Source organism: Humulus lupulus, chromosome 8 (assembly GCF_963169125.1).
Source record: "Humulus lupulus chromosome 8, drHumLupu1.1, whole genome shotgun sequence".
Lineage (NCBI taxonomy): Eukaryota > Viridiplantae > Streptophyta > Magnoliopsida > Rosales > Cannabaceae > Humulus > Humulus lupulus.
This window is the reverse complement of record NC_084800.1, coordinates 44,497,916-44,570,004: the sequence shown is the minus strand read 5'-3', so window position 1 is coordinate 44,570,004 and position 72,089 is coordinate 44,497,916. Positions and strand designations below refer to the sequence as shown.

General features: G+C 36.7%; 3 protein-coding genes and 1 non-coding gene across 7 annotated transcripts; 3 read left to right on the top strand and 1 right to left on the bottom strand.

Moving 5' to 3' along the window:
- The first annotated feature begins 16,751 nt into the window (after window positions 1-16,751).
- LOC133799153 (small nucleolar RNA R71) lies at window positions 16,752-16,858 on the top strand. Its single transcript, XR_009876350.1, has one exon. It is a non-coding gene; the product is annotated as a small nucleolar RNA R71 (small nucleolar RNA).
- A 16,599-nt stretch (window positions 16,859-33,457) lies between these two features.
- Window positions 33,458-34,847, bottom strand: LOC133795333 (uncharacterized). The gene is made up of 3 exons (XM_062232787.1): window positions 34,404-34,847; window positions 34,007-34,235; window positions 33,458-33,927 (listed from the first exon to the last, which is right to left on the bottom strand). Exons 1-3 carry the CDS (start codon window positions 34,845-34,847, stop codon window positions 33,458-33,460), a joined length of 1,143 nt encoding a protein of 380 aa, XP_062088771.1.
- Window positions 34,848-41,121: 6,274 nt separating this feature from the next.
- On the top strand, window positions 41,122-48,581 carry LOC133797019 (casein kinase 1-like protein HD16). 4 transcript variants are annotated; one of them, XM_062234774.1, is made up of 20 exons: window positions 41,122-41,310; window positions 41,444-41,466; window positions 42,218-42,400; window positions 42,483-42,697; window positions 43,159-43,284; window positions 43,374-43,447; window positions 43,539-43,608; window positions 43,708-43,763; window positions 43,933-44,004; window positions 44,091-44,185; window positions 44,303-44,369; window positions 44,515-44,644; window positions 44,751-44,969; window positions 45,053-45,183; window positions 45,888-46,062; window positions 46,177-46,267; window positions 46,901-47,058; window positions 47,135-47,323; window positions 47,826-47,930; window positions 48,089-48,581. In XM_062234774.1, exons 3-19 carry the CDS (start codon window positions 42,298-42,300, stop codon window positions 47,883-47,885), a joined length of 2,031 nt encoding a protein of 676 aa, XP_062090758.1. In that variant the 5' UTR covers window positions 41,122-41,310; window positions 41,444-41,466; window positions 42,218-42,297; the 3' UTR covers window positions 47,886-47,930; window positions 48,089-48,581. The 4 variants fall into 4 exon arrangements, with proteins under 4 accessions (XP_062090758.1, XP_062090757.1, XP_062090759.1 ...); XM_062234773.1 differs by lacking the exon at window positions 41,444-41,466 and having other exon boundaries at window positions 42,222-42,400; XM_062234775.1 differs by lacking the exon at window positions 41,444-41,466 and having other exon boundaries at window positions 42,218-42,388.
- A 735-nt stretch (window positions 48,582-49,316) lies between these two features.
- On the top strand, window positions 49,317-49,694 carry LOC133795332 (uncharacterized). Its single transcript, XM_062232785.1, has one exon. The coding sequence runs from the start codon at window positions 49,317-49,319 to the stop codon at window positions 49,692-49,694; it is 378 nt and encodes a 125-aa protein (XP_062088769.1).
- Window positions 49,695-72,089: the final 22,395 nt, after the last annotated feature.

The window sequence follows — 72,089 nt, the reverse complement described above, 5'->3', positions numbered from 1 at the left end:
TTGGATGTTAAGATCAAAGAGAAGAATGAGACGGAGGTCATCCTAGTGTTTTCTTTTACCAAAGTTGGCCTTTGGGAATTGGTTTTAACCAAGATGGCATGGTTTCTGACCCAAGGTGTGTTAACTATTGCTTCAATGAAGGGTAAAAAATCAAATGGGGGAGGATACTTGTAACGCCCTGGGTAACCAAGGCCGTTACACTGTGTGTTTAAAATAGTGCAAGACTTTCTTATCAAGTCATTTAAGCAAAGTGTGAATTCAATGTCGTCAACAGATTAGGAATAAAAGATTTTGGTCACAAACAGGCTATTTTCATTAAAAATGACAGTTTAATACATGGAAACTCAAAACAGGATTTAGACGTCTTAGTTACAACAAATTCCAAGAGTTACAAATAATTCAAGCCACTATAATGGCAAAATATACATTTTAGGTTTCTGTCCCTGTACAATTCCTCGACCGTGGCGGCCGAGCAGCTAACAATGTACACCTCGCCCCCAGAGCTCTCCAACTCATGGTTGATTCAGCCTACCCTTGCCTTTACCTGCACCACGTAGCACCCGTGAGCCGAGGCCCAGCAAGAAAGCATGATAACATAGCAAGATCAACATCAATTATCAAATATTTCACAATGCACAACCAGAAATTCAGCATTTCATAACATTTATCCAATCAGTGATAACACACAACAAATTAACAGTTTGTCATCCAAACAGCCAACAAATCACGTTCATAACACAATATTCACGATCATAATCAACAATTTATCACATCATCAAATGATACTCAGGGTCAGCGCCCTTAGTCACACCCTTTATTTAATACACTGTCTTCGACCCTCTTGGGCCGCCCCCAGTGTAATACTCACTGACTCCGGCCAGCTTAACCGAGCTCAATGATAGATAAGTTGCCTCTGCTACCAGTGGCCGAGCCGCGCCCTGTGCGCAAATATTGATTCCGACACTCTTAGGCCGGTTATCGCATGTCCCATGGCATAATAATACCACCTCATGACATGATATACAAGTGTAGGGAGCTCTTAGTCCCATCGTGTCCACATGGTTAAACACATTCACATAACAATGCATACAAACATAGGGAACACTTAGTCCCAACCTAGCCACATAATCAGGTGCAGCTTTCTTACCTTTGGCTTTCAAACGAGCTAGTTATAAGCGATGTTCCTTGAGCGCGATCCGATCCCCGAGCCCTAGCTTAGCACCTATTCACAACCAAGATAAAGGATACCATTAACAATCTTAAATGAGCTTATAAACCAAGTTCTAGTCCTCGGAACATTGAACTTCACCAAATATGGTAAAAGACTCAACCCCGAGCACCCTAGGTTAAATTCCCAAGCCTAAAATCTCAAAATCCCAAAATCCCTTAAGCGTCGCGGCATGGCCCCTGACAGAACCCTCCATGGGCACAAAAACAGGTAAGGACCGCGGCATTGCTTGGACCATGCCGCAGCCCGCCCTCCTTCCTCAGCGTGCAACAACTTCGAAGGGCCGCGGCTCACCAAAAACCATGCCGTGGCCCGACCCTTCGAACCCAGAAAAAACCACCATTTTCAATCTCTAAACCTCACCTTAAGCCATCCCAAAGCCCCCAACTCAAAACCAATTAATAATAACAACATTAGAATGATTTAGACAACACAACCCAACCTAAAATCCAGTCTAAGACTCACCAAAATCCCAATTCCAACCTCTGAAATTTCAAACCCACAGAACTCAAAACCAGCCATGAAAACTCTCAAATTCAACCATAAAACTTCAAATTAATCCTTACCTAGGCTGTAGAATCGTTTCTCCAAGAGTCCCCTGACCTATCTTCAAAGTTTCAAGCCTCAATTTCCACCTTAAACACCAAAATCACAGATATTTAAAACTCAGCCATTTCTCTAAATTCCTAACCTCAGAAACGAAAATTCAATGCTTACCTTGGCTCTATCTCAGTCCTTGATTAGTTCTTGAGCTAATCCTCTAGCTTATCCCCTTCAATTCCCAGAAATTAGCTGGTTTCCCTTTACAAAATCAGAGTTTTTTCTTCCTTAAGAGGGAGAGGAAAGAGAGAGAAGGGAGAGAAGGCTGAGAGGTCGGTTTACATTTTCTATCTAGTATTTTCTAAGTCTTTCCAAGTATATCCTTAGGTTGTTAGACTGATCCCAAAGCTTGGGTACCGGAAACGTCCCCGAGGGCAAAATAGTAAAATTCCCCAATACTCCCGCCTAAACATTCTAACCTCAAATATATCTCCATATATTTATTTTCATCACCCGATAGTCCAAATCACTACACGATACCTAAAGTACCCCTGACTTGCCCAAAGTCAAGCATTAAGCCCCGTTGTGACTTTCCTGCTATCTAGCTCCCTAGGATCGCCTCATGTCACCGGCTGCATATTTATCCACATAATAATGTGGTTCTCACATATTCCACATATATATATCTACCTATCCACATAATAATGTGGTCTCAACAATTTATCACACACAATTACGTTTATCCCCTAACGGGCCAAAATTACGATTAAGCCCTTACCAGTCGAACAGGGCTCGCATGCTCACCCAATACTCATAATCATGCATTCTCACACTATTGATTCACATAACCTCCAATTATGCCCTCCCGGCACACTAATCAAGGTCCTTAAGCCTTATTAGTAATTTTGGGTCGTTACAATACTTATTGCTTTCAGAGTACCATCAGAGCCTATAATCTCCCTTTGAAGATGTAATCTATGTCGAACTATGAAAGAATTGCATAGAAGGCAGAAGAAGTCATTGCTATTGATAAAGATTCATCGTCAAGGGTTTTCATGAAAGGGTATATGAGGTTTAAAGTGTGAATGGATATAAGAAAACCTTTGTGCCCTGGATTGTTTATTCCTTTTGAATCAAAGAAGGCTTGGACTGTGCTTAAATACGAGAAGCTTCCTCTCATGTGTTTCTGATGCGGATTTATTGGACATGATAAAAAAGAATGTAAATCGGCCCTATGTGTTATCCCTAATTCAGAGGGTACCCAAATTCCAGCCTTTGGTTCTTGGTTGAAGGTTGATAATCCTATTATTGATGGTTTTGATTGGTTCCAGCAGAAACTTGAAGTGCCACTCCTGAGCAGAGTCAGAAAAAGTAGCAGGAAAAATCCTGCACTGAGGATCTTCAGACACCTTCTGGATGTCCATTTGTATCTCAAACTTGTTTACGCGAGATACCAGATCTTCTCTTCCAGTGAAGTTAGGAAGATCTGGCATTTTGAATTTGCTTGGGATTTCTGCTAACGAATGAGGTGCCCTTTCTTCGATCATACTCTATGTGGGACATTTTATTTCTGACCAGCTTCTGCACGGCTTGGTTCAGGGCATGTATCTAAGCCTGAACAACATCTGGTATTGCAGGAGCGGCTAGAGCCTGTTGGGGTTTTATGCCCTAATTAAAACTCAAATTCTTTGTAATCTCATTTTATTATCAATAAAAGAATATAAATCATTTTTTGACTTGGTCAATCACTTTTCTCACATGTTTTATTTTCATGATTATTTTTTTAATATGAACTTCTATTAAATCCCGAGCATATAGCTAATCTTATTTATAGTGACGTAATCACAGTGGAATATAAATATAATTATATGTTCAAAAAAAGTTAGTCCTAAGATTAGTCAGTGCACATGATTTACACTGACTTGCCAATCTACGATATGATCGACTTACACATTACAGTGTTATGCTCTTTCCAGAACATTAGCAAAGTAGATAAGATCAGATGTATTTGTTACATCGGACAGGACCGATATTGGCAGTTGATAAGATAAGTAAACATACTTACCTATTCTAGTCATATCATATAGTTGACCATAGGTCAATTCAATCTCAATTTTGAGTGGTTAGTATTCTAACTGATTGTATTATTTGAGTTCTTTGACTTGTTCGTTACCAGCTTACCCTACGGACTAGCCCATACTTACATCTTGGGAACTCGGTAGTATAATTGAGTAGGAGTGTTAATCATGGATATGAACATCTATAGCTTCTGATGAAGAAGTGAAACGATGGTTTCCTTTTAGTTTGGTTCAAGGTGTTAAATGATAAAGATCTCATTTCAGTAATTAAATTACTTTACTGAAATATCATTTACAAGGAACCGAGTGTTTTAAGGATAAAATACAATGATGGGTAAAACAGTATTTTAGTCCTATCTCATTGTAGACCATCTATAGAGGATTGAGTGACAATTGTGGTTGTAACAATGGATAATTATTAGCATATCTATATTTGTTATAGAGCGTTCTATGAATTCAATAGTGCAATTCCAAGTCTATAGTGGAGTCACGAGGAATTAATAAGTTAGTAAATTTATTTGTTAGATTTATGATAACTTATTGGAGCTTGATTTCATAGGCCCATGGTCCCCATTGTACCTTGGATAAAATCATCTAGATAGTCTCAATTAATTGATTTAATTATCAAAGTTGATCAGGTCAATTTTGGATAGTTTCACAGAGTTATGTAATTTAGAGAAGAAAAGAGAAATTACGATAGATTTATTAATTAAGATAAACTTGTATCTAAATCAATAAATAATTTTAAATCAAGGTTCAAATTATAAATAATTAATTTGATAAATGATTTAAATAATTATTTAATCAATTAAATCAATAGAAAATAATATAGGCCTTGATTTTAAGTCCAATGGGCATATAATCAAATGGGAAATTTCACGGGCCTAAAGCTCATGATAATTTCGACCTAGAGTTTCAAATTGACTATTATTTTATTGATTTTCTAAAAATTAAATTAAATAGCCTAATTGAGTCTATAAAAGGAGTGCTTGGAGAGAAGTAAAAAAAAAGACGATAGATAAATTTAATCACTGGTTTTTTGATAGTGTTAGATTCTTTCTAAACACAAGTCCTTTTCTAAGCCTCCTATTATTCCTTTCTCTTCTTCTCTCTATATCTATCTCATGTGTTGATAATTGCCCACTCTAGTCTAGGTGATTCCAATGATACTTTCGAAGACTGTGAAGAAATTAGAAGAACGGTTCAGTTTCTTGATAATACTTTGCGATAGAAAGGATACAAAGGCTAGAGAAACTGAAGGAATGACTCATTCATTCCACTGCGTATACTATAAGTATTCTTATCGTTGTTTCTCTTTGAATTCAATTTTTGAATCATGTTCTAGGTTATCTCATATTAATTTGTTTAATATTAGATGTACATGAAAATAAATAAAGATCATGTATAAGTTTTCCTAACAGAGCCTGGGGGAAATACTCGTCGTGTCTTTCCCTTTGGTCATGGAGTACATCCCTCAGATCTTCATCCCTACATCTCTTCTCACTTGCACCTAGTCGGTCAAAGACCTTGGGTTGTCTAGGCTACCCCCCAACATTTTGGCTTGTTGGTCAGTTATCCATTGGGGGAGGATTTCGCTGTCTGTCCATTTCCTCCTATTGCCGACCATTGTTCCTCATACTGGAGTCCGCCTCATTATAGTCATGGTCGTCTCTGAATTGTGACATGTGAGTGTGCGACCTGCTATACGCACTATTCCCCTCTCTTATCCCTAGTCCGTCCCGGTAAATAGGCGAGGGCCTGCGCTGGTTGTTGGGTCCCCTGACATTACTATGTCATGGGGGGTCCTGGACTGCAGAGCTTGAGTCTACTTGTCTCCTGCTTCCTGAGGGACGTTGTCCCTTTCCAGGAGGGTTCTGTTCTTCAACTGTCTGACGTCTAAGGCTCCTGGGACACTGATCGTCCCTGTTCTATCTGTGCTGCTGAGTGTTATCTCAACCAGCAAGAGGGGGTTGCTGCTGCTCGTTGTTTCTGTCAGGATTCTGGGCTGGCCTTTTGTAACGCCCCACGTCACTATGGCTACTTTCTGGAATGACGACTGGCCCTACAGACCAACACGAGTCTTTTCAACATGCTTTGTTCTCACTCACATGCTTCCTAGGAAAACTTCCCAGGAGGTCACCCATCCCTAGATTACCCCAGGTCAAGCATGCTTAACTTTGGAGTTCTCAAGTGATGGCCTACCGAAAAGAAGATGCATCTTGTTGATATAGGTAGTACCCATCAATCCATTTAAGCCGTCTTCAACTGTGTAGTCCCATACCTACACAGTCTTAGAATCATCACACTTGACCTTCCCCAAGCGGTGTGGGATTGCACAGCTTACCCGGTCTTTCCCCTTACGGATCACGGGATTCTGACTGTCACACCTTTCCTACTGAGTAGCCGGAGGTTGTTCTGGTCTTTGCGGACTCCTTGGGTGTGGTGGATTTTGATAACACTGGGGTGATCTGACTGGGGATTTTGAGGATGGTGAGAGTTTGGTGGCTGATTTGGCTGAGAGATTGGTGTAGTTGGAACAGGCCATCCTCAAGCCAACTGAATGGTTGCCTCTAAAGCTGCTATAGCCTCTCTCTGCTGACAATCCATGTCATTCTGCCGCTCGCTCAGCTCTCGGCATTGTCGATCGATCTTCATTTGTTGCATCACCATAGTTTCAGCCACATTCTCCTGGTTAGCTTTCAAAGTAGCTAACTCTTCTTGCAACACTATCAAAGTTGTTCGCATCCATGTCTTCCTCTTCCAATTCTGGTTATGGCTCATCCTTTGCTACATCTTGTGGAGGAGGCGGATTTGGTATACTTTTAGATGTCGGCACAGTTGGACCCGCTCTCCTGGAGTTCTTTGCCATTGTTATCTTGAAGTTCCTGAGCTCTTGTGTTCTTGAGTTCGGTTCTCAACAAAAGCACCAAAATGTTGACCCATGATTTAGTCAATGACACAGAGTCACTAAATACGAAAGAATTAATAAACCAAATGCAAGAACTAAAACGACACAAATATTTTATAGTGGTTCGGCCCCAAAAATTGGTAATAACCTATGTCAATTTAGTAATTTTATTGATGTAAATCTTGAAATCTCCAATCAACAAACTAGGGTTCACTAAGTTTCACAAGCTCCAAAGTGGAATACAAAATCGTGTATAAAAGTTGTAACATCTCAAATTCCCTAATATGGCTTAGTGCCTAGATTAGGGGGCCAGGAGGGAAATAATTGGTTTAATGTGTTATTATGTGATTATATACATGATTATGTGAGTTGTCTTATTATATAATTGTATTTGCATATATATATATATATGGGGTCATTTCTTATAAGAAGGACATTTTTTCATAATTTTGGCCCATTTAAGCTTATCAATTTTTGTTCAAATCACACTCCCCCAAACTTAATATTTTCCATATATATGTGGATATATATATTTTTTGAAGGAGTGTGACAATCATAAGCATAATAAAATATATTTTTTTATAAACTCATAAACTTCTCTCTCTCTTATTTTTGTACAATCATACTACATCCAAATCACACCAAAACTTCACCATTTTCCATTCTTCTTTCCCACAATTTATATGCTCATGGTAACAAAGGAAAAGGAAAAAGATGATAAATTTAGGCTCAACATAGTACAATCAAGAAGAAAAACCAAAGTGTTAGGCTCAAAAAGGGTAACTACGGACAAATTTTTTACCGGTTAGCTAGAAAGGCTCAAACGTAAAAAAAAAATTGCCTAAATCATCTCTACATAACACTTCATTCAGAATTTCGTCTCAACAAATTAACTGAGCAAGTTCTAGCTTATTTCAATATCCACCAAACATACCAATTCCCACAATACTTGTAAACTTATATCATGTAAAGCAAAAATTAAATGAAACACAAATAATACAACAAATGACAATATTCAGATCAATTATCAACAGGTTAAGCACATAGTATACATATCCAAAGCATCAATCCAACAACATCAAAGAGTTAGCATAATTCATCATCGAAGCTCCACCTGTCTTAGTTAATTATAATTTCGTACAGTCATCCAACATTAAAAACTAAAAGAAACCCAAGAAAAATAAAATAAACAAAAAATCAAAAGAAAAATAAATGGCCCCTAAACTAAAATAAACACTGTGCTCACTGTTGCATGAAATTCAAAAGAACTTGACTAAAAGAAAAAAATAAAAACTTGACAACAAAAACGTTACTCGTCTTCTTCTGAATCTTGAGGCGGTTGATATGGTTGGCACAATTTTGGAGGACATTGTGGAAAATCATGAAATTTTGTGTATCGCGCAAATGCCCCACAAAAATTTGTCATGTAGTTGGTCATGTGGAACTGACGATCTCTAATATCAGCCTGACCATGCAACAACAGCTGCTGTTGTTGTCTGTTTAAATCTTCAATGTCTTGTTGCATGCTGCTATATTGCCGAGAACTAGAGCCTTCAGTAACTCTAGAAGCATATGGTTTTCTACCATTTCTCTTTGGCCTAATGGAATTAGGTTTTTCAGTTGTAGGTGGCAATCGCAACAAACTCGGGTCTGCAGGCTCATATCCCAAACCAGTTGGCTTAAGAAAACCCCCATAATTTTTATCTTGACGCAACACGGACTGATGACTAATTATAGGAGATTGTTCACAGACCTCAATGATATTCATAGGCACCCCTTAATCTTTACATAAACTCGTAATCAACGAACGATGGACATGGCCACCAGATGTGGCTCCTCGAGCAATATAACTAATACTCTCAATGATAAGCCTCCCGACATTGATGGACTTCCCCGAACAAATACAATATAACAAATATAAGCGTTCAACAGTGACCTCCATTTGTTGAGTTGAAGGCATAAGAGTACTTATGACAAACCTGTTCCAAAGCCACCCATATGGACTTAAACATGTGGCCTTGATAGATCGTGGAGTGACCATGTCACTACCCATTTTGTAGGTGATACCTAGTTTAGTCATTTCTCTTAAAATCAAATCATAATCCTTTTCATTTATTTCCGCTCGATACTCATCATCCCATGGATCATTAAGGCCATAGAAACTATTTATAATCTCAGGAGAATAACAAACTTTTTTACCACAGTATGATTCTCCCTATCCACATAAGCCTTTGCATAAAATTCCCTTACCAAACTGATATTGGCCAAAAGTTTGGGCTCACACAACTGCTGCCAATTCCTACTAATAATCATTTGCGGAAGGATGCCATCCAATTCACTACGGCGAAAATGAGACTCTACAATCATTGTTTTATTCTTAACAATCCATTCCTCAAACTTGTATTGGGCAGTGGGGTTGACAAACGTATGAGGAATATTCACATTCGCTCATTGGACATTGGACATAATCTTCGCTTTCTTAGGTGCCATTGATTTTTTCAATCACAAAAACACAAACAAAATTCGCTGAACACGCTCACAACCCCAAATCAACTCAGAAACAAATCTCCAAAATATTGCAAAACCGTTCACTGAGTACTTTTATCAAACACGTAGTGTGTAATCTTGAAAAAGTGTCCAAATATACTCAAATAACCCCACAATTTCTCCTAACACATACAAAATAATCTCACAATATTTCAATAGCAAGAACCATAAACCAATCTCACAATAACTCCCAAAATCCGTCCATTACCCAAAAGAAAACCAAATTTCCTCAATATTTCAATAAAAACATCAAAACTCAACAATGTACCTTGAAAAACTTGACAAGGATGCGGCACAAGTTCTTGAATCACAACAACATTCTGAACCTTGATGCTTGATGCAGGTGATTTGAGGAAGAAATGAGGAAATTGTTGACAATAAAATGGGAGAAAATGATGAGCTTATCGATTCTGAAACGTTTGGGTCGAAATGGGGTCACATGGTGAGAAAATAACTGATATATGGCAATCACGCGACGAATTAATTTCAAAATATTCAACAGGCGATATATCGCCATAGGCCATATGTCCTAGTGTCGTCTCTGCCTAGAATGGCGATATTTTTCCATGACCACCATCGATATAGCGCCGCCTTAGTCACATGTGCCGATATATCGCCATTGGTAGGTGAAATATCTCCTGGGCACCTGAAAAAAAATGTTAGAAAAATGCACAAATCCCATTTGAATCTGTTGTCCATGCAATATATCTCCTAGTTTAGGCGATATATCGCCTAAATGCAGTTTTAAAATACTTATTTATGTTTTTTTTTAACGTTTTTCACAGTTTAATTACATTAAAAAATACTAAAAAATAAAAATATAATGTGAAACAAAAACTTAAAAATAAAAACTAAGAATTATTCATAAACTTTAAAACTTAAAATAAATGAAAAGTAAAAATATTGAGATGCCTCTCAAATGCACTGTCATTAACGTCATTTAGCCGGACGCTTCTTTACTTTTATACTCAACTCGGATTAAGTCCTCCCCTCACATCCTTTAGAGCCACAGTAGCATGAGTTGGCCCTTGCTTCTTATGCTTAGAAATTATCGAAACTTTCCCTCGATCATATAACATTCGAAGTCTTTCATTAAAATACTTTTCTTTTCGGTTTCCCCCCTTTCTCATACCATTTTCCTTATGGAGCTTTTCTTAGAGACTTCTAACTTGTTCCCTTCTTGGTTTTCCACTTCAACTCTACAACAAGTTGGAATTTTTATTGCTGCAAAAACTTTAAATATAACTTCTTCTTTTTGCACTTGCAGCTTTAACTCACCATTTTGTACATCAATTAAAGCCCTACCAGTCGCCAAGAATGGTCTTCCAAGTATTATTGGAATATTTTCATCTTCCTCCATATCTAATACAATAAAGTCCGCAGGAAAGATGAATTTATCCACTTTTACCAATACATCCTCAATCACTCCATGAGGATGATTAACTGATCTATCTGCCATCTGCAAAGATACCGTAGTCGGTCGAGCTTCTCTCAAATTCAGCTTCTGAAAGATTGATAGAGGCATTAAATTCACACTGGTCCCTAAATCACATAAAGCCTTTATTCCTACTAAACCCCCTATAGAACATGAGATATTGAAACTACCAGGATCTTTAAGCTTTGGAAGTAGTTTCTTCTGCAGTGTTGCGATGCACTCTTCAGTTAGTGCAACTGTAACGCCCCAGACCCCAGGGACCGTTACGGTGTGCCTTGTAAACAGTGCTAAACTCGCTAACCGAGTCATTTGGCCAAAATCGTGAACTAAGTATGATTAGCGGTTTAGGGATTAAAACTTTGGTTAAGATGTAACGTTTCACTAGAACGTTTATTTTATACATTGGGGTCCCGAAAATAGAGTTTCAGAGTTTATTACAGAAAATATTTACAACAGGCTGTTCTAAGCGGCAAAACAGGGTTCAACCCTAGTTCCACTTTAAACCTCGGCCGTGGCGGACGAGCAGCTGCATATGTACACATCATCACCTAAGCTCTTCAACTCAAGGATGGTCCAGCTTCCTCCTGCCTTTACCTGCACCACGTAGCACCCGTGAGCCGAAGCCCAGCAAGAAAACACAATATAACATGATATAATATCAACTATAACCATAGTGACCATTTGGAACCAATGATCCATCCAGATAGGTGACAGTAGCCAAAAGTCACAATAATGAGCATCGCTCCCTCTAGCCACGTGACGATAGGGTCACCATGGCTCAACTGATAAGTGTTCCCTTTATAAGATTGGTTAGGATAGGTGCATGGTGATTAGTCACCAACATAACCTTCCTCACGACTCTAGAGTCGAAACTATGGACAACGTCCCTTAGCCATGTGACAAACAGTCACCGGGGTTCTATACCTTGGCTATAGTCATCTGGTTGTAAACCAGGCAAGCGCTTATAGTTCCCATTGACCTTCCGGTCGGTCTAGCATTAATACCCCATATGAGTCATTCAATGCCAACCTTGATTAGATCCAATCTTTAATCGGCCCGGCGCTCACAACGCATTGTCATTTCTGACCCTTGGGTCGGTAAAACACGACCAGTGCTCAGCCCGTGGTGAACTTAACTAATAAGTCACAGCTTCACAGACGGACCTGACACCATTGTCGATTCTGACTAATAAGTCAGCGCCACACACAGGCAATCCATGCCACCAAACATATATCACATGTCCAATGTCCATAAGCAAAGTGTTTAGCATGCTTACTAATAGATACCAGTACAATTAGGACCATGCACAACCACAAAGACTTAAGCTTTGAACAATATCATGCCCAGTATACAAAGCATGTCCTAATCACATGTTTCTCATGCATCACATGCATCATACTTAACAATCCAACATGCATCAATAGCAGCCATGCATGTCACGTTTAACAGTCAACCAACATGCATCAAGAATAGCCATGCATGTCATACTCAATAATCAACCATCATGCATCAATGATGGCCATGCATGTCACATATACACAGGGTGCAGTTTTCTTACCTCCGGTTCGAGTGAGAGTTAGAGTAAGAACGACCCTTGAGAACGATCGATCCTTAATCCTTTAACGGTCACCTAGTCATAACCAAAACAACCTCCAATTAATGAAAATTACCAAAGATAGGGTCTTAACCTAAACCCCACTCTCGGGACCTCGAAACACGCCCACACAGTGAGTAGATTCGATCCCGGGCCTCAAAGATTGAAACCCCAAGTCAAAAACCCTTAAAAACACCCAAAACAGGGTTTTGAAGGAGCAGGGGAGCGCTACAGCGCTGCCCTACTAGCGCCCCAGCGCTCAAGATAGAAACACAAACCGCCCAACTGAGCCTTGTGTAGCGCTATAGTGCCCTCTGATGGGCGCTGTAGCGCTACCCCCAGACAGCACCACCCCTGAAACTTCCTTCTTCGACTTCCTCAATTCTAACTCGATTCCACTGCTTCCAAATCCCATTTTTGGTGCCAAATGAACCCAAAAACCATCCCCACATGTCCTAGGGACCACAACCCTAAGAACCCTAGCCAAAACTCCAACCAATTCCCAAGTTTCCAACCCAAAAACCAGCTGAAACTTAACTAAGAAAACAGAGCAAAACCAAGAGTTCTAGTGGCTAGAAACTCACCTTAATCTTGGCTACACACCCTCTTCAATGGTGGAGCGCAACCCTGGCTTGGCTAAGCTTGGTTCCTTGGCTCGATTCCTCAAACTGGGCTCGAAAATTCAAAGAGAAAAGAGGAAGAAAATCTATCGGGAGAGAAGGAGGAAAAACTCTGTTTTTGTTACTCTTCTACAGCCCCAATGGCTGATATATATCTCTTAAGGTAAAAAGACCTAAATACCCTTAGGTCTAAAATAAAACCTTAATATCCACCAAGGGCAAAACCGTCCTTTCGCACCTATTTCATTAATCACATTTAACACCCTCCAATTCCCGTTATTCTCAATAACCTCAAACACCAATAATCCATATCCCATTACCCTTTAATTCCCGGTAACGCTCTAATCATTAAATTCACCCCAAGACTCACCCCGAGCCCCGAACTTATACCTGTTATGACTAGACCAAACTCTCGCATCTCACGATCGTCTCATGTCGACTAGCTCGAACCAATCCACCTTATAATGTGGCTATATTAATTAATCACAATCATGCACCCAAATTATGCAATTACGCCCACAACGGCCAAATTACCAGAATACCCTCACAATAATAAATTCTCCCATATGCATGCATCCACCATCATATAATAATATAATTCACGTAAACATGCATATAATCATTAAATACTATAATAAATCAATTATGGCCCTCCCGGCCTCCTAATCAAGGTCTTAAACCTTATTAGAAAATTTGGGGCATTACAGCAACCGTCTCATAATCCTCTAATGTCCTCTTTTTTTACAAGATTTCTTTCAAAAACTTCACATAGCTGGGCATCTGTTCTAATGCTTCTGCGAATGGTATACTAATATGTAGCTTCTTGAACACCTCTAAAAACTTTGCAAACTGCTTATCCAGATTATGCTTGCGAAGCCTTTGAGGATATGGAATTCTAACATGATGGTCAATGCTCACTGGTGGTACCACTTCTTTCTTGTTAAGGTCTTCAGTAACCTTTTCTTCATTAGACTTCTCTTTCTTTGGAAGGTCTTCAGTAACCTCCTCTTGTGCTGGACTAGTGACATGTTGATCCTCTATCTTTTTGCCCTTGTTTTCTACTGTAAACCCCTCATACTTAGTCCCACCCCTCAAGGATATTGCATTACACTGCTCTTTAGGATTAATTTCTGTAGTGTTAGGCAACTTTCCTTGAGCTCTGTTATTAAGCATGTTGGCCAACTGACCCACTTATGTCTCAAGGTTTCAAATAGAGGATCTGGTCTCAGTCATGAATTGAGTTTGAGTATTAGTGAGACTCAACAAAGCTGCTTGCAATTCATTGGGCTTTTCTGGTTGCTCCTGTGGCCTTGGCTGGTGTGACAATGAGGCTTGATTAATAGGCTGTTGTGACATATTCTGCTGGTATTGGCCTTGAAACTATGATTGTTGGCCCTGATTGTTTCTCCATGAGAAATTTGGGTGATTTCTCCACCCAGGATTGTAAGTGTTGGAGAATGGGTTGTGATATGGCCTCTGAAAATTACCAATTGCCTGTACCTGAGCCTGACCAACTAGCATATTACCATACATGTTGGCCACTGTACACCGTTCATACAAATGAGGTGTAATGACCCACTAATCTAGACTCTTGGACCATTATCGAACTATACATACAAATTCTTACTAAAACATACATTTGCGAAAATACCATAATTTATTATAAACTTGTAGAAACAAAGGTTACTTTCATAAAAATAAGTAGGATATGGGTACCCATTGTCTTTAAAACAAAAATAACTTAAAGTGAAAAGAGAGTTACATAGAAAATGCGGAAAATACATGTAAAACCATAAAAAGTAAAATGAGACTACATCCTCGAATCGAATAACGCTCGGCCCCTTGACTCCATTCACCATCGATACACATCCTCTAAGCGTCACGAATCTTACCGCCTCTAAAGCTATTTTCCTGCACATAAAACAAAAAGGAATGAGCCTAATGCCCAGCAAGGAAAATCTAACACATAGTCATAAACATAAATTTCATGATAAACGTAAAGACATATCATAACACTTAATACATACACTTATTATAATGGCCATTATTACTTGGGGTCCCATAGACTAAACAAGCTTATGCCCATGAGATTAGTGGGGTCCTACTAGCTAAGTAGGCATATGCCCATAATCTTTTTGGGGTCTTGTTAGTCAAATAGGGCATAAGCCCAAGCCTACAAACATACATATTCATAACACATTTAATAACATAAAGCATAAGATAACATAAGCATATAACATATTGATTCTAGCCTATTTTCCTTACCAAAGTTACCGGGATATGTGGACTGAGTTGGGACTTTTTGGAACACTCCTAATAACCATTAAAAAGAGTGAGTCTAAAGAAGAAAAGAGATGAAATGAAAGGGATGGAAAGACTAAACCATTGAAAAACATACTTACCGAAACTTATGTGCTTAAGAACTTGGATTCCCTAACCAAAATAAGAATGAGGTTAGGGGACTGAGTAGAAGGTTATGAAAGAGGAAATAACATAAAGCAAATGAACTAAAGTTTTGGTTTACCTCAAAGACTTGAAAGACCAATCTATACCACAACCGAAATACTATAGAACCTCACTTCCCAAAGTGTTTGATAAGCTTATGATGTTTAAGCTTATGATTTCCCAAACCAGGTGTTTACACTCTCACACTCACTTAGCACTAGCAGCTTCTGAACTTAGAGCAAAAGGTGATTAATGGCTGGGTACTAGGTCCTATTTATAGAGTTTGGGAATGAAAGTATCTTGATTTTACTTGAATAAAAATAATGGCTTTTTAGGTGAAAATCATTTGAATAATCGTTCAGCAGAGGCTGAAGACTCGTTCAAAAGATGCTGGACTTTTGAAGAAGTTGGAATGGCTGAAAGGAAAAGAATTCAAAAATGTTTAAATTCATGTTGGAGGAGGCGATATATCGCCCCCTGTAGGCGATATATCGCCTGGGCCAGTATGCCCGAGGCGACCGTGCATCGTCTCGTGTTTTCCGTATCTACGTGCTGCGATATATCGCCCCCTATAGCTGCGATATATCGGCACACGCTGAATATTTAAACACGAAATTTCACATTTTTAGCTAAGTTTGAATGGAGTAAACAGCCTTGACTAAGCCTTCAACGTATTCAAAGCTGCTGACTGACCCTATAACATTCAAACTTTACCCTTATTTAATTTAATCCTCAAAAATACTTAATCCTTAATTACCCATTCATAACATGTGCTTAAAATCCTATTGGTTGATATCTAAACCTTATAGTATAATAAATATAATCCTTAATTATCAGTCATATAATCAAACCTTAGGTTATACTTAATATTCTTAAACTATAGGTTAAACTTAGAAAATCTATAAGTACTACTATGAGTGTCCAAATAATTCCCGGTCTGAACCAAAAATCCACAGTAACAAAGATAATACTAAACATACTATAATACTACTAAATAATTAGTTAAGTAAAGTTCTTGGACTCTACATGAGGCCCTCCACATAATTCACACCTTGATTGCATCTGTATAGTCTGGGCTTGAGCTGAGATCTTGTTTTGTTGCAACTGCTTTGTCAATGAAGCAACCTGAGCAGTTAAAGCAGAAATAACATCTAATTCATTAACCCAGCTACTTTTCTCTGTGAGGTGTCTCGTTTAGCAGGCCACTAATAATTGTTCATAGCCATCTCCTCTAACAATTCATAGACCTCATCAGCCCCTTTACTCATGAAAACACCACCTGCTGCTGCATCTATTATCGTGCGAGTAGTACCGCACAACCCATTATAGAAATTGTGGACTAACATCCACTTCTTAATACCGTGATGAGGGCATTTCCTGAGCAGGTCTTTGAATCTTTCCCAAGCATCGTACAATGACTCTCCCTCATTCTGATAGAAGTTATTGATTTCCCCCCTCAACTTGGCAGCTTTTGCAGGAGGAAATAACTTGGAGAGAAACTTCTGAGCTAGTTCCTCCCATGTATTAATTGAGTTGTCCTGTAGAGAAATAAGCCAACTTTTTGCCCTGTCCCTTAGTGAGAAAGGGAACAGTCTCAATCTTATTGCATCATCGCTCACCCCATTAAACTTGAACGTTGCACATGGCTCAAGGAAGTTCACTATGTGCAAGTTAGGATCCTCATTGGGGAGACCACCAAACTGGACAGAAGTCTGGACCATTTGTATCATCGCCGACTTAATCTCAAAGTTATTGGTAGTAACAGTCAGCGGTCTAATGCACGGATGCATTACTGTGACAACAGGAAGCACATAATCTCTTAATGCTCACACATTTTGATCCTGACGATGTGATTTTGACCATCATTGTTGTTAGCCCCGTCTCTTTGGTTGGCAGCCATTGATGCTTCTAACCTCTTATTCCTTCTGTTTTGTCTGCAAGATCTTTTAATTTCAGGATTAATAGGCAAAAGGTTTGTAGACCCTTCATGTCGCATACAAAAGATTCACCTAAAATAGCAAAGTGTGACAACTTAGATTAGTACAAATAAATAAAAACAGCCAACTTAGAATAAAAATTAACTATTTTGATATTAATAGAATATCAATTCCCCAGCAATGGCGCCAAAAACTTGTTGTGATTTTTCTGCTGCGCAAGTATACGCAATCAAATAAACAAGTAATAGTAGTGGAAGTACAGTATCGTTCCGTCAGGGAATTGATCCACTAATTACCAAAAGCAAACTTTTATTTCTATTTGACTAATGAAAATCGAATGACAAATTAACAACTAACAATAAACTAGAAAAGCAAAGTTTAATTAACGAAATTTAGTATAAGAGAAATATTAGAGCATTTTAATTTCATCAACCTTCAATTCTATTCAAACAATAATACCACTAATATGATTCTTAAACCTATGATTATAGCAGGTTTACTATTGACAATTCTATTCTTTCTCAAGATATAAAATATTCAGTTTACCTGTGAATTCTCTACATGTCTGTGATAAATTCTACACATAAACCACATTAAGAACTAAAACCTAATTGCTACACAAACCAATTTGATACTTTTGTTCTAAATTGAAATCTATGTCTATTGCCTAAAGCTATTCCAATTCTCACTTTCAGATATTGAATTAAAACCAATAATCATGCAAAAGATGCCTAATCAATTACAAGCATTAAACTTAAGAACAATAGATAAACATAAATTCAAAGAATCATAGAAATTGCATTAAAGATGAATAGAATATCCAGTGACTACATTAAAATACTCTAAATAAAAATTTAGTTCATAATATTAAACATCATTGCATAATCTAAAATTCAAAAGCATAAAGAAATGAAAATAAAACTAATGAATTCTTCTCTGTTTCTCTCCTCTGCCAACCAGAACTCCCCCAATCTATATCTCCAATCCTCCTTTATTTCCACCAAAACAAAACCTACGAAATTCCATGAAGATATCCAAAAATACCCTTGTGCCGATATATCGCCTCCAATGTTGCGATATATCACATGCCAAATAATCTCGATGAAAACACATAATATCTGTTGTCGTTTCTGTATCAGCCAAAGTCCATATTCCTCATGTAGCGATATATCGCTCAAGACAGGCGATATATCGCCTGTGCCAGATTTCCGAATATTAACCAATTTTGACTAATTCAACAGATATTTAATTTTAAAACCCTGAATTCTCATACTAATTAGAATTATAACGACACACTGCACAAGTTCACCAAACAGATCAAATACATAATTTCACTTGAGAAAAACAACCAAATCAAACCGTAAAAGGTATGAATAAGCGTATATTTTGTACGCTTATCAGCAAGCGAGCAGAGACGTAGGGATGAAGATCTGAGGGATGTACTCAGTGACCGAAGGGAAAGACATGACAAGTATTTCCCCCGGCACCAGCCACTCCTACAATACCAAATGTTGTTCAGGCTCAGATAGATGCCCTGAACCAAGCCTTGCAGCAGCTGGTCGGGAATAAAATGTCCCACATAGAGTATGATCGGAGAAATGGCACCCTATTCGTTAACAGAATTGTTGTGGCAGAAATCCTAAGCAAATTAAAAATGTCAGTTCTGCCTAACTTCACTAAAAGAAAAGATCTGGTATCTCACGTAAACAAATTAAGATACAAAGGGACATCCAGAAGGTGTCCAAAGATGCTCGGTGCAGGATTTTTCCTGCTACTTTGTCTGACTTTGCTCAGGAGTGGTACTTATTAGTTACTTATCTGATTCAACTTATTACTGTTTGTCTTCAGTGGCGAGCCCTATCTAGTCTACAGGAACCCTAAACCTTGGCACGCACTGATACCAAGTTATAACATCCTGGTTACTCCAAGACCGTTACTGTGAATTTTAAACAATGCTTAACTCACTAAACGAGTCATTTGGTTATAAACGTGCATCTAGGTGTTATTAATAGGCTAAGGTGAAAAATCTCGATTCAAAAGGAATGGATATATTTTATTTAAAACATAAAACTGTACATGGGCCCATAAAAATGTTTACAAGTTATTTACAATCCAAAATGGTAATTATAGTGTAAAAATTACAACCCGCCGACCTAAGCGGCAAAAATAGGGTTAACCCCTAGTTCCTCTGAGAAACACATTTGCTGTGGCGGTCAAGCGGCCGCATATGTACACATCGCTACCTAAGCTCTCCACTCAAGGCTAGGTGAGCTTTTCTTTCCCTTTACCTACACCACATAGCACCTGTGAACCAAGGCTCAGCAAGAAAACTTATTACTGCATGTACACAATATCAATAAATGATTCGGATAATCATACTAGGGCTTGCAGCCCAATCAGATAAATGAATATCACTTTAAGATTCTAGTAACCATGTTGGGGCTTATAGCCCAATTGGATAAGTGACTATTAAGTCATACTCTGAATAGATGACTAATAAGTCTATCTATAGGGCTCTGCACCCTAATCAGATAAGTGACTATTGAGTTACACACTGTGCAGGTGACTCAATAAGTGAACCTCTAAGGATATGTTCCCTGTATAGATGACTAATAAGTCAACCTCTAGGGTTCTACTCCTTAAATAGATGGCTAATAAGTCCATCTCTGGGGATTTGCTCCCTAAGCCATGTGACATGTCGGTCACCTTAGCCTTTTGGCTCTGACTCTAAGTAACTAGCCTTTAGACTAGACAAGTGCTTCTGTTTTCATCGAACTTAAGGTCGGTCAAGCATTTCATGCTTATGATGACAATGCTTATGTCGATTAGATCTAATCTTTTCAGCTTGCGTTAAACATGCTAATACCATTCTTGACTCATAAGCCAATACCATATGACCAGTGCTCAGTACTACTGCTGAACTTGACCAATAAGTCACGGCTTCACAATCAATACCGACACCATTGCTGTTGTTGAATAATAAGTCAGTACCACTCACAAGTAAGCAAGATTGCTAAGTATTTAATGTGCAATCAATGTCCACATATAGAGCACTCAACATGCCCCATCAATAACCATGCATGTCACATACTGGGTGCAGTTTTCTTACCTCTGGTTTGAGCGTGAAATATTAAAAGAACGACCCTTGAGAACGATCGATCCTTTGATCCCTTAGCATTTACCTAGTCATAACCAAATATGGAATTCCATTAATAAAATAAATGATAAAAGGTTCATGATCTAAAACCCCGCTCCCGGGACAACTCCCGAGCTCCGGGACTTCCAATCCACCCAAATGGGGTAGTGGAACCATCCCCCGAGCCCCCAAAGTCCTCCCAAACCCCAAAATTGGGTCTTGCTGAAAGTGACCTAGCGCTGGGGCGCTCCTGGGTAGCGCTGAGGCACTGCCCCAAGTCAGAGAAAACTCCATTCTCTCATCTGCCTAGCGCTGGGGCGCCACTGACAGACCAGAAAAATTCTGGTTTTTCTCCCTGCGATTTCCCTTGAATACCAAGCTTCAAAACCAATCCAAAAACCATCCAAACTTGTAATTTAATCCCAAAAATTCATCTACACCTTAACCTCATCAAAACCCAAACAAACTTTCCCAAAAACCTCATTGATTTCCCACAACTAGCATCAAATTATAAATTATGTAAAAGCTGAAGAAAAAAAAAACAGAGGAAAACTTAAAATCAAAGCTTGGAGAATCATTACCTCAAGAACTCAAGAGCTTCCTAGCAATCCCCAGAGAAATTCCCTAGCTTAAACTTCTCAAATCCTAGCTTTCCACCAAAGAAATTCAAAGAAAAGAGAGGGAGAGAGATGATCGAGTGAGTGAAGGAACCAACCCCTGTTTTTGCCTTAATCTTCTACAGCTTTCTGATTTTAAATATAACCCATGTTCAAAAGACCAAAATGCCCCTAGGTCAATCTAATTTCCTTAACAGCCCCCAAGGGAAAAATCGTCCTTTCCCGACTATCTTGTTAATTATAATTAACGTCCTCCAATTCTCGCTATTCACAATATTCTCAAATGCTAATAAATCATATCCCATTACCCTTTAATTCCCGGTAATGTACTAATCATCAAATTACCCCGAGCCTGAAAATAACCCCGTTATAACCAAACCGCTAACTTGCATTCAAGGGTCGTCTCATGCCAAATAGTTCGAACAAATCCACATTATAATGTGGCCTCATCATAAATCACCAACATGCATGAAAATATACAAATATGCCCTCAACGGACCAAATTACCAAAATGCCCTTATAATGAAAAGTGGACCCACATGCATGTATTTATCATCATATAATAATATAATTAACATAATCATGCATATAATCATTTAATGACATAATAAATCAATTATGGCCCTCCCGGCCTCCTAATCCAGGCAATAAACCTCATTAAGGATTTTGGAGCATTACAAGGGTTCACTAAGTTTCACATGCTCCAAAGTGGAATACAAAATCGTGTATAAAAGCACGTGTTCTCTCTTAATACAAACTATTGTGTATCTCTCAAATGAATCCCACGAGTCATATTTATAGGCTCTAGGATGTACATATGGGCCTATGGGCCGTCTTATGCTTGTGCTACAAGCATATTTAAATAATAACAAAAATAATAATATTTACATATGAAGAAAGTCAAATATCCTAGAAATATCTAACTCATAACCATATTTGAATTCTGGCTTCGTCCTACGAGCAAATCTGGTCGCATATTTCAACACATCAGCTTCCTTGTTACTCATCATGTCCCTCGCGCCTATCGGGCAGCTTAATTTCCTGGTCGTTGGTCGACCGGAATTTCATCAATAAACAGTCACGTGTTGCTCACATGCGCCTTGATCGTGCCATGTCATCAAGCAAATATTTTTGGGTAAACAGGTTGCATCACAGTGGTTGCTAAAGGTAAAAGGGGAGGGTTAATACATCAGTGGATGGCATATGTTGAAGTTACATTATTGTCTTTCTCTATTTCCCATATAGATGTAGCAGTTAAGGTAGAGAAGGGTCATTGTTGGAGATTTTCAGGTTTCTATGGGTGTCCTATAGCTTCTCAACGCATTCATTCTTGGGATCTCTTATAGAAACTTTGTTTTGTTGATTCGATTCCATGGATTTGTGGCGGTGATTTCAATGAAATCTTATCTCATTTCGAGAAATCAAGAGGTTCGGCTGGAATTAGTGAAGGATTATGATTGTGAGATTCTGTATCACCCAGGGAAAGCCAACGTGGTAGCTGATGCTTTAAGCCGGAAGGGTCTGGGACAGATTCATGGTGTTAGGCTGATAGCCAGAGAGTTAGCTGATGATATGACCAGAGCTGGTATAGAGTTGCTGGTGGGCCAGTTGGCCAATGTTACGCTACAGTCTACGCTGCTAGAGAGGATTAAAGAGGGTTAGTTGAGTGATCCACATCTGATCAAGATTAGAGAGGATGTCTTGGCTGGAGCATCCAAGGATTATACAGTGTCTGATTTGGGGTTATTGAGATACAAGGGACGGATATGTGTTCCGTTAGACACTGCGTTGAGGCGGGAGATTCTGGACGAATCTCATACTACACCTTACTCTTTGCATCCAGGCACCACGAAGATGTACCAGGATGTAAGATCATTGTACTGGTGGCCAGGGATGAAGAGAGATGTAGTGGAATATGTGACTAAGTGCTTGACATGTCAGCAGGTCAAGGCTGAGCATCAGAGGCCGGCAGGGTTACTGCAGCCTCTGGATATCCCAGAGTGGAAATGGGAAGACATCACAATGGACTTTGTGGTGGGCTTGCCCAGGACAGTTGGTCAGCACGATTCCATTTGGGTGATAGTGGATCGCTATACCAAGTCAGCTCACTTTCTACCAGTGAGGACTACTTATACTGTTGACCAGCATGCAGATCTCTATGTGAGAGAGATCGTGCTCCTCCATGGAGCTCCTAGGTCGATCGTGTCGGATCGGGACCCTACGTTTACTTCCAAGTTTTGGAAGAGTTTACAGACAGCCATGGGTACACGACTGAAGTTCAGTACAGCTTATCATCCTCAGACAGATGGGCAGTCTGAGAGGACGATCCAGATATTGGAAGACATGCTGCGGGCATGTGTGCTGGACTTTGGTGGATCATGGAGTAAGTATCTGCCTTTGATAGAGTTCTCCTATAATAACAGTTACCAGTCTACCATTGGTGTTGCACCTTATGAGATGCTATATGGTAGGAAGTGTAGGTCTCCCATTCATTGGGATGAGACAGGTGAAAGGAGATACTTAGGTCCTGAGGCGGTTCAGAGGACCAGTGAGGCTATTGATAAGATTAGAGCTCGGATGCTTACTTCTCAGAGTAGACAGAAGAGCTATGCAGATCCCAAACGCAGGAACATGGAGTTCCAGGTGGGAGACTATGTCTTCCTTAGAGTCTCGCCATGGAAAGGGGTGAGAAGGTTTGGGAAGAAAGGCAAGCTGAGTCCCAGGTTTGTAGGTCCATTTGAGATCCTGGAGAGGATTGGTCAAGTGGCCTACAGGCTAGCTTTGCCTCCGGCGTTGTCAGCTGTGCATAATGTATTCCATGTATCCGCTCTTCGGAGGTATGTATCTGATGAGAGTCATGTTTTGAGTTATGAGGATCTGGAGCTTGAGCCAGATCTCTCCTTTGAGGAGCAGCCTGTTCAGATACTTGATCAGAAGGATAAAGTCCTCAGGAATAAGACAATACCTTTGGTTAAGGTGTTGTGGAGGAACAACAAGGTCGAGGAGGCGACCTGGGAGCTGGAGTCTGATATGCAGAGTCAGTATCCCGAGCTGTTCAGGTAAATTTCGAGGACGAAATTTCTGTAAGGAGGGGATAGTTGTAATGCCCCGGATTCCATATTATGGTTAATGGCTGGATTAGTAGGCCGGGAGGGCCATAACTGCTTAATTATGCCATTTAAATGTGTTTATGCATGTTTATGAGAATTATATTATCATATGATGTTAAATGCATGCATGTGAGTCCACATGTGTTTACAGGGGTATTCTGGTAATTTGGCCCGTTGAGGGTATAATTGAATACTTGTTTGTATGATAATGATATATTGTGAGACCACATTATAACGTGGATTGGTTCGAGTATTTCGACATGAAACGATCTTTGAACATGATTTATCGGTTTGGTCATAATAGGTTTGAGCTCGGGGCTCGGGGTGAGTCTCGGGGTGATATTAAAGGTTATAGCGTTACCGGGGATTTTAGGGTAACGGGTTATGAAATATTGGTGGTTGAGGATATTGAGATTAGCGGGAATTGGGAAGCGTTAATTGTGATTAACGGGTTAAGCTAGAAGTACCAATTTTGCCCTTGGGTTGGTTTAAGAGGCTTGAAATGGTATAAGGGCATTTTGGTCATTTTAGGGGTGGATATACTTGTTTTAAATAGCTGAAGGTTGTAGAACAAAACAGAGTAAAACAGGGGTTAGTTTCTTTTCTCTTCCCGTACAAATTCCTCCATTTCCTTCTTTGGCGTTTTGAGCTCTAGGTGTGGATTCAACCAAGGGGAAAACTTGAGGGCTGGATTGGAGACTTGTGTTAGCTTGTGTGGAAGGTTCAAGACAAGTTTCAAGGTGAGTTTTGCCATTAATCACAGCTGGTACTCTGTTTTTGTTTATAGTTTTCAAATCATGTTCTTGATGTGGGAAGTATGAATCAAAGGAGGTTTTTGGTGTTAGTTGATTGGGGTTTGGTGTGAGTGAGATAAGGATGTTGTAAGGGGGTTTAATTACATGTTTGGAGGAGGTTTTATGATGGTTTGAGAGGCTGGCTTGAGAGAAAAACGCACAGGGGGAAAATCTGGTTCGTGCGTGGGCTAGTTGCTAAACTGGGCTGGGTGCCGCGGCACAGCTTTTGTGTGCCGCGGCCCATGCGCGTCTGGCAGATGGGGCCTGGGGGTGTGCCGCGACACGGCTTTTGGGGGCCGCGGCCCATAAGGCCAAATTTGCTAGAAAGAGGTTTTTAGCTTAGGGATTCAAACCATAGGCCTCGGGGTTGGACCTAGTACCCGGTTGGGTAGTATTTGAGGTCTCGGGGGCTAGGATTTGGTTTGGGAACCCTCGGTTATCATTTTTATTGATAAATTCTATAATTTGGTTATGACCAGGTGACCGTCAAGGATTTTAAAGGTTGATCGTTCTCAGGGGTCGTTCATATTATAATTCTCACTCGAACCAGAGGTAAGAAAATGGTGTTTGAATACAGTTGCACCCTGTATAGGTATATGACATGCATGGTTTGATACTTGAGGCATGTTGGTTGATATATGTGGACATGGATTGCATATTAAATGCTGTTGAACGTTGTTTACCTGTTTGGGACACTGACTAGTCAGGGACCGACTCTAAAGTCGAGAATCATGCATTGAATGGCTCTATAGCATTAATGCCAGACCGACCCTAGGGTCGAGAAACTTACAAGCGCTTGCCTGGTCTACGACCAGATGATTATAGCCAAGGTATATGACCCCGGTGACTGTTTGTCACAAGGCTAAGGGACGTTGTCCATAGTTTCGACTCTAGAGTCGTGAGGAAGGTTATGTTGGTGACCAATCACCATGCACCTGTCCTGAACAAGCTTATGAAAGAATCACCTATCAGTTAAGCCCTGGTGACCCTATCGTCACATGGCTAGAGGGAGCGATGCTCATTACTGTGACTTTTGGCTATTGTCACCTATTTGTGGGACTGATAGTCCTGAATGGTTATTATGATCGTTGTTGATATTATATCATGTTTTATTATGTCTTCTTGCTGGGCCTTGGCTCATGGGTGCTATGTGGTGCAGGTAAAGGGAAGGAAAAGCTTGGCCAGCCTTGAGTGGAGAGCTTGGGCGATGTAATGTACATACAGGACCGCTTGACTGCCACGGTCAAGGAGTTCTCAGAGGGACTAGGGGTTTACCCTAATTTTTGCCGCTTAGGCCGGCGGGGATTGTATATTTGGAACTGTAGCAACTCTTTTGTATTACGAACATCTTGTAAATATTTTAAAAGGCTCATGAGCAGTTTATTTACTTAATGAAAAGTGCCATTTCCTTTTTACTGGTTTTACACCTTAACCTGTTAATGACACTTAGATCACGTTTTTAACCAAATGACTCGGGTAGCGGGTCAAATTTCCAGTTCACCGTTCACCATAACTGTTCTGGGGTAACCAGGGCGTTACATTTTTGGTAGCACTCAAGGTTGTTATGGGAAGAAAATCAAATGGCGATCTAGGTTCCACTTTGTAGCGTTCTGGAATTTTACTTAGTTAGCTAGCTAGTAATTGTTGTAGTATTTTTTTAAATTTCGTGGATTTTGGTTCAAACCGGGACTTAGTTGGAAACTCCTAGCAATAGTTATGGATTTTATAAGTTTAACCTATAGTTTAAGAATATTAACTATAACATAAGGTTTGATTAATATTGCTGGTTATAAATATGATAATTATTATAACCTAAGGTTTAGATAGAGCCAATAGGATTATGACACTTGTCATAAGCATGATTATAAAGGAATGATTATTTTAATGATAAAATAAGGGAATATAAGACTTAGTCTTCACCAGAAACTGTTAGGGTCGTAGTTTGACTCAGTCAAAGTAGTTATCCAACCTTAATTATGATGAAAAAGTGCAATTACGTGTTTAAAATAATCACATATGCCGATATATCGCAGCATTGGAGTCAGATATATTGCCTGACGCTGAATACGGAAAACACGTTGACGTTGCACGATCGTACGAACGGAGGCTCGGAACTAGGGGCAGCCGATATATCGCCCATATTTATGTATATATTTTTTTAATTTTTAAAAAACCACCTTTGACTCCTTAGACCTAACTCTGTTAGTTTTGACCGAGTCTTCAGCCTCTAATTGATGAATATTCAATTATCCTAAACTAAATTCATTATTTTTATTCAAATCAAAATGGGGTTAGTTTCACTCCTTACCTCTATAAATAGGACCTAGTACCCAGCCCTTTCACTTACTCTTTAGCTATGATCAGACTCCAAGGTGCTAGTGAGACCATAAGAGTGAGACACTTGGGTTGGGAAAGAAAAAGCTTTACCATTCTCAAGCTTTATGAAACACTTGAGAAGTAAGGATTAGAGTATTTCGACATTGGAGTTAGGCCAATCCATAAGGTCAACAAATGTACCCTTATTCTTAAGTTTAATTCTGTTTGATTCTTTAGTCTTCATTCAGGTTCTAACTTTTGTTATGGTTTATGGTTAGGTTTTTAAGTTCTTTGAACTTAAGGTGTGTCTTCGGTAAGTTTTCTCTTGGTGGTTTAGTTATATTATTTTCATCTCTTTCCTTTAGAAATACTCACTATTCTATTGCTGGTTTTAGGAGTGTTCCAAGTCCCGCATCTGTTCTCAATTATCCCGGTGTTGGTAAGGAAAATTAGATAGTTTAGTATTATGATCTAGTTTATGTAAGGTATGATATAGTTTATGTTTGTATGACCTAACATTTCAGGTACAATAAAGGGGTAAGTGTGTCTGGACCTAAGGTGTCCAATGATGTATGACAGACTATGTCCGGTAGGCTCGGTTGCCAAAACTTTATGACGGACCTATGTCCGGTGTATGACAGACTTTTATCCGGGGCTTAATTGTCACCCTTGTATAAACACTTATCTTTTTATTATATCTGACTTATTGTTTTAGTTATGATTATGGTATATGACCTATAGTTATGATTTATGACCTATGACATATGACTTAGAGTATGACCTATGATCTATGACTTAGATTTATGATTTAGAATTATGACTTAAGATATGATATGATCTAGATGTTTGTGTTTGTATGACTCATGTGAATTTATGTTATGTTGATTATATGACTAACCCTTTTGTTTGTATTTTCCTTACTGGGCTTAGAAGCTCACTCCTTATGATGTTGTTATTTCAGGAAATTAAGGATACTAAGGTCGATGGCGAGTGGGACCTAAGAGCTTCGTGATGTATTTGTTGGGGACCATATAGTCGAGCAAGATCAAGCGGGCCAAATTATTTATTTATTTATTTATTTTTAAGTTTATTTTAAAGTTTTATTTGAATGTTGCTCATTTTTATGTTAAAGACAAGTATTTTATTTTTATAAAACCATGGATCCGTATAATTATTTTTAAGATTTTGTTAAATAAAAGAGCAATATTTACGCTTATGACCCAACGCTGTGTTCTCGGTAATCTATGAGAAATTAGAGCGTTACACACTTTGAATAAGCTTGGATGGAAGATAATGGGTGTGAGAAGTTGATTAGAGATGCTTGGATGGGGTGTGAAGTTCAGAACTCAGCAGTTAATTTATGGCATGAGTTAAGACATTGTAGCTCTCGTTTATTAGTGTGGAACTCCCAAAAGAAGCTGGATAATAATAAGAAGATGAACTGGCTGCAATCCCGCATTGATTATCTTTTCGCTTCTAATAACTTAGCTGATTGGTGTGAAGCTAGGCGTTTAGAAAATGAACTTAATACGGTGCTTGAAAAGAAAGAAGTTTATTGGAGACAAAGAAGTTAGGCTATTTGGTTGGCAAAAGGAGATCGCAATACACGATTTTTTCATCAAAAGGCTACTCAATAGAGGAAAGAAAACATGATTCAGGGGCTGTTAGATTCTAACTTGGCTTGGAAAATGCATGTTTCAGATTTGGAGGACATTACTAGTGATTATTTTGCACTTTATTCACTTCTAGTCGCTCGTCTCAAAAGGAGCTGCAACAATTCCTTGAGTTAGTCCCTTACAAAATGAGCGGAGAGGTGAATGAAATATTGTTGGATGATTTTATGAAGGAAGACGTCCGAAGAGCGATTTTTGATATTGGGTCTTCAAAGACTTTGGGGTTAGATGGAATTTCTGGGTTGTTTTTTCAAAAAATTCTGGCATATTGTGAGGCATGATGTTACAAAGGTGTGTCTTTCATTGTTGAATGGGAATGATGATTTGGGAAGACTAAACGATACCCTCATTTGTCTCATCCCCAAAATTGCCCAGCTCACTAGAGTTTCAGAGTTCCGTCCCATTAGCCTTTGTAATGTGGTTTATAAAGCTATATCTAAGTGTCTAGCTAACCGAATGAAAAAGAGCTTGCACTTAGTGATTTTCGAAGAACAAAGTGCATTTGCGGGAATCTTATGAAACCAATAATGATATCCAAGATAATATCATTATTGGTTTTAAGGCTATTCATAGTATGAAAAAGGCTTGTTTTGGGAATGGAAAAAAGCTAGCTCTCAAATTAGACATGTCCAAATCTTATGACCGAGTTGAATTGGATTTTTTGTCTACTATGATGATAGACTCGGTGTAGCGTCTCAAATTTGCTAATAAGGCTTGGTGTCTTGATTAGTGGGCCAAGATGATATAATTGAGTTTCTATGTATTAATATGATTTAATTGTGATTATGTGAATTATATGAGTTACATTGTGATATGACTAGTTATGCATGTTTATGTGTATTAAATATGCATGTGAACTCGCTTTTGTTAAAGATGACATTTTTGTAATTTTGACCCGTTGAATGTATAATTGTAATTATACGTGTTATGTGATTAAGACCACATTATTATGTGGATATATTTACGACATTCGGCTTAAGTTGACCCTTTGGAGCAATTTGGCGGAAAAGTTACAATGAGGTCAAATACCCAGCTCGGGGTGAGTCAAGTTGTATTTTGGTAATTTGCATATGTTGGGAATTATTGGAGGAAGTATTAATATTTGAAGGATTAGTAAATTAATTGGGAATTTAGGGTGTTAATTGAGGTTTAGTGGAGTTTTGGGCAAATTGAGGAGAGATTTTGGGGTGTGGTAGAATTGTCTTTTGACCTATTTGGTAGAGGAGTTAACTGAGTTTAGGCAGTTCAAGTTTTGGCATTTGACACTCCCAAAATACAAAATAGGCCAAAAGACAATTCCACCCTCACCCCAAAATCTCTCTTCAATTTGCCCAAAACTCCACCAAACCTCAATTAATACCCTAAAGTCCCAATTAATTTACTAATACTTTATATATTAATATTTCCTCCAATAATGTTCCAATAATTCCCAATATATGAAAAATTACCAAAATACCCCTAGGCTCACCCTGAGATAGGTATTTGACTCCGTTGTGACTAAATCGCCAACTTTCTCACTAGGATCACCTCGTGCCCAATAACTCAAATATATTCACATAATAATGTGGTCTAAATCACGAAACATATATATTTACAAATATACGTACCCTCAACGGGTCAAAATTACGAAAATAACATTCTAATAAGAAAAGGACCCGCATGCATATTTAATATACTTAAACATGCAAACATAGTCATATCATAATATAACTCATATGATAATATACATACATCACATAAACACATAATTAATCTAATTATTACCTCCTGACTCCTAATCATGACACTAGGCCTTATAAAGAAATTTGAGACGTTCCAATGTTCACTGGCTGTGTTAAAGTGGTTAACACCCTTCATAGTATGAATAAATGCTAGAAAGATTTGGGAACAGTCATAGATGAGATTAAACATCATGCTAACTTTCACAATTGTATTTCTATTTTCCATTCGCATTCACATAGGAATAATAATACTGTAGCTGATTGTTTAGCTCATTACAGCTTAGATCATGGATTATGTTATGTTTGGAAACATAAGGGGCTGATTGGTTCGTGATTACAAAACTGAGTTTTATAAAATTGTGATTCTGAAATGAAAATCTTGTTGATCCCAAAAAAGGGTGTTTTAATATTTAAACTCGCAAGTGCACGAATCGTTTCGGAATATAATGTTCATGTAAGTACGAGGTCGAACCCATGGGTTGACTAACATCAAAAGAAACTATTTCAAACAAAGCAAGAATATTCTAACCTAGTTCCAAATATTTGATGAGATTTTGTTTTAGAAAAATAAAAGACAAGTAATAAAAATATTTAAGATTAAATAGAAAAATGGTTTTCAAATAAGATATGTAAAATAAGATTATTAAGATATTAGAATCCACAAAATGCAAGTTCAATAGTATTTATAAGTATATTGATTCCCAAGTTTAGATATAGTTGAAATAAATCACACTATATTTTTTTCAAAATACATTTTCTATTCAAGCACAAGTTACTTTAAAAAAGGTAGGATTTTTCTTCACTTATATAAGATATAATTTCTAAGCATTAGTTGTGTTACAACCTAATGAAACTACAAAAAATCAAAGAGATTATGTTTAGGCAAAATATGATACTTATGCTCTAAGAATTAGATGTGAACAATTTAATGAAAAACATTTAATCAAAGAATATCATATTTTTGCATAATGAAGAACTAAGTGTAATATGCTTTAACAATCAATAATAGATGAAAAATGCATATCTTTGATAGAAAAATCCATAAACAATGTTGCACAAATAGGAAATCAACATACAATAAAAAATACTATCTAGTTACATTTTGCTTCATCATCATCTTAATAACCTTTGAAAAAGATTAGAAGCTCATAACTAGATTGAAATAAAAATTACAAAATAACATACTTGACATGCTCTTCAAAAGATGAAAATGGTAGAGAAAATAGTGAAAAGAAGAGAGAAAAATATGAAGTGTGGAAGAGGTTGAAAAGATGAAGAAGAGCTCCCCAAATGGTCTTACAAGACTCTATTTATAGGCAAAATATGGAGATTAAATTAATCAAATTAAAATAAATAAATTGATTAATTTAATTGTGTTGGGAAGTGGTAGGATAAATAGAGTAAGTGTAAGAGTATTGGAAAGATGAAATGTTTGGTTGGGTAAAAGATTAGTGAAAAGTTAGGGTAAAAAAAATGAATTAGGAATGTTTATTTAGGTAAGAAAAATAGGGAAGAGTGAATTGATATTTGAGTGAAAAATATTGGGAATAAAAACATGATTTTTGGGTCTTATTTTTGTGGCTTTGGCAGGGTTGACTTGGGCTAGGCAGATGGTGCTTTGGTATGGTTGAGCTGAAGTGAGGACTTGCTGAAGTTGAGGAGCATGCGGCTGGGAAGCTTCAGATTGGGCCAGGGAGCAGGATGATGGGCCGTGGCAGCTGATGCTGAAGGAATGCTGGGCCGAAGCTGGCAAATTGGGCCACGGCTGGCAAGCAGCTGCTTGGGCGCTGGGCCTTCTTTGCTGAAGGAAGGAAGTGCACGGTTGAGGCGTGATGTGCTGAGTGTTGAGGAGAGCTGGGAGTCAAGGTGATGCTGCCACGTGGCTTGCTTGGTGCGTGAAGGGCTGGAGCTTCAGGGAGGCTGGGTGGTTGAACGTGGCTAGTGACTTCGGGCCTGGCTGGTGGTGGGCCGAATGGGTTACAAAAATGCCACATTTTTCTTCTCTTTTTCAGTTTTAATTCTTTTCAAGCACAAAAATGCAACATATTACCTACACAAAATAATATAAATTAAGTCATGATAAAATATTTTCAATTGTAAGATAAACCATATTAATTATTTGAAAATATTAATTACAACTTAATTTAATTTAACATTTAATTTCAATAAAACACACATTTTTTTACTTCTCTAAACACAACAACTTAAATAATTAACTACAACAAAATAACTATAAAAACACACAAAAATATATAAAATCAAAATAATCCTAATAAATTCAAAATTACTTAAAAACTTAATAAATCAATTAAAAACTCAAGAATTAAGCAACAATTAACACATAAAAAGTGGTAAAATAACTCTATTTTGTAGAGTTATCAAATCTGAATTTAGTTATTGAAAACATGTGTTCTGAAAATGTGTTTAGTTCACTGTCTGTAAATTGTTTTTGAATTTTAAAAAACTGAATTTGTGATTGGTAATAAATTTGAAAATATAACAGAAACAGAATATATATAATTTTATATATATAGGTTGTATTATATTAAATTTTGATTTTTTAAATAAACTTGATTAAGTAAAAATTAATAATATTGATAAATCAAAATTAAAATTTAATAATAGTACATTGATTATATTCATAATAATATTGCATGGTTACTAATTTTGGTTTTTTTATAAATTAAAGTTACATTTTTTTTCAATTATTTAAGTATTGTTGTTATAACTAAGCCACATTTGTCCAGTAATGTCATCTCTAACATTTTCCATCTGGGCCATATGAGCTTGAATGAAATTCAACTTTGGTGGAAATTCCTGCTCCATCTCCTTCTTGTTGGTTTTCAGTTGTTGTATTAGATGGGCTTTCAGTTCCTTCAATATCTTCTACAGTTCTGGCATCAACTGAATATTGTTCAAACATTTCATCATTAATAAAATGCATTCTAATCCAGTTATGGATAGCACAACATGATATTGGTATTCGACGTTGCTTTCCAAGCAAGTATGGAGGCATTGACTTCAAAATTGGAAACCTAGCTTTTAGAAGTCCAAAACAACGTTCAATCACATTACGCAATGATGAGTGTCTATAATTGAATAACTCCATCGCACCTCTAGGATGGTTCCCTCTTCCTCTAAAACGACGCAAGTGATAACGTTCACCACGATATGGTGCTAGAAACCCAGACATATTTGGATAACCAGAATCAACAACATAGTATTTTCCTATATTAAAAGAAATTATTAATATATAAGAACATTTGAAAGAAAATTATAATGTATCAAAATTAGTTTATTTTAATACCTTGTGGTGGCATAGGGAAGTTATCATCTTTTCTCATTGCATCAAGAAGCACTCGGGAATCATTGGCTGTTCCTTCCCATCCAGCGTAGACATAAGTAAACATCATATTATAGGAGCATGCAGCCATTACATTTTGTGTTACATCTACTTTTCTTCCTCTAAATGCAAGTTGTTTTAGAGTTGGTGCAACTGCACTTACATGAGTACCATTAATTGCTTCAACACAATCCTGCAGAACAAATTAGATAAATCATTACCAACATCAATTAAATTGATATGAATTATAATTGGTATATTATTAAAATTAACAAATAAAATTTACCTTAAATCATGGGAAATACTTTGAATTATTTTGAATTTCTGCTTGCACAGTGTTAAAGTCAAGAGGCCTTATTACTTCATTTCCTAAATACCACAATGCATCTAGCACTTTACCAAACTGACAACAAACAGTTTCTCCTGAATGTTGATATCTTTCAGCCACAGTTCTAACTCGTTGGTTGTGTGTAACTATCCATAGAAACATGACAACAACTTCTTCAACACTAATTACCTTATCATGTTCTATGACTTCCATTTCAACTAATCGACGACATAAAGATCTAAAAGTATTAATGTCCATTCTAATTGTGTAAAACAATCTATCAGGGTGTCCATTTAACAGCTCAAGTAAATATTGACGTCTAGACATATCTGAAGTGTGTAGTGGTCGTCTAATCTGTTGAGATTTTTGCATCTCTTGTAATCGATTAAGCATGATAACTTGACCAATTAATTCCTCGCTTGATGAAGAAGAAGTATCACCAAATAATATTTCAAACTCCTCATCTGAATCATCCATCTTAGGTACCTAATTATGACAATAATAAAAGTTTAATTCGAAAATTCACAAAGGTTAAAGAAATAACAAGGACCCACATAAGATAGTTCAATCATGACAATAAATACCAAGTTAAGTTCATTACACATTATTTAAGAAAATGTAAACTTCATGGTTTAGTAGTTCATGACAGACAAACTCATAATAAATAAACAATATTAAATCACCCCATCAATGAATCAAGATAAGCACGACGACGCTTCTCATTCATTCTCATGAATATTCCACGCCATTCTGGGGTTGCTACAAACTCTTGCAACACTTTGAGGTATATTTTGTTATCTAGATTTGGAATTCCATCTAGAATGTTTTGACAATCTTCCACGTTGTAAGAGTTAGTGACATTGCTGGTTTCCTCGCTAATTCTCCTTTCTCTCAATTCATAATACTTACGCATAGTCTCACTCCGTACTAGTGATGCCTCAGTCTTAGCAGAAATACTTTTTGCAAGTTCTTCCATCACATGGTCGATAGATGGATTGGCCCCTTTGTTCTTTTTCTCTTTGGTTTTGGTGCATCTGGTGGAGCAGAAGTAGCTCGACGACGTACACTAGTAACTTCTTCCTCCTCTCCATAATTATCACCATCAAATTCAAAACCAACATCAACATGTGCTCCAGTTCCAACAAAATGACGCTCTTGTTGGCGTTCTTCAACTGAAGAAGGCGGAAGTTGAGTGGAGGCATAACTCATCCCACAAGTGGCTGTTGTATTATTGAATATTTCTCCAAGCATCTCATAATGTTGCAATCATTTTTTTCGAAATCTTTTCACATTTGGATATTTCTACAAAAATCCAAAAACACATAACGTTACAATGTAACATGAATTTAGAATAATCAAGTAATCAACAATACAAATATAATATAAGTATATTACCTTTAGATAAGTGTCCCATACTTCATCATTTGCTATAACAGTATTTGTTTGAGGATCTCATCCCATACCAATTTGTTCCAAAAGATGAGAAAATTCACGATGTGCCTTTCTTAACCGATTGAATTTGGATTTCAATTGAGACATTTTATATCTCTTTCCAAAAGAATGTAATATGTCATTTTCTATTTTCAGCCATCCTTTTTTGTCCAAGGTTGTTGTTTGTAATCCTTTTTTGGCTTCTTCGTATAGAAGACTAATAAAATGTGATTCAATAGCCTCAGACCAAGAAGCATGATCGTCAATGTCTACATTCTTCTCATCCATCTAATTATAATTTTAACTATCACAATCTATGTCTTCATAAATAATGCTTCTTTTAAAATTAATAGCCCAAGTTTTCAAAATCAAACATTCAAATCAAAGAATTCCAGAGATGTAAAGAAAGTAGAGAGAGGGAGAGAAAGAGCTCACTTTAGATGATGCAGGTTGAGCGTAAAGGGACTACAATGGTGTGATGGTGTTGTGGTCAGCTGTTGCTTCAAACAAAAGATAAAAAAAAAAAGAATGCAAAACTTTTAGATTGGTATTCATTAAGAAGTCGAATATATGCTAATATACTAAACTCAACACAAAACAGAACACTATAAAGATTAAGCAAAACAAGAGAACTAAACTTATGAATCAAAACAAAAAGTAAAAATAAAAGGCAAGAAATTTTATTTTGTTTCGGCCTCAACATTAATGACCTACTTCCAGCTGTTTCACTCCAAACTAGAAATCAAAATGTCAACTAATTAATATCGTTGGCTGCCAATCTGTCAACTTAAGATTGTCACCAATATTTTTCATAAGGTTTTCCATTCTCTTTTTTAGTTTTGATCCAGTTATAGATTTATTTCACAGTCAAATTCCTAAAAGAAAACAATTAATATAACAATACTTTTATCGGCACCACCCATTTTAATATTTCCTGATAACAAATTAAAAAATGGTTTACACACCATACATGACAACGTGTCTATTATTCCTTATATTCCTTTCTTAAATTGAAAAGTTTGTCTTTCAATAAATTAAACAGAATTCATCACAAAATAAAAATAAAAAATTAACTCATCATCTCGTTCAAATAAAGTACAAACTTCATTCTCTTTTTTTTTTTTTCCAATGAAACCCGTCACAAAGGAACAAACCAGTAAAACACAAAGGCAAAACAAAACCAGGAAACACAAATTCAAAGTACTGCAAAATTGAAAACAAAATATAAACCACAAAAAATGAAGTTGCAAACATATAAATCGAACATGCTTATACAAAGAAACCTCAATCCACTTAGTCAGACTATACCTCAACCCGACTGTTGCACTTAGTCCGGCAATTGTGTCTCTCCGTCAACCCGCAATCTTAGGTCGAAAATGCTTCTCCCCTGCCTGCCGCCGGCAACGGCGTCCCTCTGCTGCAAATCAGCCAGCTGCACATGAGAAACCCCTCTCTCTCTCTATATATATATATATTCGAAACTATACTTAAATATATATATATATACCTGTGACCTTCACTACTCAAAGCTATACGAGCTTTACTTAAATCTTTTTTTTTATACACATATATATATATACTCAGACCTTTACTACTCAGAGATACTTAAATGTATATATATATATACTTAAATGTATTACATATGTATTATGAGAAGATTTTACCTTGTGTTAAATGGAGAGGAAAAGTAGATCTAGAGCACGAGAAGACTTGTTAATCTGATTAATGACAGAGGAGAAGAGAAGTTTCAATGGTATGGTTTTGTTGAGAGAAGAAGAAGAACTCTGCTTTTGACAAGAGAGGAGGCGCAGAAAGAAAATGAGAAGAAGAAAGTTTACAAAATGATTTTAGGGTTCTTAGATTGGAATTTTACAAAACTCAGAAAACGTGATTTTATTGTTTTCTCTTTTTCTTTATAAAGTTGGGATACTGATTTCAATTTAGTTTTCAAAAATAAACTTCCAATCAGAAATTTTAAAGGGTCCCACTAAGTTTTAGTATTTGAAAACATTAAATTGTATCCCAATAACATACCAATCATACCCTAAGATTCCTAATTATATTTCTTCTCTTGTTGAAAGAAATTCTCTGTTTGCTGTGTAGTTGTTTCCTCTGCTTGGTAATAAAAGTTTTTTCTTAAAAAAAAAAAAGTTAAAAATGATCATATATTAATATAACCTGTAAAATTGTTAAAAAAATCTAAAATTTAAATTAAATCTAAAGCTAAAGCTAAAACTAAAACAAATAAAAATTATATTTGTTATTTTTTGCATTAATATATTAATAATATTTTGTAAATAATATATAAAATTAATTAATAAAATCTAAAATTAAGTAAAAAAATTCAAAACTAAAAAAAAATATAATATGTATTTGTTAAGTTTTGGATTTAATTTATTTTAAATTTAATGTTTATCAATCAATTTTATTGATTATTTAGGTAATTTTTTTAAATATTAATGTATTTTATATGTGATAATATTTTTATGTTAGATTTTTTTAATACTAAATACTGTGAGTGATGACCATTTCTACTATTTAAAGTTAATAGATGGTTACTTTACTTTTTTTTAATAGAAATTTAGAGTTAAAACTCAGTAATGAATTTAAACTGGGAAAGTCAATGTGAATATTTTCCTTAATAGCATAGGTTAATTCTACAATTGTCAACGAAGAACTTGGCTTCATTTTAATAAAGAGACATAGTAAGAAAGATCGTGATATCTTGTTATTTTCCATTAGAGATCAAGAGATCTTTCGCATTTGAGTTAATAGTTTATAAAAGGTAAAACTTTATAACTTTGTTGATAAATTAATAGTTATTACATTGTGATATTAAATAGTTAATGTTGTTGGGTTAAAATGTTAATCTTACATAAAAAAGAAAAATTAAAAATTAAAATAAAAATTGTTACTTACTTCACAAACAAACATGTTTGCGTTTTCACTGCACTATTTTTTTATTTGGAAAATGTTTCCTACTTTTTATTAAGTTTATTTGGATTAATTTTCATTTGTTTATTCAAAATAGATTAAAAGTTCATTTGATACTTTTTATTTTATCGAAATACAAATTTAATATCATTTGTTTTCGATAATTATCAATCAATACTTTCTATTTACAAAAATTACATAGTTTGATACCTTTCAGTGTTTACATTTTTAATATTCTAAGATTACCTATCATTTTAGTGATTTATTTGATTTTTTTAAATAATTTAAATATATTTTCAGAATTCATAAAATAAAATAAAATAAATGTTTAGTTAAAACTTTAAAATTATTTTAATAAACAAAATTATTTTAAAATAAATTTATTCAATTAAAAAAATTAGATTTAAAATTTTTAAAAACTAGTTAAAATCTTATTAATTAATTTTAAATAAACCTAAATTTTAATTTAATTAATAAAAATTAACCCATATTTCACCCAAGATCACCCTTACAATCTAAGTTCCCACCCTCCCAATCTCACTCACATTTTCTTGTTTCAATGTTGGAATGATTTGTTAATTAAATTAAAGTTTACGTTTATTTAATGTTAATTAATAAGATTTTAATTAGTTTTAAATTTTTTTTAATTCCATTTTTTAATTGATTAAATTTTTTTAAAGATAATTTTCATTATTAAAATTATTTTAAAGTTTTAATTAAACATTTATTTTATTTTGTGAATTTTAAAAATATATTTAAATCATTTAAAACTAATAAAACAATTGAAATATAATAAATCATTAAAATGAAGGGTAATACGAGAATATTAAAAATTTAAACGTACTGAGGGTAACAAATTATGTAGTTTTTGCAAATAAAAGGTATCAAATGATAATTATAAAAAACAAATGGTATTAAGTTTGTCTTTTGATAAAACACAAAATATCATAGGAGCATTTACCCTTCTAAATATTTGATTTAATTAAATGTGTTAGGATTTTTATTTGACTGAAAAGATATTTATAATTTTCTTAAGTTTTTATTTAAATTTAAAAAACAATATTCTTTTTAGAACAATTTAGACCTAAAAATTATAGATTTAAAATAGATGGTTATTTTAGATTTTAATTCATGTTATTTTTTCAGATAGTTAGAAATTCATTTTGAGGATTTTTTAATTATTATTTATATTTATGCTATCTCGTATTAGAATTAAGATCATCTCCAATGTAATATGTAAATTTTGTGCTAAATTTAGCAAAAAAATGAGTTAATGTTATTTGGCTCAATATTAGTAATGGTGCTCCAATGCACATGATACAAATTAACTAAAAAAAATCAATAATTTATTTAATATTTATTACTAATATACAAAAATTAATATTTTTTATTTCAATTTTTATTGTAAAAAAAAAATGAATAAAAAAATAATATGATTAGTTATTAATTATTAATTAATAAATTATAATAATTAGTGATAATAATATTTTTACTAAACTTTTTTTGGCAATATATTTGAGATACTATATGATTAATAATTAATAAGGTTCGAACATTAACGTTTAATATTATTGTCTTAAAAATATAAATGCAACAAATATTAAAAAAAAAAAACAAGAAAGTTTATTGGCTAGAGAAAGTGTAAGGAAAATTAACAAAATATTTATTGACAAATATTAATTTATCAAGCAGGAGTGTTTTTATTTAATTTTGTTTAAAACTATTCTATAATATTTTTGCAGCCTTTAAATTAAAAATCAATCTCACTGCTTATCTTGTTTTCAAAAATTATATTATATCAATAGAATTTGTCATTTGTAATTTTTTTTAATAAAATCATCGTACCACACATAATTAATAATGAATCGTAAAAAAAAAAAGAAAATATATGTGCAATTTTAAAAAGAAGATATATTTTGAACAAAAATATACCAATTGAAATTAATAATTTAGCACCAAAATTGAATAATTTTGTTTTCCTAATAATAAATATATTTGCAATTTAAAGCTTAAAGCTCTTTGTAATTCATTTATTTATAATAATGAAACGGTGCCAGAACAGTCGTGGAGTATCTCGAGTCTTAGAAAACGCTTGGAATAGGCGAATGGCAACGAAATCAATTCCAAATATTGGTAAACGATTAACTCAAGAAAAGAGAGTAAATTATTCCAACCAATGGTTGAGAGACACGTGGAAAAATGAGAAGTGGGCCCATGAGAAGCGTACGGGTATTGGCTGATAAGAATTTTATGCATTCCGACGTAACACTCGAAAAGAGCAGAGGTGGTGGGGTCCAGTGTGTATCTAGTACGAGAAAACGCAGGATAAGAATAGTGTACCTCTAATCCAACTACTACATGTCACTACACCATGGTATTCCCTACACCGTCCTTAACCATGTCTATGTCCTCTCCCCTCACACACACTCACGCCACCCAAGTCACCGACCGTCAATTCCTTCATAATCTCTCTGCCTGCCTCATACAATCTCTTATTTAAGTTTAATTCTTTTTTCTTTTCAATAATTCATTTGGCCTTTTATCAATATCAAATGTTCATAGTTTCATAACAAAGGTATTTTTTTTAATAACAATAATAAAGTTTTTATCTGTTTTGTAAATCACCATCTACTTTTTTCTTTTTCTTTTATTATGTCAATTTTTTATGTTTTTGTGATTGTGGTGCATTGGTTTCAATGAATCTGCAGGTGGGTCTTGATCTTTCTTGGAGGTTTTTATCGAATTCGTACTCTTTTGCGTTTTATGGCCTTTCGGATGATTTTTTTATTTTTTTCATTATCTGGGGTGTGGATTGACGAGTTGGGTTGTCTTGAAAATCTTCATTTTGTGTGGTTTCTATTCTGAAGATTTGAACTTTCGTCTCCGATTGTCATGTTTTAATTGGTTTAGTTGTTTTCTGATTCGATTTTACGTTTTTACTTTTTTGGTATGTCTCTTTTGATGTTGTGGGTAGTTGAGTTTCTTGATCAGCTGAAAATCAATTATAATTACGGGGAAATGGCGAAGGACTTGGGCATAGGTTATAGAGTTGATGTAATTAGATAAAAGTCTAGTTTTGCAAAAGTTTCCTTTTACGATGATCGTAGAATGTAATATATTTGCAGGGAATCTAGTGGGGTTTTTTTTCTTTGATACAAGTGACTGAACTATGTATGTAAACCGTGGGTGACAACTAAATCTGCATTTCATGTAGAATGGTCATCATAAGCGTCTGTTTGCCATATCTGAATAATATTGAAATCATCTAGCAATTTAAGTGTGTTTCATGGTTTTGCTCAATAGGTACAAAAGGTCTTAACTTCAGCCCGAATTTGTGATCATCAAGTGTTTGTTTTCTGATTTATGCTGGTGTGATATCCTGTGTTTGAAGTTTAAGTCATAAAGGGTCTTGCCGATCATGACCTTATTGTCTCTTTTGGAAAGCTTGTATTGTGAAATGACATTTTGGTTTTGCGTGTTAGGCAGAAGTCTTCGGATTTTGATTCTTCAAAAAAATTTGTGGTGGAGTAGGAAAGGAGAGAGGTTTTGTGTATGAAATAGAATGGCTGATCCCAGAAGTGGAGTTCGACGATCAAAGAGGGTTAATAATGTGCAAGACAATCCTGCTGTTTTAGTTCCACCTGCTTGCCCAGGTACCAGAATAGGTAAAGGCTCTAACAATCATAGTCTTCATATTTTATCTGTAAAATTCAGCTAATTCATCATCGTCTTATTTTGAAAATGCAGTGCCAGCCAGCAGAGGAAGAGGGAGAGGCTCTAGAGCTATGAATCAAGGTAAAAATGTTAAGCTGACTGGTGCTGGAATCGGCGCTCATGGAAATACTGGTTTAGACTTGCCAGTAGGAAATTTAATTTCCGTTCGTGAGCTAGGAGTTCAGAAAAGTGCAGAAAAACTAGCTGTTGCTGACGATGAAGGAAGCACAAGTCCGCTTCCTGAGAGGGTACTCTTTTGTTTTTCTGTTCTCAACCTATTTTTAGAACTTGGCAATACTGCGTTCAAAAAATCAATTGAGTAAAAGAAACCTTATGGTTTAACTGAACAACCGTCAACAACTGGCTGCGTTTATCACTTCTTGGAATTTTTTTCCCTTGCTGGTTTGAAATGGCACCATTGTAGTTGTTGCATACACCTCTTTCATGTTGCAGAAGTTTTCTGTTTTCATTTGCTTAGAGTATTTTGTAGTAACTATGTATTGTTGCTAAGTGAACCTTTAAACCTTTGCAGCTATTTGATTGACAATGTGCAATTGTTTCTTTTTACACTACATGATTTCTGTTTCACATTTATGTGTTTTAGATATGTAGGAATTTTGTGGTTTCCAAAAAAAGGCTACTTCTCCATGTAGTTTCTGGACTGAGCTTGTTGTGTAATACTAATAATGTTTTTTAAATATATCTTCAGGTGCAGATTGGCAATTCTCCACTGTACAAGTTAGATAGAAAGCTGGGGAAGGGGGGTTTTGGACAAGTATTCGTGGGAAGAAGAGTGGCTGGTGGTATCGCTGGAACTGGACCTGATGCCTTTGAGGTTTTGCCCCCTCCCGCATGTTTCACTCTTGTACAGTTATTAAGGAAGTTTGTTATGTTGCTAATGGCAATCCCATTAACCTTTTGTAGGTTGCTTTGAAGTTAGAGCATAAAAATAGTAAAGGCTGCAGTCACGGTCCTCCATATGAGTGGCAAGTGTACAGGTAACTTTTTTTTTGCACTTTTATTGTTATTAGTTATTAATCACCAAGTTTTATTACCTAACTGGTGTTTTTGTTAAAAAAAACATAACAGTTCTCTCAATGGTTGTTATGGAATTCCCTCTGTCCATTATAGAGGCCAGCAAGGAGACTACTATATCTTAGTCAGTTTCCATTCTATCTGTAGTGATTCTTTTAGTTGTTTTGAAATTGCTTTTGCCAGTAAATATTCATGACTAACGATTTCCTGATTCTGAAAATAGGTCATGGACATGCTTGGCCCAAGTTTATGGGATCTTTGGAACACTAATAATCAAATGTAAGAAATTGTGTGTTCTTTCTTCCTCCTCCCAAGTTACTCTTTGCAATGTTTCAGATTTTATTATCTATTCTTAATATACACATATATTTCCCAACTAAAAAGATATTTGAATAATTACCTTTTGGTATTTACATTGATTATTTCTAAATATCTACTCTTTTTAAAGGTTGTCTGAAGATACAGTTGCTTGTATAGCAGTGGAGGCTATATCAATTCTAGAACAGCTTCATATCAAAGGGTACATTGTTAATCATTCTTACTTCTTATCTTTTCTTTTACTTTATCATACTCTAATTATTTTTGTGTTTCCTAATTGGACTCCAGTTTTGTGCATGGAGATGTTAAACCTGAAAACTTTTTGCTTGGTCTGCCCGGAACACCTAATGAGAAGAAGTTGTATCTTATTGATCTTGGTTTGGGTAAGTGTTTGCTGGTGAACATGTATAGGATCAATAGGACAACAGAAAAACCATGACAATCTGCTTTTGTACCTATCATAATTATTGTACCAAACTAATCTTACTTTTCTTCTTCAGCATCAAAATGGAGAGATTCATCATCTGGTCGTCATGTTGAATATGACCAAAAGCCGGATGTTTTCAGGTACTACTTCCTTTTTGTAAGGCTATGCATGGTCAATGGTTAGGCTGTAAGATGGTTCTCAGAAAGAAAGAAAGCTAAACCACTTGTCTGTTTCACTTAACATGATTTTTTTTGGAAGCCTGATTTAATTTCTGACTTTTGATAGGGGAACTGTACGTTATGCGAGTGTACATGCTCATTTAGGTAGAACAGGGAGCCGTCGGGATGATCTTGAGTCGCTAGCTTATACCTTGGTATTTCTTCTTAAAGGAAAACTTCCCTGGCAGGGCTACGTTGTGAGTTAATTTCAGTTTCCATTTTACATTTCCAGTTGAAACATCTTATTTTGCCGACCTTTTTTGTTTTTTGTTTTTAATGCTTTGGTAAATTCTTGAGATGCAGGGTGACAATAAAGGGTTCCTTGTCTGTAAGAGAAAGATGGCAACTTCCTCTGAGACATTATGCTGCTTGTGTCCTCCTCCTTTTCAAAAATTCCTTGAGATGGTGACCAACATGAGATTCGATGAAGAACCCAATTATTCAAAGCTTATTTCTCTTTTTGATGGCAGCATAGCTCTTAATGCGTCTCTGCGACCAATCAGAACTGATGGGGTAGCTAAGGTGGTTGCCTTATGTCATAGCTTATGATTAGCTTTTAGTAATATGATTTTTTTTTCAACTAAATGTTGAATATTTAAATGTAGTTTGGTCAAAAAAGAGGAAGATCACTTGTGGAGTTAGAAGATGGTGGGCAGCCTAGGAAGAAAGTTCGATCAGGTAGTCCAGTCTCTCAGTGGATCTCAGTATATAATTACAGATCAGCAATGAAGCAGAGGTAGTTGATGCAGCTCTCCGTCTCTTTTTCTATTTTTCATTATCTTGTTCTTTGCCTCCTTTCATATTTTATGTTTTTAAGATATTGGCATGCTAGAAATACACTCTGTCTGGTCTTTATGGTTCTGCTAAATGCTTTTACAAGTAGTTCTTTTGGTGATTTGAATAATTTTCATCATTCTTATATAAAAAAAGGAGAAAGAAGTGTCATCGGAGGTCCCCCGTTTTTTTTTAAATACTCCCATATAGTTTATGGGATTTGTCTGTCTTTTTATATGGGATTTTCTCCTTGGACACTTTTTGTTGGCAATTGGAGGGTGTTTGGTAGGAGGGAGAAGTGAGAGGAAATAAACAGGGTAAAGTAAGTAAATGAATTTGGGTTATGGTTGTTATTTGGCTGGATGAGCTTTAGGAGGGAGTATATTAGACAATGTATCTCAAATCATCAATTTTAGCCAGTTTTTTACACCCTCTAATTTGGAGAGATTCTGTTATTTCTCTCATACGAGACAAACAATGGAAGAATGCTTTCCTTCCTACCAAATATAGCATTAATAAGGTAAAGGGCTGAATCTGATACACTTAATTACTGGAGGCCAAATATTACTCAATGTTATTGTTTACATGTTGTTTGTTATCTCCAGCAACTATAGTTTTCTGCCCTTTCCTTTATTTATCAGCAACTAAAGGAAGTCTATGCTGCAGGTATCACTACAATGTTTTGGATGCAAGACTTCAACAGCATGTTGATAAAGGGAAGGAGGATGGTTTGTACATTAGCTGCGTATCTTCTTCCTCGAATACGTGGGCTGTTGTTTTGGATGCAGGAACAGGTTTCTCATCCCAGGTTTTTGAACTATCACAAATTTTCCTGCATAAGGTTGGTATTCCTGAATTTTTCTTTCCATAGCTTCTTCTTTTGGTTTTGAAGTTTCATTTTCAATGATGCAGTTGTGGCTTCACAAGTTTTAATCTTTCATTTTTACTTCATCAGGAGTGGATAGTGGAACAGTGGGAGAAGAATTACTATATCACTGCAGTTGCTGGTGCATGCAATGGCAGTGCCTTGGTGGTAATGTCTCAAGGTAAATGGGGTTTTATTTTTGAATTCTTATAATTTGTTCCTTTAATAATTGCTTTCGCATGTAAGACATCTTTATTTTCACGTGAGACAGACCTTTGTACTCTGCACTTTGTTTTCGTGAAAGGCCACGTTGGCTATGGTTTGGGTAATTTGGGCCTTTAAAAGAAACTTGGGTTAGGTGAATGAATGATAATAAAGTAGTTTTAGCTGTTATTTGTTGGAGTCTCATTGAGTTCGAGTAATCTGACTTATGTGTATGTTGTTACTTGTACTAATTAGGAAAGCGTGAAATATGACATTATAAGATTCTCAAGGATTGCAAATATTTTGATATATATATATATATATATATATATAGGCAGGGGATGGGTTTATATACAGCTATCCTTTGATAGCAAATGGTTTATCTAATATACCCCAATAAAGTGTCTCTCTATATTATATTTTGTTCACTGGTTTTGCTGGATGTTAGTAAATATGCTAGATTTTGCTAAAAATCTTGATATTGTGAATTGCGCTGAATAATCTTACGAGTAGATTATAGTGACTTTTTTGTCACTTTACAGCAATAAAGACCAAACCAATGCATATAATAATTTGTTTATTTTTATTCTTTTTCTTTTACTGTCGTTAGGTGTGCCTTACACTCAGCAGTCTTACAAAGTCAGCGATGTTTTTCCTTTCAAATGGATCAATAGGAAGTGGAAAGAGGGCTTCTTTGTTACCTGCATGACCACTGCAGGTAGCAAATGGGGTATTGTCATGTCCCGCAATGCAGGTTTTTCGAATCAGGTATTCCAATATGGACTTCAATTTTAATACTATTTTATTGGAAATACTGCAGAAGTCTTATGTGCTGTAATTTTAGGTTGTGGAACTTGATTTTCTATATCCAAGTGAAGGGATCCATAGAAGGTGGGAAGATGGATACCGGATTACTTCAACTGCTGCAACATCAGATCAAGCTGCATTCATACTTAGTGTGCCCAAGAGAAAATTGCCCGATGTGGCACAAGAAACGCTTCGGACATCTGCTTTTCCAGCTACCCATGTCAAGGTACAAGTAATTACATAATTAAAATCTTGGTAGGGACTGAAGGATTCTAATCATGAATGTTGTTTATCTCTGAGTTTGCTTCTAAATCTTTATTTGTGTTGCCCTTTTCTCTGGCTTCAAGTCATTAACTAAGCTTGTGCATGACAGCATGAGATTGCTACTAAAAGTGAGAACTCATTTTTAGGTCATCAATCTCCTTGAAACCTCTTTATGAGGCATTAGAAATTAGGCATCGTGGTGTCATGACTCATTTTGGGTTTGAGAACATTGTGTCATATTCTGAAAAGAAACAACAATTAATTTAGTTTAGTTCTTAAATAAAATGGCTTTAAATTATCTACTAGGTTTCCATGTGAAACACTCTTGGAATTGCTGCAGTACGTCATAGCTGGATACTTTTATTAATAAAAAAATAATAAAATGTTTATCAAATGTTTGGTGCTTTTTTTTTTCTCTCAATAATTATGTACTAATATATATATTTTAAATAACAACCTCACAGGAGAAATGGTCAAAGAACTTGTATATTGCTGCTATTTGCTATGGAAGAACAGCCTCTTGAAATTTGGTATTGGAAGAAGACATTGCACTTGGACTTTTAGGGCAGGTAGAATATTAATCCTTATCTCACGTGGTATCTATTCTTATTTTTCTCTTCTTACCATGCCTTCGATATTGGACTAGATAATGAGTTTATATATATATATATATCTTTTTATATAAATATATACAGTATTTTTTTATGTTTCTTTTTTTAAAATTTAGGTGATCGGGTTCAGCGAAATCTACTGCCTGCCCCTGCCAGGCGCTCTGGGTGAGAGATTATTATGGAGAGGCACAATAAAAAGATGGTTTTCTTCATGTATATGGATCACCTAACTGGAGGAGTACTTATATATAGTAAAGAATCTTTAATTGTAAAGGGGTCATCGTTTCTGGTTACCTTTGATGATAGAAGCTGCAGCTCAAAACCCCCTAAAAGAAGTTTGTATAGTTCTTTAGAGAGAGACGTTTCAATCGTTTTTATATGATCTCTTTGAGATCAGTCAGCATTCCATGACAAAAATATGTACCCTTTTTAGATGTGGCCAAGTTTGAAAGATGAATACAGGAAAATAACATTTTTTTTTTCTTCTGTATACAATAGGCCACTGCCAAGAGGAATGTAATGTGACCTTTTGACATGAAAATATTATATTTGTTGTTAGAAACTGTCAGAGTGGTAATATAGAAACAGCTCAAAAGCACTTGGTTTCAAGAGATCAGTTTCTGTCTTTTCTTTAATTTGCAGTTAGTTAGTCATACCTCATTTCCATTTTATCACTTTCTTTTCCTCAAATTCTGTCAATAGGTGCACTAGAAGACACACAGTAACCAATAAAAAAAAGAAAAGGGAAAATGCCACTGAGTATTTTGACTAAACAAAGAAGCCTTGACTCAAACTCAAAGCTCCCACTTCTCACTTCTCAGTCCTCACATGGTGTTGGCTTGAAACATCTTCAAGACAGTCACGTGCATCACGTGATGCAAAATGGGATCCACTTTATCCGGATTAAGATTTTGTGAATAGTGTGAAAAACCCAATTAGGTTCTTGGCGGAATGTAGATGGATTATCAATTTTAGTCCTGGAACTATTCAATTCATAGCTAGCTGCGGCTGAACTGAATTGACTTCATATTCCTACTCATAATAGAATAATAATAATTATATTAATTAATAATAGATAAAAAAAAAGATTCTAGTTCAAAATTTGCAGGCCATTCTCACACAAGTCCAACACCATGTGCTTTACTTAAACATTGTCCTTCACTTGTATGCATTTATTTAATATTCTCACCTTCCCTACTTAGCTGGCCTCTCAGGTGTGAAAGCACAAGCCAAAAGGGCAATATATCCAAAGCTCTCTGGCTTCCAAAGGCCAAGCATTATATCATTCAAGGCTTTATCTTCCAAAGGCCAAAAGAGCCTATTGGGCATCTTAATAAGCTCTTAATGGATATAAGAAATTGGTGCAGTTCAGGCAGCAAAAAAAGAACCATCAGATTAGGAAGCTGCCACAAAGAGACAGCTAAGTCTTCCTCAACTACACAAGCACTTAATCCATATAAGCAGATATGGAAAGTTCTTTGGATGAAGTTCAAGAAAGAAAAGAAGAAGCTTTCTGAGTCTTTGGAGTCCTGTGCAGCCCCTCAACAACGTCGTCTCGTCCCCTATGATCCTCACAGTTACTCTCAGAATTTTGATATAAGCTTTGCATGGGATGACATACACCATGATGACGACGACGACGGTGATAGCTTGATCTCTCGTTCCTTCTCTTTCCGGTTTGCAGATCCTTCTAAGATTTTCTTAGAGAAAGCAATAGTGTAATGATATAATTACAGAGAGAAAAAGGATTGATCTTTGTATGTATGTATGATTTTGTTTGTTATATGCCATTTCTTGTTGGTGTAGACTCAGTAGATTTTCTTGATCAACCTTTCTCTCCATCTTAATTGTCATTCCACACTATTGTCTTGTCTTAATATCAAAATTCAGAGATCTTTAAAAGGAAAAAAGTTGACCCAGATGAAGATCATAGGTTTAGTTTCATAATCACAAAACTTTCAAACAATCTGTATATTGTTTTCTCACTTAAAGTGGCATGGCTTATAGAATCTTTGAGGCTTTTTATTAAAATGAAGGTCAGAAGGTTGGTTGATTGGTTTTTATTTCTTTAAAGAAAAAGGAATATTACTTTGTCAGAGTCCAACATTTTTTTTCTTATTCTTTTGATTAAACAGATTCTATCAAATAATTATAGACAGAGCCACCAATCATTTATTTGTTGCATACATAAGTTATGACCATTTGATATATAATTGTAAATTGTGCTGTTTAAATCTTGATTATTACATTACTCAGTCATACCATTTGATATATATATATATATAAATATATCTATATATATATATATACGATGTCACTTATCATTATAGCTCACGAACCGAAGTCCCCCCCCCCCCCCCCCCCCCCGTCTTTTTTATTAAAATAAACAGAAAAGGAAATGGTCTCGTTTACGTAAAATATCATAAAAGTTAATGATACAGTAACACTGCACATATATTATATAACCATTAGCATGTTAATTAATTAATTAGGGAATACTTACACATATCACTGTAAATTTAAAAAATTGAAAAAAACGGAATTTTATAAAAATTACTAAAATACGGACCTTGTAGCAGTTCTACAATCATTTATTATAATATTTTATTTACTCTATAAATATTGTTTATAAAATTGTAACACATAGTTACAAATTTATAAATTTTTGTTATAAATTTTTTTTATTGTTACAATTATAAAAAAAAAAGTTTCGTATTTATGATTGTGCTCCTTGGTAATTTTTTTTCAAATTCTGTATTTTTAGTTTTTATTTTAAATCTTAAGTATTTTTATGAATTTCCCATTAATTAGTTTTATTAGAATATATCGATCATGTATGAATTTAAATGAGTTTTTTAGTTAAATGTATACAAAAACTATCTTTTTCACGCCAAATAATTGATATAACTATCAGTTTAATTTTTTTTTCTAATAATATATATAAAAATTATTAAAATTAACTTACACTTGATTTTTATAAAATATTTTTTTGAATATAATTATTTTATTTTTTTAATATGAGGCGCATATACAAAATAATATAATCATATTAAAAAACAGTTTAATCAAATTTATGAAAATGATGTATTTATAGAGTATGCCTAATATTAGTATTTCTTTTTCTTTTTTCTTTTATAAAATTGTATTCACGCAGGCTAATATATAGTGCATGTTTTTTGGTTGAATTACCATTTGACACGTCAATTAACCACAATAGGTCAAGTAATAGAAATTCATATATTTGTGTAATTGGGTTTGAGAAAATCTGTACCACCAACAAATACTATCCAGTGAAACTAATTCCAACATTAAAAAAAAACTGAAACTAATTAACAAAAGAGAAATTTGCAGTAAAAAGATCTTATTTATGTGTTATTGTACTAAAAAATATCTTATTCTAAAAAATATCTTATTTATCTCATTCACTTTTTTTTACAATAAAAATACATTCCATCAATTCCGTTTAACAATTGTTAAAAATATTCTATTATTGGCAGCAAAAAGACTTTATTTATGCTTTATTTTACTCAAAAAAACCTTAATCTAATATATTGTACTAAAAAAGACCTTCCGTCTATTTTTAACTTTTTAAAAAAAAATTAAATTAAGATTTAATCTTAATTATGTTTAAAAAAAAGATTCTTTTAAATATATATGTTATAACAAAAGTGCTAAAAAAATTTTGGATGATGATATTTACATCTAAGAATATATCAAGAATATATATAGGCATTCCATTTATTTAAAATGAAATTATTTTTTAATTTGTTCTTAATAATTTTTTTCAATTTTCATGAAATTCATCAATTTCTTTTTTGTGTTAATTTCAATTATTTTTTTTATCTCGTCTTTATAATTTTCTTAAAAAATAATATATAATTTTTTAAAAATAAATGTGTTATTTTTTTAAGTCTTAATTATACTTTAAAAAGAATTAAATCCTAATTTAAATTAAAAAAAATAAAAGTAGACAAAAAGTATTTTTTAGTACAATATATTAGATTAAGATCTTTTTGAGAAAAATAATACATAGATAAAGTCTTTTTACTGCAAATAATAAAAGATTTTTAACGATTTTCAAAAGAAATGAACGGAAAGTACTTTTATTGTAAAAAAAAAGTGGACGAAATATTTTTCAACGTCAAAATTTGAATTAAAATATTTTTGAGTGTATTAATGCATAAATAAAATCTTTTCGCACACACAAAATATTCATATGTCTCTGTTATAAAGTTATAAACCCTCTCCCCAAATTCTCCACCTGTACGTAATACCATGCCGCATCATATTCGTTTGATAAATCTAAAAATTACATAAAAACTTTGGGTCCAAAACTAATAAATAAATAAAACAATACAGAGGGACCTCTTAATGAAAAGAAAATAACCTAACTGCATTTAATTACAACAACAATTCTCCTCTCACTGTCAATTTTTCGAACTTGTCTATTCATATCGAAGGTGTTAGAATATTATTTCAATTAATTAGAGTTACCAAAAATTATAATTTTAATTAAAATTAATATTGTGATTAATGGTTAAATATTCTCAATATGGTCAGCATTAATTCCGTTATTTAATTTTATTGAGTTATCTAATATTTCATTTTATATTAATTGTCAAATATTCTGACATCAATTGTAGCAAAGACCTTGATAAAATGTCTCATCTATATAAATATAGGATTCTGGTATCCAATCTCACTATTCATTCTCATATTTTATCTAAAGAACTAATAAGAGTTTGAAAGTCTTTTACCCTCACTAATACTATTTTATTTTCTTTTTGTAGATTCAAAACTATTAGATCAAGACTATCAAAATCATGGAAATATACTCTAACGATCATTTTTAATTTTATGACAATTCTAGCCTATTAAGATTATCATGCAATTAGATAAATTTCTTACTGAAGGTGTCTCAAAAACCACACAGAGATTTTTTTTTTATTAATCCAAATCAATTGTCACTAGGAGAAGATGAGTTCAAGACCACATAAATTCAACAATATGTAGATATATTGAAATTGAAATAATAAAACAAATATATATATATATATATACACATTATTCATGATGTAACAAAAGGTAGTGACTAGTGATCAAGTACTGGTCCTGTGCTACCTAAAACTTTGGCCTTGTGTTATTATGATTTATGAGAGTGAGATGACATGTATACTCATTTATAAATTAATTAATGTTAAGGCAGAGATCAGCCAGCATGCTCTAAAATTAGATGTAAAGAGAATGGTGATATCAGTATTATTATTCTTATTGCCCACATAGATGCTCGAAAAAACTGGTGACTTTTTATTTTATTTTTATATACATACATATATAATAAATAAATGAAGAAATAATGCAGTACAATCTGTTAATAAGTGTACTGTGTAAGTAGTAGAGTGATAGATTGAGAAGTAAATGTCTAGATATAAAGATATTAGGATAGCCATCTAGTTTAGCATCATTCATATTAGGACATGTAGTCAACATTCCTTAATTAATTTGCATAATGCATATGCAATTATTCATTTATTTTTATGATAGTATAGTAGGAGAGAGTTGGAAATAAATATACTTGACAGTCAGGAATGCAATTATTTCTAAATTCAATAGAAATTAATTAATATATATATATATATATAAAAATGGGCACTGCTACAATTGTGCAAGATTTTGTGCACTATTATAGTAAATTGTACAATTGTACATTTTTACATACGTAAACTTCGATTTTTTTACACGATAGTATTTATTATAATTACAACGGTAAATTTTTAAAAAAATTTGAATAATTTAGTGTACTGAAAATAGGATCTAAAACGATATTTGCATGTGTGACGATACTAAAAGTTTTGAACTATTTTTCGACATCTTAAATTATTCAAAATTTTTTAAAAATTTGTAAGAAGTTTAATGTGACTACAATAATAAATACCGTCGTATAACAAAATTGGAATCATAAAAAATAATTAATCTCATACACGATTATGAAAAACGTACACTTTTATAATCGTGCCTTGTAAAAATATACATTTGTCAACTACAAGTATACATCTATCATAATAATAAATGATCTCATATATAAACTCATATATTAAAGTAAAAAAACCAAACATTTAATACAAGTAAAATAGCTATCTCATAAGCCGCAATGATAAATCATTACTTTCAAGGGTGAGCCAAGGATAACAAAAGGCTAATAAAACCGGCATATAATAACATACAAGATCGTTAAAAAATTATACTATCTAAAATACTAAGTAATGAAAAACGCTATAAAAAAAAATTATCATCAAATCTCATGAAAAAATTCTAAAAGAGTAGAAAAACCAAACTAAGAACACAACAGCAATAAAAGATGAGAAAGAAAAAAAATTCCAAAAAAATGACAGAATAATGTCAATATTAATATGCAGACCAACTTCCAAAAAATCAAATGGAGCCCCATTCGAACTAAGCATCCCACCACAACTGTGGTGTTCCTTCCGGCAACCAAGAACACTTAAAATAAATTATATATAAAATGATATTTTTAAAATTTTTGAGGTCTTTGCCCATGTAAAAAATAATATTGTTTTAAAAAAAATTGAGCTTCATTATATAAGGACCCTAGGTACAGATCTAGCCCATGTGTCCAAGGCCAGGCCTGGCACAACTCCCAAAGTCAAGAACAGTTGGATGGAACTAAAATTTAGTTGCCATTTAAGAAAAAACCCACATTATCAAATCTTTACTTTGAGATAGTGAAGAATCAAAGAAACTCAACCTCAGAAGTGCAAAAAATGAACAAGCTCTCATAAAACAACGCTAGAGAAGAGAAGGTTATTATTTATAGGGAAAATTACAAATAATACGGTAATTTAAAAAAAAGTTTGATTTATACGGTAATCCAAAATAATTACTAAAATACGGTTGATTTATATGCAAACAGTGGTACTAGTTTTCCAATCAACTATAAATCTTTTATTCTATTTTGTTGACGCCGTTTTTCGTCAATCAGTGAAAGGAGAGCACGTAAACAATAACTGATTATGGCCAATTAAGATGTCACGATACAAACACACGATTTTTACGTGGTTCAGCAGTTAAATCTGCCTAGTCTACGAGTCTCTGTTATTAAACTCAAGATTATCTCTGAAAATTCTTCAAGGATGAATTCTTCAGAGTTTTCTCTCAAGCTTCAGAACTTCGATCCTTTACAATGGTGCACGGCCTCTCTATTTATAGAGAAGGCCGCGGAGTACTATCCCACATATTTTGGGTAGTTACTCTTTTTGTGAATAAAATTAATGGCTTTAAATGCCTATAATCAGATATAAAAGGAAACATCCCCTGAAGACCAGGGGACGTATAACTGACCAACTAATATCCCACGATTCTAGGGGATTTACAGTAATAAATGAGGATTACATCTCGTATTTACAACACTTACAGATATTCAAGGTGGTTATCATATATCTCCAAGGCCTTAGCTTCCCAGGTTTCTCGTCAGCTCCTGAGCTAGAGACATCTCCCGAGGTCACATGGCTTGCGAGATCATATGTGCGTCGAGCTTGGGACTCCTGATCCGAGGTCATCCCTGAAGATGGATGCGTCCTCGGAGCTACCTTTCGAGATCATGAACACTCCGTGGTCACCATACTCGAGGTCGTCTATGTCTTGCAGGCTCGATACTTAATCCTGGAACATACTTCCAACTATACGAGTTCATTTGCTGCGAATCCAACTTTCGAGGTCATATTTAACATAGCTCGAAATCTGGGTATAACATCTTGCCCCCTCAAAAGTATTTGTTCGAATCCTAAGAGAATGAAACTTTTGAACTACTTTCTTTGAGAACTGTATCGTCATACACTTTTGAAAATGGACACACGTTAGCTGGGTATTGCTCATTTTTGGTACTTGAGTACCTTGGAAACATACCCACGATCATCCGTCTGCCACCTTTTCGGCGCCATCTTGTCATTGACCCCTGACCGTTGGATCTGGGAAGGATTTTGTTCAACGCCCTGGATTAATCCCCCTTTTTTCATCTATATATACGAGACCCCACTCTTCATCTTCTTTTTTATATCTTCGTTCCCCAGAAGCAAGAAAAGAAGGAAAATCAAAACCAGAGACCTTCCTACACAGTTTCTGTCCCGTGCATGTTTTCTCGGCCAAAGAAACCCTGGTTTTTTTGAGTCCGTGAGTTCTTACTTGCAACCTCTCCTTCAATCAACGATCTCTCTCCAAACTCTATTATTGTGTAAGTGTGCAATCTTTGTTTTCCATTTTGTTATTTTTTGTTCATACTGTTCTTGCTGCGTATGTGTTTATGCTAGTTTACACCCTTAGCATAATATGATAGGAGGTTTTGATCGGATAGGCTCTTATGCTTTTTAGACTTCCATACTCAATTTACATCATTGGCTTATACCCAGTTTTCATGTTTGAGTGAGGTTCCTATTTTCTGGGTTTTGAAAATTTTTTAGGCGACGTTTCTTGTACACTAAGTTTTTGGGTAAAAAACCTTGTCTCTGATAAATGCACGAAACCCAAGACTGCCTTTTCTGGTTAACCGCCACTCTTTTTTTTTCTTGATTTTCGGGATTTTAAAAAAAAATTCCACTCTCCTTCCTTTCCCGTGGAACGCACGTCCTGACTCTTCAATACGGGCCCTAATACATAGCTTGTTTTGTTCCTTAACCCCGAGCTCGTAACTTCGAGCTCGCAATTCTTGCATGCATGGTGTAACGCCCTGGATAACCAAGACCGTTACACTGTGTGTTTAAATTAGTGCAAGACTTGCTAACCAAGTCATTCAGACAAAGTGTAAACTCTATACCATTATCAGAGTAAGAATAAAAGATTTTGGTCACAAACAGACTATTTCCATGGAAAAATGACGGTTTAATACATGGAGACTCAAAACAGGGTTTAGGTGTCTTAGATACAACAAATTCTAGAAGTTACAAATAGTTCAAGCCACTATAATGGCAAAATATACATTTTAGGTTTCCGTTCCTGTACAATTTCTCGACCGTGGCGGCCGAGCAGCTGACGATGTACACCTCGCCCCCAGAGCTCTCCAACTCATGGTTGATTCAGCCTACCCTTGCCTTTACCTGCACCACGTAGCACCCGTGAGCCAAGGCCCAGCAAGAAAGCATATTAACATAGCAAGATCAGCAACACTTATCTAATATTTCACAATGCTCAACTAAGAATCCGATATTTCATAACATTTATTCAAGCAGTAATAACAGTTTGTCATCCAAACAGTCAACCAACTATATTCATAACACAATATTCACATTCATAGCCAATAGATTGTCACAACCATCAAATAACATTCAGGGTTGGCGCCCCTAGTCGCACCCTCTATTTAACACACTGTCTTCGGCTCATTAGGGCCGCCCCCAGTGTAATACTCACTGACTCCGGCCAGCTTAACCGAGCTCAGTGATAAATAAGCTGCCTCAGCTACCAGTGGCCGAGCCGCGCCCCAGTGCGCAAATATTGATTCCGACACCCTTAGGCCGGTAATCGCATGTCCCATGGTATAATAACACCATCTCACGACATGATATACAAGTGGAGGGAGCTCTTAGTCCCATCGTGTTCACATGGTTAATCACATTCACATAACAATGTATACAAGTATAGGGAACACTTAGTCCCAACCTAACCACATAATCGGGTGCAACTTTCTTACCTTTCAATTCACTAGCTTTGATCACTTGACTCCTTGAGCACGATCCCCCTCGAGCCCTAGCGCTTACCTAATCACAATCATGGCCAAAGTCATTATAAATCCCCAAGTTCAAAACCTAGCCCCGGGGCCAATCCCGAGCCCCCGGGAAGTCCTAGTTCCACCAAACAAGGTGGTGGAACCAAACCCCAAACCTTAGGTCAAAAACCCTTGCAAACAACCCTAAAATCCACTTCAGGAAGCAGGGTAGCGCTACAGCGCTCATGGGAGGGTGCTACAGTGCTACAAACAGAAGCCAAAATCCCTCAGCAAACTTGGCCTAGCGCTACAGCGCCCAAAGGCTAGCGCTGTAGCGCTAGTCACAGACAGATTTACACCAATTTTCCTCCTCTGCGATTTTCTCGAACCAACTCGAACCAAAACTCTTCCAACTCTTTCCCAATCTCAAAAACAACCTCATGACCATATTCCACTCATCCCAAGCACCCCAAACATCTAGAACTCAAGCACATGCATCCACAAACTCAGAATTCACCATAGCCACTCCTAAGCTCCAAAACTCAATCAAAACCAGCTGAACAACAAAGTTAGAGTTTAGGCTTTATACCTTTGATAGAATTTCGACCACAAGCTGTCTCTAAACCTTCTTGGCTTGCTTCTCCTCAGTCTTAAGCCTGAATTCCTAAAGTTCCATCCAATTCAACTTAAGCACCATAGCTTAAAAACCAGAAACAAAACCAAACCAGCAACTGAAGAGATTACAGAACCTTACCTCAAGTGATGGCCTAATCCTGCTAACCCTTGCCAAATCCTCAATCTTTGCTCAGTAACCTTGTGGCTTAATTGGACTAACTTCCCTCTGAGTTTTACTCCAGAAATCCTCAAGAAATTGGTGAAGAAAACATAAACCGACTTAGAGAACTCTCTTTGTTTTCCCTTCTCTCTTTTCCCTTCCTTTTCTTTCTTTTTCAGACTTCTCCAATATTCTACAAATCCCACTAACATAAAGCCCTGGTATTATCTAACTTCTGTAAGCTAAATGACTAGTATGCCCTCCCCATTAAGTCTAAACCCTTTAATCCACTTAAGGGCATTTTAGTCATTTTACCCAATTCCCGCTAATTCCTCGAGTGTCTCTAATATTTCCCGCTTAATTCCCAATACCTAATTAGTTATCAATATTATTCCTCAATGTCATAATAGACTCCAGTATATTCGCTAAATTCCCATTTATACCCCTAAGCTCACCCCGAGCCAGGTATAAATCCCCGCCATGACTTTTCGCCACTTTGCTCGCTAGGATCGTCTCGAGTCACAGATCACAAATATATCCACATAATAATGTGGTCTCAACATTAACCTACCAATATACACACAAATACACAATTACGCTCTCAATGAGCCAAATTACCATAATGCCCTCACAGCAGAGTATATAGTCCCATGCATGCCTTTATCATCATATAATAATATGACCCACACAATCATGCATATAATCACATAATAGTACAGTAAACCAATTATGGCCCTCCCGGCCTCCTAATCAAGGTCCTAAACCTTATTAGGAAATTTGGGTCGTTACACATGGCCCTCACCATTTTTTCTTTCTCGCTAGATGTCACAGAATCTGGAAAGACGGTGGGGGTCGTTGCTGGCAATCCCTTATGAGCCAAAACCTCCGAGCCCAGAATCGCTGTTCGCCCGGAATCAACGTCGGATAAGAGAATACGAGTTTGCGCGCGAGCAAGAGGATATTCGAGCTCACTACCGCCGCCAGATAGACGAGGTCATAGAGCAGAAGAGGAGAGTTCTTCGGGAGGCCCTCTATCCGGAATCCAATTCAGGACCTAGGCCGATTCCTCTCGATCCTGCATTAAAGGTTATTGTCGCCTACCATCTAGGAGAGCTCAAATTTTCACTAATGGGGGAACCTTCTTCCTCGCAGCCGAGGAGAGAAATGTTTGAGGCCAAGCACTATTGGAGCTCGGTTACCACAACTAGTCAGATAACTGACATCCTGGCTTTCCACGGTCTTAGCCTGTCAGGCTCCTTGAAGTGTCGAGCTCCGGCCGAGCATGAACGAAGCTGCTTCGCCCCTGGGGGCCGCGACGCCAATGTGAAATACGTGGCCTGGAGCCAGGAACATATGAGGGCGGGAGCACTGTTGCCCTTGAAGTCTTTTTTCAAAGACTTCACTGATTTCGTTGGGTTGGCTCCATTCCAACTCAACACCAATTCTTACAGGGTTTTGTCTGCCCTGAGGTCCTTATACCACGAGATGGGGTGGAAAGGACCTTCGCCTCAAGAGATCTTGTATCTCTTTTTTCTGAAAAGTAACCCCTCCCGAGCTCGGGGAGGGGATGGCTTTTATTATCTCTCGAGCTATCCCAAGGAGAAGAAGGTCTTTGAAGATCTTCCCAATCATCCGCCTGATTTCAAGAGGGCCTTCTTCTGGACAGACGGTCTGTCCCCGTCTCGGCACTACTCGTTCAGGCGGATTCGTAAGTAATCTTGTTATCTTTATTTCTGTGCTCGAGATTTTAGCTCTTAGATTCGTACTTAGTAGAAATATGTCTTGTCTTTCAGCCAATTTTCAGCATCCCACTCCTGACGAGACAATGAAGGAGCATAGAGAGACCCTGCTCCAACTCCCCCATGGAAAGAGGTCTCTCTTATACCTTCTACACGAGGATAGGCTCCGAAAGTACGGACTTTTGGGGGAGGGCCAGTCCACCTTTGACTGGTCCAATAAAAAATATGAACACTGAGAGCAGGTGCCTCTGCCCACAGGCGCCCTTCCTCCGAGGAGAGAAACGAGGCCGCCACTTCCAGTTCGGCTGAGGAGTCCGCTGTCGGGGAATGAGGCTTATGATGAGGCCTCGAGCTCAGATTCGGATGAAGGTAAAGTCCTTCCTACCTCGAGAATGTGGTCCCCCACCTTACTAAAACATAGGCCCAATAGGTTAGTCTCATGCCCACATGATAGATACCACTTCTACATATGGAGTTGGGTAGATGACTGTGTCCATAGGTTTGATGGTGGGCTCGGGAAATACGACACCAAGTATACCACGGACGAAGTGTGGAACGGGATAGCTGTTCAGTACGGGACCAACGACTATAGGGACCTTTCGAGGTTATCACCCACATATAGGGAAGGCACTCCCCCCGCCTCCTCTGAAGACGGGGGAATTTCATGGTCCCCAAGCTCGAGCTCGGGGGAGAGTTCCAGTTAGGTTTCTCCTATCATCACTTTATATGTCTGTGATACTGCAACAACTTGTATGCTTCTCTTTTATTAAGTCACTCTGTGTTGTGACATGTGCAGGCAAGATGGACTTCGACCTCGACAACATCATCGATGGTGCTGGCGCCAAGAGGAGCAAGCGTCCCAGAGCGGGGTCACTGAAGACCGATCGGCCGGGCAAGGGTCCCAAGAGGTCCAAGAAAACACCTCATCCCGCTCCGCCGGTTTCGAGCTCCACCGTTGTGGCGACTTCCCAGGCCGGCGCTTCCACAATGGCGCCGTCCCCGCAGGTCGTTGGCTCTGCAGTGGCGCCGACCTCGCTGGTCGGTCCCTCCGCTATGGTTGAGTCCCAACCTCCCGCGGTGGTCCAGTCATCCTCAGGTCCGTCTTCTAGAAGGCCTTCTGCTTCCCGAGCTCAGAAGCTATCAGTTTCCACCCACATGGATGCCTATGTGGTTGACAATGCTGCTGGGTCCCATGGATCTACGCTGGTCTCGGATGTCATGTCCCGGATCGGCCAGAGCTTTGGCAGTCTCGAAGCTCCCCAATGGAAATGTTTGAACGATACTCAAGACTGCACTGTCCTCTATGAGAAGAGTATCGAGCTCGCTGCCGTGGTAAGTATCCTTTTATAGTCCTTCTTGGTTATAATCACACAGACTTGGTGTTAATGGTGACTTTTTTCTTTTTCAGTCTCTTGCCTTTACCGCCCAGCTCAATTATAAGTTGAACAATGAGATTCATTCGAGCAAATCTCATGCTCAAGAGGCGAAGAATCTCCACCTCAAGGCGAGCGATGATCTGAAGGCAGCGAATGCGAAGCTTGAGGCAGGAGCCAAGGAGCGTGAGGGCATGGCCACCGAGCTCGGGAAGCTGAAGGTTGAGCTTGAGGAGCATAAGAAGGAGATCACCCAGCTCCAGGAGGCCAACAAGAAGCTTGAAGAGGAGAAGGCCGCCACCTTTGACATCATGGAGGATGAAAAAGCTCGTCTCCTTGTCGAGTATAAAGAGAAGAAGGATCAAGCGGTTGATTCGGCCATGTATCGAATGTGGGCCTACAATGAAGACCTGGACACCAGTTTCTTGGGTCCTCACGAGGCGACACTTCTTGATAGGTGGAATGCTCGGCTTGAGAAGGAGGAGGCTGCCCAGCTCGAGAAAGAAAAGGCTGCTCAGGAGGCCATTTCGGAGGGAGCTCAGGAGGACAGCCATGTTATTCGTCCTGAGGGATCCGGCGCTGCTGATGCTGAGAAGGCCAAGGAAAATCCTCTTCCTTAGATCTGATCTCGGGGAGATCATCTACTGGGGCTGCGTCCCCTTATTTTTGTACTTATTTTTAATTTATGCCCACGGGGCTGATACAATTTCTTTAAATATTATTTATATATGCTTTACATTTCTTGGCTCGAAATATTTTGCACATTTTTTTATGGATGAGTCACTTATGTTTATTTACTCATACAAACATATTGTGGATTTAAGTTTGAAGCTCAATGCATTCATGCACAGTTTGTTCAAATTATCCGCTTCCGACCTCGTTATTTTTCAAGGTCGGATATTACTTTAACCATGAACCCGAAAGTACTTATATGGTATGTCATGTAAATGATTTGGTTATATCTTTTTTGTTTAGTCACTTTTCCTCATCCTCAGTTTTTTGCTCCGAGGTTAAGAGTTCGAAACTATTTTCTTTAAGATATTCCAGCCTCGATCTCGACTTATCTCGAAGTAGGTTTAGGTTCCTACTTATCTTCGATTAGTTTTTTGGCTGGTTTGTTCCAAACCTGTTAAGTTTGCACATCTGGTTAACTCCAAACGTTTTCGGTTTTTGATAATTCGGTTATGTCCGAACTATCTAAGCTTGCGTATTTGGTTATATCCAAATACTTTATATTTGTGATAATTCGGTTATGTCCGAACTGTCTAAGCTCGCGTATTTGGTTATATCCAAATACTTTGTATGTTTTTGTATATGTTATTTTATTTTTTAAGCTGATGGTATATGTACCAATGATGCCCCCTTAATATCCTATGAGTGTGACCATAGGTTATTAAATTAAGAGAGATTGCAAAAATAAAAAGAAATAACATATTTGGACGAAATGGATCTTTTATTTGATGAAATTCACAGACAGACGAGCTAATACAAATAGAAAATCATGGTTACAGGCAACACTTTTCCTACACTACTGATAGTAAGGTCTAAGGTGTTCGCCATTCCATGCTCGCGGTACCATGCTCCCATCTAATCTCGCAAGTTTGTATACACCAGGTCGGATGATTGACTCTATCTAGTATGGTCCTTCCCAGTTCAGCCCGAGCACTCCAGCTGCTGGATCTCGAGTTGCCAAGAATACGCGTCTCAACACCAGGTCTCCCATTCCGAATTTTCGATCTTGAACCCTTTTGTTGAAAGATCTGGTAGTTCGTTGCTAGTAGGCAGCATTTCTCAGCTGAGCCTCTTCTCTTTTTTCTTCAATCAAGTCTAAGGTTTCTTCGAGCTGAGTATGGTTTGAACTTTGGTCGTAAATCTGAGTTCGAATCGTTGGGATTTCGACTTCTATGGGCAACATTGCCTCGCAGCCGTATGCTAGAGAGAACGGGGTATGTCTTGTCGAGGTTCGAGCCGTTGTCCTGTATCCCCAAAGGACTTGGGGCAATTCTTCGGGCCACCGTCCCTTTGCTTCCTCCAACTTTTTCTTTAGAGAACTCTTGAGAGTTTTGTTCACAGCTTCGACCTGGCCATTCGCTTGAGGGTGAGCCACTGATGAAAAACTCTTTATTATACCGTTCTTTTTACAAAAGTTGGTGAATAGGTCGCAATCGAACTGGGTTCCATTGTCGGATACGATCTTTCTCGGTACTCCGTATCGGCACACGATGCTCTTTACAACGAAATCAAGGATCTTCTTTGAGGTTATGGTTGCCAACGGTTCAGCCTCCGTCCATTTTGTGAAGTAATCCACTGCGACTACAACATATTTCACTCCGCCTTTGCCAGTCGGGAGAGAGCCTATGAGGTCGATGCCCCATACCGCGAAAGGCCATGGGGATGTCAACATGGTCAGCTCGGATGGTGGGGCTCGGGGTATCGTGGCGAATCTCTGGCATTTGTCGCATTTCTTCACATACTCGAAAGAATCCGTTTTAATGGTTAGCCAGAAATATCCCTGGCGTATTATCTTCTTGGATAGGCTATGCCCCCCGGTGTGATCTCCACTTCGGGAGGGGTTACGCACCTGAGTAACGGCATGGAATATCCCCTTCGGTATAGCCTTCCATCCAAAATTGTGTAACAGGGAAGTTGATACATCAACTTTCGAGCTTGGCTCCGATCTTTTGGAAGAACTCCGTTTTCGAGATAATCAACTATGGGGCTCATCTAGGTCGGCTCTATTTCGATCATACACACATCTTCCTCTTCTGGCTCGTTAATGCTAGGTGCTGATAGGTGTTCTATGGGTACAACATTCAGCTCTTCGTTTTCGTTGGACGTGGCAAGTCGAGCTAAGGCATCTGCATTCGAGTTATGCTCGCGGGGAACCTGCTCGATTGTATAGAATTCGAAACACTCTAACGTGGATTTTGCCTTCTCCAAATAAGCTGCCATTCTTGTGTCGCGAGCCTGGTATTCACCCAAGATTTGATTAACCACGAGCTGGGAGTCACTGTAGCAATGTATAGCTTTAGCTTTGAGCTCCTTAGCTATACGAAGTCCCGCGAGTAGAGCCTCATATTCGGCCTCATTATTCGATGCTTTAAAGCCAAATCTTAGGGCAGAATGAAATCTGCTTCCTGCGGGGGTAACCAAAATGACCCCTGCCCCTGCTCCATTTTCATTTGACGAGCCATCGACGTAAAGTTTCCACAGCTCGTGGGCCGTGGTTATTACCTCGTCATCGGCTATACCTGTACATTCCACTATAAAGTCCGCCAATGCCTGTGTCTTAATGGTCGTTCTTGGGTGGTAGGTGATCTCGAACTGTCCAAGCTCAACATCCCATTTAAGAAGTCGACCTGAAGCTTCTGGTTTAGACAGGACTTGTCTAAGTGGTTGATCAGTCAGCACATGAATGGGATGTGCCTGAAAATAGGGGCGGAGCTTACGGGATGAATGAATCAGGCTGAGCGCGAGTTTCTCCATCAGTGGATATCTTGACTCTGCCCCCAGTAATCTTTTACTGATGTAGTAAACGGGTCTTTGCACCCTCTCTTCTTCTCGGACGAGCACTGCACTTATCGCGTGTTCGGTAGTTGAAAGGTACAGGTACAGTATTTCCCCCGTTTCAGGTTTTGACAGGATGGGTGGTTCCGCAAGATGCTTTTTGAGCTCCTGAAAGGCCAGCTCTCACTCTTCTGTCCATTCAAACTTCTTACCTCCCCTCAGTAAGTTGAAAAATGGAAGACCACGATCCGTAGATTTCGAGATGAATCTACTTAGGGCTGCCATCCTGCCCGTCAGACTTTGGACATCTTTGTGCCTTCGAGGCGAGGGCATATCAATCAGGGCCCTGATCTTGTCGGGGTTAGCCTCGATTCCACAAGAGTTCACAATGAAGCCTAGAAATTTTCCTGAAGATACCCCGAAAGTGCACTTCTGAGGATTTAGCTTCATGTTGTACTTCCTGAGTACGCCGAAGCACTCTTCGAGGTCATCAACATGGTTCTTGTTGAGTTGAGACTTTACAAGCATGTCATCAACATAAACCTCCATATTGTTCCCTATTTGTTCTGAAAACATCATGTTTACGAGCCGCTGGTATGTGGCTCCAGCATTCTTAAGCCCGAATGGCATGACATTGTAGCAGTATAGCCCTTTATCCGTGATGAAGCTCGTATGTTCTTGGTCTGGGGCATGCATGGGAATCTGGTTATATCCAGAATAAGCATCCATGAACGACATCAGGCCATGCCCCGCCGTGGCATCTACGAGCTGATCAATCCTTGGTAACGAAAAACAGTCTTTTGGGCAAGCTTTGTTGAGATCTAAGTAGTCAATACAGGTTCTCCATGTCCCATTGGGCTTCGGGACCAACACTGGATTGGCTACCCAGTCAGGGTAAAAGGCATCCCTAATGAAATGGTTTGCCTTTAACCTGTCAACTTCCTCCTTCAGTGCTTTCTTTCTGTTTTCGTCCAGCTGTCTTTGCTTTTGTTGCTTTGGGGGAAAGCTTTTGTCTATGTTTAGAGTGTGGCTTGCTACATTCGGGCTTATCCCTACCATGTCTGAGTGCGACCACGCGAAGACATCCTGGTTTTTCTTCAGAAAGCAAATTAATTGCTATTTTGCCTCATCTTGGAGGTGTTTTCCGACCTTCACTTTCTTCGAGGTATCAGTTTCTTCGAGCTGAATTTCTTCGAGCTCCTCTAAAGGTTCGAGGTCAGCTTTCTCCTCAATCCTCGGATCAATCTCCTCGTCAATTTCTAAAACTGTTCCGTCTTTATTTTGTATGATAACGAGTGCTTGAGCGTTCGTTTGTTTCTTTCCCCTCAAGGAGATGCTATAGCACTCCCTCCCTGCCAATTGGTCTCCTTTTAATGTCCCGACTCCACTAGGGGTCGGGAACTTAAGGGCCAGATGCCTTACAGATGAAACTGCCCCCAGCCCGACCAGGGCGGGTCTCCCGAGCAGCACATTGTAGGCAGATGGTAAGTCTACTACCACGAACTCCATTATCTTGGTCACCGAGACTGGATAGTCTCCCAAGGTCACGGGGAGCTCAATGGATCCCATACAGGCAGTTCCTTCTCCTGAAAAGTCGTACAAAGTAGTTGCACATGCTTTCAGGTCGCGAAGGGAGAGTCCCATCTTTTCGAGGGTTGCTTTATAAAGGATGTTGACTGAGCTCCCATTATCTATGAGAACTCGGTGGACCCTTTTATTGGCCAACTGAAGAGTGATGACCAGCGGATCATGATGAGGGAACTGAACATGAGAGGCGTCTTCCTTGGTGAAGGTTATTGGCTGTGTTTCAATCCTCTGACTTTTTGGTGCTCTAGGTTCGGGTTCATAAGGAGACCCGTCCCCTGTCTTCAACTCGTTAACATACCTCTTTTGGGCATTCCTGCCCCCTCCTACGAGGTGAGGCCCTCCCGAGATGGTTATTACATCCTCTCCATCAATCGGCGGGGGCCTGTCCTCTTCCCGAGCTCGGGAGTTACTATTTTGTGTCGTCGGGGGCGCGGCTACTCTCTGGCTTGCGGCCGTCTGACCAGTACTCTGGTTTTTGACATATTGCCGGAAGTAACCTCTCGAGATCAACCCTTCGATCCCGTCCTTCAATTGTCTACATTCATCTGTTGTATGCCCGGTGTCTCTGTGGAACCGACAATATTTACTGGAATCCCTCTTGGATTTTTGATTTCTCATCGGGTCCGGACGCCTAAAGGGGACCTGGTTTTCATTAGCCAGGTATATGCTCTCCCGAGACTCATTGAGCTCGGTGTATACTCTATACACGGAGAAATATCTTTCCCCTTTCTTCTTTTTTCCTCCCTCGGCTTCGGGGTTATGATAAGCGTACAAAATATACGCTTATTAATAACATTTTCACATTGATTTGGTTGTTTTTCTCAAGAGAAAGTTTCTATTTAATCTGTTTGGTGAACTTATGCAGTTTGTTGATGGACCCAAAACGGGTATGTTTAAAAATTTATATATCGCAAGCGCACGAATCGTCCATAAAGAATAGTGATCGTGTAAGCAAGGATGTCGAACCCAAGGGAGTTGTCTAAAATCGAAAATGAAACTATTTTAAATCAAAAATAATAAATTCTAACCTAGCTCCAAAGATTGATGAGTTTTAATATTATGAACATAAAATAAAAGATTGAAAAATAAAGCTATTTAAGAGAATAAAAATAAAGCAATAATGAGTAGAAAATAAGTGTTAAAAGAAAAGATTATTAAGATACTAGAATCCACAAAATGTAAGTTTAATAATATTTATTAGTATATTGATTCCCAAGTTTTAGTGATAGTTAAAATATTTTAAACTATCATTTTCCAAAAAGATTTATAATTTTAAGCACAAATTTCTTATAAAAAGATAGGATTTTTCTTCACTTTTCAAAATTATAATTTCAAAACATTTAGTGTAAATCAATCTAATGAAATAACAAATAAACCAATGAACATTATTTATAAGGCAAAACATAATATTTTTGTTCTAAGCATGGATGTGTACAATTTAATGACACATCTTACACAAAGAATATTATGTTTATGCACTAATGAAGAACAAAGTGTAAATATGTTCTAACAATCTAAAATACAAGATATTTAAGATGAAAGAAGTATATGAAGAAGAAAAATCCATAGACTTTGTTGCATTACAAGGGAAATCAACATACAACATAAATATTACCTAGTTACAAGTTGCTTCATCATGATCTTAATAATCTTATGAAAAGATTAGAAGCACATAGCTAGAGTAGAAATTACAAAATAAAAGACATACATACTTGCAAAATGCTCTTGAAAAACCCAAATGGAAGATCGAATGGTAGAGAGAAAATGAGAGAAAAATATGGTAACCAAAACATTAAGCACACCAAAATGGTCTTCAAAACCCTTATTTATAGCCAAAATGAGATTATTAAAATAGTCAATTTAAATTAAGTAAATTGATTAAATTAATAATAATATTGTAAATAGGGGTAAATTGTAGGAGTGATGATGATTTTGGGGTAAAAAGTGTGTAGAAAATGAGTAAAAATGTGGCATTTTAGACAAGGGGACAATAAGCAAATTTGTGGGCTCAAGAGGTGTTTGTACGGCAATGACAGGCGGCTGGGAGGTTTGGGGCCTGCTGGGCGAGTTGGGGACCTGGGCCAGTTGGGCTGCTGAAGGAGAAAGGCCCACGTTGGGCTTGCTGAAGGAGAAAGGCCCATGTTGGGCTTGCTGGGAATTGCTGAATGGTGAAGAGCTTGAGTGCTGGGAGGTGGAGAATTGTTGCTGCTGGGTCACGTGAAGGCTGAAGGAGACTTTGGTGACTTGGAAGCATGCAACCTTGGTGGAGAAAAGCTTCAGCTATGAGGTTTGAGAGTCCCACGGCTGGCAGGAGGATGCAAGGCTGAATGTGGGCCTGGGCTCTAGCATGGGCCTGGAAAGAAAACATTTTTCTTGTTACTTTCTACAAAAATATCACTTTTAATTCCTTTTCTCTTCAAAACTAACATTTTTTTTTCTCTTTTCAAGAGCATTAAAATGCAACAATTTATCTACAAAATAAGTAAATATTAAATTAGAATCAAATATTTTCAATTGTAAAATAACTCAAATTAAGTCCATGAAAATACTAATTGAAATTTAATCTACTTTAGAAACTAAGATCAATAAAATAACATTTTTTAAACTTATAATCTAACAACACAAATTTTAAATAATTAAATTACAACATATTATGATAAAATATCTATAAAAACATATAAAAAATCAAGAAAACTACAACAAGACTAATAAATTAAAAATTACATAAAAACTTAATAAGTTAATTAAAAACTCAAGAACTAAGCAACAATTAGCATATAAAATTTAAATATATCACCATTTTTAGGATTTTCAATTTCAATAACTCCATGTGGAAAAACAATACGAACAATGTAAGGACCGGACCACCTAGAGCGTAACTTTCCCGGGAATAAATGCAAACGAGAGTTGTATAAAAGGACTTTCTGACCTGGATAAAAATCTTTTCTCAAAATATTTTTATCATGGTAAAATTTCATGCGATCCTTATACTTTTTTGAATAGTCATATGCATCATTCCTAATTTCGTCTAGTTCATTTAGTTGAAGTTTTCGTTTTTCACCTGCCTTGTCTAAAGAAAAGTTTAACTGCTTAATTGCCCAAAAGGCTCTATGTTCTAACTCAACAGGTAAGTGGCACGCCTTCCCATACACAAGTCTGTAGGGTGACATGCCAATGGGTGTTTTGTACGCGGTACGATACGCCCATAATGCATCAGTGAGTCTTAAGGACCAATCTTTCCTAGTTGGATTCACAGTTTTTTCTAAAATGTGCTTAACTTCCCTATTAGACACTTCAACTTGACCACTAGTTTGTGGGTGATATGGTGTTGAGACTTTATGTGTAATGCCATATTGTTTTATCAAATGTTCAAATGGCCTATTACAAAAGTGTGTACCGTTATCACTAATTATAGCACGTGGTGAACCAAAACGGGAAAATATATTTTCTTTTAAAAACCGAAGCACAACTTTGTGGTCATTAGTGTGGCATGCAATAGCTTCAACCCATTTAGACACATAATCAACTCCAACAAGTATATAAAGATTACCAAAAGAGTTAGGAAATGGTCCCATAAAATCAATGCCCCAAACATTAAATATGTCAATAATAAGAATAGGATTTAAAGGCATCATGTTTCTTTTAGTTAAACTTCCTAACTTTTGGCAACGTTCACAAGCTTTACAATAAACATATGTATCATGAAAGATAGTAGGCCAATAAAAACCACATTGTAAAACTTTAGCAGCTGTTTTCTTACCACTAAAATGTCCTCCACATGCATGATCATGACAAAAAGATATGATTTTAGATTGATCACAGTTTGGAATGCATCTTCTAATTATTTGATCAGGGCAGTATTTAAACAAGTAAGGATCATCCCAAATAAAGTTTTTCACCTCAGAATAAAATTTAGATTTATCATGCTTAGACCAATGAGATGGTATTTCATTAGTGACCAAATAATTAACAATATCAGCATACCAAGGCAATGAAGAAATATACATCAATTGTTCATCAGGAAAAGTTTCAGTGATAGGAGTGGAATCATGCATAGTTTCAACAACTAGTCTAGATAAATGATCAGCAACAACATTTTCAGATCCTTTTTTATCACGTATTTCTAAGTCGAATTCTTGTAAAAGCAGGATCCAACGGATCAAACGAGACTTAGCATCTTTTTTCGATAAGAGATATTTTAATGCAGCATGATCAGAATAAACAATAATTTTAGATCCTAACAAATAAGATCTAAATTTCTCCAATGCAAAAACAACAGCAAGCAATTCTTTTTCGGTTGTGGAATAATTTAATTGAGCATCATTTAAAGTTTTGCTAGCATAGTAAATTACATGAGGTATTTTTTCAAGTCTTTGTCCTAAGACAGCACCTATAGCATAATCAGAAGCATCACACATTATTTCAAAAGGTAATTTCCAATCAGGAGGTCGAATAATGGGTGCCGTAGTCAACAAATTTTTTAATTTTTCAAAGGCAACATGGCAATTATTATCAAAGACAAAAGCATTTTCTTTTCCAAGTAAATGGCATAAAGGCCGAGAAATTTTGCTAAAGTCTTTTATAAATCTTCTATAAAAACCGGCATGGCCTAAAAATGATCTAATTTCTTTCACAGTTTTAGGTGGGGGAAGTTTTGAAATAAGATCAACTTTAGCTTTATCAACTTCTATTCCATCAGATGAGATTACATGACCTAAAACAATTCCCTTTTTAACCATAAAATGACATTTTTCCCAGTTAAGCACAAGGTTTTTCTCTTTGCAACGAATTAAAACAAGTGAAAGATGATGCAGACATTCATCAAAGGAAGAACCAAACACAGAAAAATCATCCATAAATACTTCAAGAAATCTTTCAACCATGTCAGAAAAAATCGAAATCATACACCTTTGAAAAGTCGCAGGTGCATTACATAATCCAAAAGGCATGCGACGATAAGCAAAAGTCCCAAAAAGGCATGTAAATGTAGTCTTTTCTTGATCTTCTGGGGCAATGGGGATTTGGTTATATCCCGAATACCCATCAAGAAAACAATAATATGCATGGCCAGCTAATCGTTCAAGCATTTGATCAATGAAAGGTAATGGAAAATGGTCTTTTCTAGTAGCATTATTCAGCTTTCTATAGTCTATGCACACTCTCCACCCCGTTTGTACTCTAGTAGGGATTAATTCATTTTTCTCATTTTCAACAACCGTGATCCCAGACTTCTTAGGCACAACTTGAACAGGACTAACCCATTGACTATCAGAAATAGGGTAAATGATACCTACGTCTAACAATTTTATGACCTCTTCTCTAACTACTTCTTTCATATTTGGATTTAACCTTCTTTGACATTCCCGAGAGGTTTTAGCATTCTCTTCTAGATGGATTCTATGCATACATATGGATGGGCTAATT

Coding starts and splice junctions, on each gene's coding strand:
- LOC133797019 (XM_062234773.1), top strand. CDS start 42,298: ATGGCTGATCCCAGAAGTGGAGTTCGACGATCAAAGAGGGTTAATAAT. Junction 42,401..42,482: donor TTGCCCAGGTACCAGAATAG/GTAAAGGCTCTA, acceptor TTGAAAATGCAG/TGCCAGCCAGCAGAGGAAGA. Junction 44,005..44,090: donor GAACAGCTTCATATCAAAGG/GTACATTGTTAA, acceptor ATTGGACTCCAG/TTTTGTGCATGGAGATGTTA.
- LOC133795332 (XM_062232785.1), top strand. CDS start 49,317: ATGGATATAAGAAATTGGTGCAGTTCAGGCAGCAAAAAAAGAACCATC.
- LOC133795333 (XM_062232787.1), bottom strand. CDS start 34,847: ATGGATGATTCAGATGAGGAGTTTGAAATATTATTTGGTGATACTTCT. Junction 34,236..34,403: donor TGTGGTATTTAGGAAATGAA/GTAATAAGGCCT, acceptor TTTGTTCTGCAG/GATTGTGTTGAAGCAATTAA. Junction 33,928..34,006: donor CTTCCCTATGCCACCACAAG/GTATTAAAATAA, acceptor CTTTTAATATAG/GAAAATACTATGTTGTTGAT.